Source organism: Dromaius novaehollandiae, chromosome 6, assembly GCF_036370855.1.
Source record: "Dromaius novaehollandiae isolate bDroNov1 chromosome 6, bDroNov1.hap1, whole genome shotgun sequence".
Taxonomy (NCBI): Eukaryota; Metazoa; Chordata; class Aves; order Casuariiformes; family Dromaiidae; genus Dromaius; species Dromaius novaehollandiae.
Window position 1 is genome coordinate 19278685 of NC_088103.1, and position 64710 is coordinate 19343394.

At 42.3% G+C, this 64710-nt stretch overlaps 3 protein-coding genes across 3 annotated transcripts; 1 reads left to right on the forward strand and 2 right to left on the reverse strand.

The window, feature by feature from the left end:
* Window positions 1-5834: 5834 nt before the first annotated feature.
* Window positions 5835-29527, reverse strand: BMS1 (BMS1 ribosome biogenesis factor). Its single transcript, XM_026116801.2, has 22 exons — window positions 29101-29527; window positions 28627-28817; window positions 27130-27209; window positions 25441-25629; window positions 24843-24985; window positions 23343-23464; window positions 22431-22627; window positions 21546-21685; window positions 20193-20998; window positions 19379-19477; window positions 18074-18231; window positions 17450-17531; window positions 16372-16448; window positions 15074-15256; window positions 12592-12780; window positions 11773-11953; window positions 11082-11140; window positions 9998-10120; window positions 8863-9010; window positions 7692-7867; window positions 7136-7297; window positions 5835-6364 (listed from the first exon to the last, which is right to left on the reverse strand). Exons 1-22 carry the CDS (start codon window positions 29277-29279, stop codon window positions 6128-6130), a joined length of 3921 nt encoding a protein of 1306 aa, XP_025972586.2. The 5' UTR covers window positions 29280-29527; the 3' UTR covers window positions 5835-6127.
* Window positions 29528-32391: 2864 nt separating this feature from the next.
* Window positions 32392-35227, reverse strand: LOC135328787 (homeobox protein Hox-A3a-like). Its single transcript, XM_064514458.1, has 2 exons — window positions 34868-35227; window positions 32392-34590 (listed from the first exon to the last, which is right to left on the reverse strand). The coding sequence occupies exons 1-2, from the start codon at window positions 35225-35227 to the stop codon at window positions 33631-33633; spliced, it is 1320 nt and encodes a 439-aa protein (XP_064370528.1). The 3' UTR covers window positions 32392-33630.
* Window positions 35228-50523: 15296 nt separating this feature from the next.
* TMEM254 (transmembrane protein 254) lies at window positions 50524-57157 on the forward strand. The gene is made up of 4 exons (XM_026116832.2): window positions 50524-50716; window positions 52474-52577; window positions 53817-53876; window positions 55760-57157. The coding sequence occupies exons 1-4, from the start codon at window positions 50609-50611 to the stop codon at window positions 55878-55880; spliced, it is 393 nt and encodes a 130-aa protein (XP_025972617.1). The 5' UTR covers window positions 50524-50608; the 3' UTR covers window positions 55881-57157.
* Window positions 57158-64710: the final 7553 nt, after the last annotated feature.

Here is a 64710-nt window from a genome sequence, read left to right on the forward strand (position 1 = left end):
ATATGTAGCTCAATTCTGGGAGTAATTTTGGAGGAACAGACTGTTCCTTCCTGGATGTGAACAAGGGTTATTGTGTGTCTGGAACAGGTATGGTCTAGACAGACGGAGCATCGTGGGGAGGGGGGCTGAACTCACGGTCTGTCTGGTTCCTTAGGAGTCTTTTGTAACGAACTTTGTAAAAAGCTTTTTGGACATCCAAGTGTATTAAATTGCTGCATAGAGCACGAGGATAAACTTACCAGCAATAAGGTATTTTTAATTACTTACACTATGAATTTTGGAAACAGAGGATAAAGCAGCAAGATGTGGATAAAATGATTTAAAATACACACATTCAAATAGACTGAAAGTTATTTCTTCTCAAAAAAAAGTGGTTTAATTTAAATAATATGAGCTATCCCATCTAAGTTGGGTTTTAATATTTTCAGGAATAAAGGTCTCAACCTTTCTTTTCAAGCTCTGACCAATGTCGGATCACAGAATCGTTTATCGAGATCCTCACAAAACCACCTCTTTCCTCTGAAATGAGCACCGTGCCTTAGAAATCATTGCAGGAGCTCAAGACCTCTGAATCTGTAGCAGTCTGCAATCTTGTAAAACTTGCAGGCTCTCTTGCTAACTTTTGAGAGGGTATAAAAATAGAATGAGCACACTGAAAGCTTGCTGAAAAAAGGAGAATTTCTGTAATTCCTATTCCTAATTGTGTTTCACTCTGGCATCAGAAAACATTAAATGTATATTTAAAAAAAAAAAAAAGCAGACTAAAGTAACTTATGATCTTACAATGAAACCAGGGAAAGGAAGATCTGAGACTTCTTAGCAGGCCCGTTCAGACCGGTGCCGTTTTCAGCTACAGCTGCTGCATTTGGGCCTCTCTCGGTCTGCGCCACCCACCTCCGCTGGGGCACAAGGGCCGCGCTCTGCCTCGGGCACCCGAGCGCCAGGCTGGGCGCGGAGCCCGGCGAGACAGCGTGAGCGCGCTGCGCTTCCACCCCAGCTGTCCTGCACCCCCTTACGAGGCTGTTCGCCCCCTCGCCCGCGGCCGCGGGCTCCACGGTGGCAGCGCTCCTGCCTGCAGGGCTGGCGCGCTCCTCGTGGGAAAGCAACAAAAGACCCGTTTAGAGGAATCAAAGTAAGAACGCAGGGCAAAGGCACAACCTCTGCGTGCGTTAGGAAGCTGAATCAACGAGAGTCCAGCTTGCAGCGCTTGCACTCAGGCGATAATCTTCTAATACGTGAAAAAAAATCTAAGGAAATCCCTCACAGACATTATTCCACAGGTAGCGTAAATTGAGGTTTAAATGGCAATTGCTTCTTTTTAGACCATTTGTATACCACAAAAGATGAAATTAGTAGATATACGATACGGTGAACGATTCAGCCAGCCTTCTAATATTTCACTTCTATCAGGCATGAAAAACGACGAAGGAAAAAGTTGTGTATCTCTTTATCCAATTTTGATCCAAACAGCATAGAAATGCTTTGTCCTCCCCTACAGTACAAGCAACCCCACATTTTAGTACTATCTAGAAGCAAATATCTTCTCTGCACCAAGCAGAATTAATTCTAATCTATTTCCTCTGTTTCCACCATTCAGGGAACTGCTTAATACATTGATCTTCCATGCATTTCCATTTTCTCCACCAATATATTTCTTATAATTGGAAGGAGCTGCTCTATTAAGCTTCTTAATAGATTTCTATGTTCTCAAAACCCAGTAACTTCAGGACAATACATTAAAAGAGACAACAAATTAATCCTGGTGTTTGCGAATGTGAGGCTCCATCAACAGTGACCTTTAAAGCTCCAGCCAGACCGCTGCCTCAGATTGCTTGCCGAGAAACCGGTGGCTAATACGCCTCCTCGCATTAGTCTGTGTCAGTGCCGCAGCACCCTGAAACTCTCCAGAGGGAGTTTGCTGGTGGCCGAGGACAACGTGCAGCCCCGACGCGCGGGAGCAAGGAGCGCGTGCCGAGGTCGCTGCCGGCCCCACGAGCTGCGGCCCCGGAGCAGTGAGGGAAAACAGGACCTGTATTTTTAGCTACATCACCTAACACAGGCATAGCTGAGCATGAGGGATAAAGTCAAGACCGGCCTTGGCTTTGGACACGCAAGCGACTTCAAGCATTGCCTCCATCGCACACGGAGCAAAGCATTTTAACAGCCTGACATACTTATTTTAATTATATCGATTGAGTCCAATAGCTATGCCACAATATCATGTTAATTAACTTAGTTTGAAATACAATGTGAATGAAGCTTTTATTTCCAAATCATTACAAGGATATAATTCCGCTTTTTAAATAGCCAGTGGTACAAAGTGATGCTCCCCGAAGCTTGCTCGCCCCGGGAAGGGTCCCACCTCCTCCCCCAGCCCTACGGCTGCATTCACCGCACTCACTGCCCCCTCTGCATCAGCCAGAGGGGGGTTTGCAGGAGAAATAAAGACCAAGGCGAGGTGATAACCTGGGGGTGGGGAGGAGGCACGCGGTCGCCCTGCCCACGGCCGGGGCCGTGTTTGCTGGATACCCCCGCCGCAGCCCACGGAGCGGGGCACCCGAGACCACGGCCGCTGCAGCATCCAGCTGTTATATATGCCCAGCTGCAGCTTCAAGTCGCATTGAAAGGACGATAAGAGTTAGGAGAAACGAGAGGTCTAATCCTTGAAAAATGAAACCGCATAATTAATCCAAAATGGAAACTCTTCCTCGTCCGGCTTCCTGCTGCCCAGGAGCACCTGCGGCGCAAGGCGCTGCAGAGCATCTGTGCAGGCGGCGCCGGGGCAGGGACCCGCGGCACGACGGCCCTGCCGAGCGCGGCCCCGCTCCCTCGCCCGCCTGCGGGTCGGCCTCGGAGCTGCGCAGGGCCTGCTGCTCTGCGATCTCCGTCGCTCGCTGGGGTTACGTGTCTCTGCAGCGCTGCAGGCTGCACCGCTCCTGTTGACCCCCCTTGAGCGCTGGTGGTTAGCACGACTGTCTGTGGGACATACTTTGGGACACGCTTCGTTTTGCCTTACTCCGTAAAGAAAACGCTGCTGGTGCACTCTTCCAGAAGACTTTTTTTTTCCTTTTAACGTAGAAGCTGTTGTACAAAAGACTTTGTTTTTGCTGCCGTTTTTAAAGTTTGCCTGGGGCTTAATCATGAACACGGCTGCTAATTATTTGTACCTCCCGCGGGGCTGGCTGCGTTTACCCAAGATAAGAGCGGCTCAGCCCTCGTGCAGCCACCTGCCAGCGCGCGAGCGGTGCCAGCGGGTCTCCCGATAACCCGGGCCGTTCGCGCTGCTCCACCAGCTGACTAGTGGGAGTAAATACTGATTTTTTTCCCCCCCCGACAGACACCGTTTTACTCTGTTGGCTCTGGAGCGGCACTGAGAGCCCGGGAGAACCGCCTTCCTGGCAGGCGCTGGGAACGTCGCCCCCCTGGAGGTTCCCTTCTGCTTCTGGGGTCACCTCGGGCCCCAGAGGCCACGTGGGTGCACGCCGACACCTCGGCCACAGCCGGCCGCTTCGCCCACCCGGCCCGCGATGCAGGTGCGCGGCAGCGCCCCAGCCCCAACCTCCCGGCTGCGACTCAGCCAGCGGCAGTGCTGCAGCACCAGGGACAAATTTAGGACTTAGCCCAGGTCTAGCATTAGACATTTCAGGACTAACCACTTCCCCTTCATATCCCATGGGGATAAAACTAAGAAATGCAATGTGAAAAACAGGCCAAAAGCTCTATTAAAGGCCATTGCTATTATTAAAAACAAGTAGTTTCTAGTCTTTTTGGATGAGAAACAAATACCTCCGTTACCAGGACTCTGGTAGATGTCTTCACGTGGAGTATTAATGCGATCTCTCAGCTACGCGAAGGCTGCAGAATACTCATTATTTTCAGACAAATATCCACAGCGACGATTTTAATCTATACATTGTACGCTGCTTCCCTCCTGCTGCAGCAGAGGATTTCTAGTGACCTTCCCCAGAGCACTGTAAATCACGGCCCGGGAACAATTAGCAAATGTGCTGGACCCCGGCCAAGCTCCCTCTCACCGTAAAACCTGGGCAGGGCAGCGCAAGGCCTCCCCACCTCCGCTGCAATGACACATTCTGCCGCGATGGTTACTAAACCTGCTCTTGCTCATAAATTTCCAAAAGAAAAATGGCCCTGCATCTCGAATAGCCTTTGCAGAAGGAAACATTTCCATCCTTTGTCGGCTCTCTGAACGGACCTCTCCGCAACGAAGACAAGACCGAAGAACAATATTGCTCCGTTTTTGTCTTTGGCAGAGCTATTTTCAGCAAACTAGCAGAAGGCCACAGGCTTCAGTACATGCAGAGAAGAGATCAAAATTATTTTTGATTAAATATAAACAGCAGAAGTGAAACTTTCAGTCACATGATGCAGTGGTAACTTTCTTCAGTGCTTATAAAACTGCAACTGCTTGTCATAAACTGCCTGTGCAGATGCAAGGGTGAACATGCAGAAGATAAGTATCAGCACATAAAATGGAAGATGCCCATTGCTCACAAGAGCATCAAAACTATGGGATTAACGGGAAGCATTTCCTTGCTAGTTATTGAGACATAACCTAGCACAGCATGACAGAAGAAACAACACTGCAGAATAAAGTGATAGTGGGCCTCTCCACACCACGGTGCAGCCAACAGCTTTGCTGCACAACTCTAAAGGCAGCAATTGTATATTTGACAAAATCTCCTATTATTTAAAACTAAATTTCATGTTTTCATATTCATATGACCTCAGTTGAACCTTATGGGGAAAAAATACGGGCAAGTTAATTTGAGTTTGGTCTCAGCTCCATATCACATAGACAAGAATGGATGCATTAGAATTTCAATATTAAGAGCACAGAACATTATGAGATTAATTAAGAAAATCCTGACATGTTAAATGTTCACATGAAAGTCTACAAACCCATTCAGCAGAACGCTTTTGTGAAAGGGAGCCTGATCCCAGCTGGGATCTCCCATCTGAGATAGCAAATATTACCACAGTGTAGTAGTAATAATAATAATAATAATGAATTTTGGCTTGATGATAAAGGGGAAATCGCTCAAGAAAGAGACCAAGAAATTACTGATTTTATCTGACCCACTGCAAGGTTGAGGATGAAGTACTAAAAATAGGTATGACACAGTAACTGTTTGAAGCCATATATGACATAACGAAAATAAATTCCTCTGCTCTTCCACAGAATGGTAGTTCAAAACATCTTCTCATGTTGAGAAAGATCTCAGCTATCAGTTAATTTAACAAGATTGAAACCTTCTACCACCTCTTGCCTCCACTCATCTGAAGACAGTCTAACATAATACCATTAAATCAAGCTGCCAGACATGGGAAGATGTTCCCAAAGGAGGTAACTTACTCCACTGGGGCACACTTCACAGAAAATCACCTGGAGTTAACACACTTGGGAAAGGTCTGACACTGCTTGCCCAGAAAGTTGTAGTCACCGAGGGTCCTACCTGCAGCTGGGGTGCCCCCAGACTGCTCCCATAACAGATGATCTGGATAAAACACACTTTTGAAGATATGTTTTAGATATAGTAAGTGAGGGATAAGCCTGAGTAATACTCCTGAGATGCTTTCATGCAGGACAAGATGATCCAAGAACAGGAGAGCACTACCAGTGACACCCACCAGCACAAAGCTAGAAAATGCAAAGCTCCTGCCCAGTAACAGCTGATCTTGATGCCTTTTAATGGAAGATTTGCCAAGGGCAAAATTAAGACAATGGCTCATAGTGTTGCCAAGACAGAAGCACAGAGACTCTTATTCAGGGGAGTTCCTTTTCCATGGGAGTCCACTGAAACTTACAAACAATATTCAGTCATTGACATTAAAATACTTTATTAGCTGGACAGGGTGTGCAGTATGGATAGAAATATACTGAAATAAAGTCCTCTGGAATACCGTTTAAAAAACCCACAAATCCATACTTCTACATCTTATTTATATACATTTCCAAAAGTATTCAAGAGTTTGAATAAGGTTATATTTGCCCTTTTTTCCTCTTAAAAAAAAGCAATTTTAGTACAGTCCAAGGCCTTTTTGTTTCTTCAACAGAAAATTGCATAGCTACCCTATTTTTTGATTTGGCCTGAAATCTGATGAAAGTTTACATATTCTTCTCTCCCTCACTAGATCCTTTCAAGCTTGACTTCTGCCTCTTTTTCTCTCTTTGTCCCAACATTCGATAGATTTTTTTCTTAGCCTCCTTTTGCCTCTTTAATTTCTGTTCCTCCTCCTTCTGCTTAACTTTGAGGTATTCTTTAAGCTGCTGCCGGTGTTTTACTTTGGCTTTCTTTATCTTGTAATTATTCACGGTACTCAAAGCACTGAGTAAGGCAGATATCTAAAACAGAAAACAAAGTATCAATATACAAACAGTTAAATTTTGGAGAGCAAAAATAGTTTAACTTCAGCAAAGAGCCATACAATGAATTATTTCTAATTATTTCTGTACCTGTAGCTGTTTCCCAGTTTCTAAAATGGTGTAAATATTTAACTTGTTGGGAAGTTAATCAAAGGCTTAATTTTTGGGAACTCTGATTTTGGTTAGATATTATTTAAAAGGCTGTGCCTAACTACCACCATAAAATACGTAACTTCTCAGGAAGGCTAAACTGAAGTTTGGCTCCTCTTGCCTTTGCAAGCTCTTTATAATTCTCAGTTTTTGAACTAGGTTATTTGCTTCAAGTCCTCTCTTTGTTAATAATGAATAGCAATGACAAGACAAATGAAAGACTGCAGCTGTTAATTTAAGTCACCCGCACTGTGACAGCATTGCGCCCAACTGAAATACCTTGAAAGTGCCACGACAAGGACAAGACTCACATTTAGGCATCAGGCAACCTACTAGTCTAATATATAGCCACCATCCACTCAGGCTCAATTCCATATATGTACCAAGCACAGAAAAGGAATAAAACAAATAGTGGAGATAATTTTTCTACTAGGCTTATTTCTTTTCTACTAGGCTTATTTTTATTCTTATTTATATATATATACACTATATATATAAAAAAGTATAAGCAGTACATTCAAGTGCTAAAACAGTTAGAAATGGTCTAAGTAACACATCTATTCTTGGAGAGTACTTGTTTTCAGAATAAGTGATCCTTACCTTCCTTTCATGAGGCTCCCTGATAACAGCTGGTCTCCACTGGTCTCTTGGAGTCTTGCCTTTCTTCTCAAGATTCTTAGGCTTGTTCTTAAAAGGCAGTGCCTTCTGCAGCGCTTTGGGAATGTGGAGCTTATTGAAATGCCTTTTCTCCCTCACTATAGGCTAAAGGAATGGATAGGAAGCCTGTAAGATTCATGATTTTAAGAAGCTTTCATTTTATTTTCCACCTTTCAGAAAAATAGTTCTCCGACATCTTTGCACCTGGCTGTGAATGGTATGTTCACCCCGGTTTTACTACGACCAAAGTCTCAGTATGCTTTTGGAGGAGACTTCTGCTCCACAGGTTCCTTTATAAACTCTTATTGACCCACAACACTTGACTTTTCACTGCTTCATTCCTGTCTTATGCCAGGAAAGACTGTGCCTTGAGGATAAAAATACAAAACCACATATGCCTATGCAATGAACATCTGCTTACACTGCTCTCAATTTGCACAGATCCAGGGTAAACTAGGTATTTTTTTTAAACCAGTGATCACAAATATAACAAATATACCTTATAGAGGGAATCTTTGTTTTGTTTCAGTTTGATGCCTCGTTCTTGCCTCAGCTGGCCTGTTGTCTTCATTCCTCTCCAACTATCTTTCTCACCTGCTGGCTTCAGCAAGGATGTTACTGGGTTATAAAATGCTGGGATAGAAACAGGATACCAAGTCCTCACAAAGACAATATCTGAAAGGAAAGAAAATATTACGTGGCTTTGACACCACAGTTCATCATATCTGCAGTCTAAACAAAGGTTATCTGAACAGATTAGATACTTAACATCTAGACCACAAGCCAGTATTTCACTTTCGCATTAGACAGGGTATTGTCCTTCCGCAACCCTGAATCTGCTCAACTTCACGCAAGAACAACATAACTATCTATGTATCTGGATTCTGCAAGATCCCATATATGAAGTCATAAAGAGTACATAAGCCTGAAGACAAGCCAGCTGAATACCATCTATTCATTATTCCTATTCAGTTAAAGAACCAGCACAAGAGTTCATATATTTATCTGTGCTCATCCTATTGGCTGATAAAAATTATTTGTCTTTCTTCTGCCTATTTTTGTAAAATAACTTGATTTTATTTTGTGCAATCCATTACCGCAACGTGTTTAGGAAAACAGAGATCATATAAACCCCGATAATCAAACTCACATTCTCATGATCACAGCTATACTGAACAACTACAACACATCACTAATCCCCCCCTTAACACACACACACACACACACACACACACACACACACACTTTCCCCGAAAAGTAAGAAGAAAAATTCTTAGCTCAAGAGTTACAATGCCACTCTTTGGATTTGTCACAAAAATGTCCTTCTACCACCGGTACCACTAAATACCTTTTATTTACGTATTCAGGAAGACAAGTGTAGCAAGCTGTATAAACACTTTAAAACTCTCAGAGAAATAGATCTCCAAGAAAAAACCTTTTCATCTGTGTAGTATAAGACTTCTGAGTATAACTGAAAAAAAAAAAAACCCATAAAATATACTTTTCTCTTATTTCATTCTGTCTCTCATGAGGGGTGACATGCTCTTTGAATTCACATCTCAATTATCAGTTTCCAGTGATTCTGGGATGCTGGTTTTCAATCTGTGAAGTAGGATGAAAGTCATGTGATAACAGTCCCTTATTAATCTTACGTGGAAAGTGCAACTTACCACTCATCAGCAACTTGTCTTCAAATGTTGCTCTAAAAGCACCTGCTGGAGCTCGGAGGGCCTTTTTGATCTGTCCTCGGATACCACTTACAGTACGAATTGCTGCACCTTCAAATTTAGCTACTTCCAACTGCGAGTTAAACATTCCCTGAAAGTGAGAATTACCCACCATCATTCAAGATGTTAAGTCTATCTTTTTGGCCTGCCTATGTAGGCCACAAAAACGTAAGTAATTCACACCAGCGTATCTTATGAAGAAACCGGAAGAACAAAATGTTGTCTTTACACTAAGTATTGTGATCATACCAAAACCTACTGAAGTGACTTTAAGATAAATTACTAAAAATATCTGATTTGAGTCACATAATCAAAGGCATGGCTTTTTAACATTATCACTATGTGCGTGTGTGTACATATATATATATATATATATATATATCTTTGTCTCTAAAACTGAACAAATTTGAGAGAATCCGTCCAGTCTACTTTCAAAGTAATTTGCTGGAACACAGCGTACCTTAAAGCAAATCAGCTGCCTTAAACTGCTAGCCATGAGAGACTAATATAATACATCTCTCCAGGACTTGTGCTTCTCCTTTCATAAATTACAAGTCAGAAAACCCTCTGTGTATACTTAATGTGAATACCTGAGCGCTTGGTTAGTTAGGATGAGAGTACTTAGTTGCTTACTGCCCCGAATCCAGAATAACCTAACCTCTTCCTCAGCTTGAAAGCCAGATTAAGGGCAGCTGAAAAATTCACTCCTGCAACACCTTCTGCCCCAAACACTTTCATTACTGTAGCTGTGAAGTCCTAAGCACTGCTGGAAGCCATCACTGATCCCACGGCTGAAGTTAGCTGGGATCAAACTGCCTGGATGACACTGAGGCTGGAGACTGTTGCAGCATTTTTGTCTGGTAAATAATAATAATTTAAATTCATTAAATAATGACCAGTACCTTTAAGGACTGCACTGAACAGTGCGCAAAACACACAAGCAGCTACTGAGATCCAGAACTCTGCAATGACTGTGGAGAACTTCTGCCTCAGGAAAGCCAGATGAGCAGAGTCCCAAGTCTATTTCTTCCTAACGTTGGTACTTACGGTTTTACAGAATACAAACGTACATACATACCTTAATAAAAGAAGTGTTCTTAAAAATTTTGAATGGAAAACCAGTCAACTTTAATTTCTTTACTATAGTTATGGATTTATCTAAATCGAGCACAACTCCTGTGGCAGCTATCCGGAAGTCAGGCTGAAACACACAACAGAGACGACAGACACTGCTGAGCCTGCGTAACCATGAATGTATTACCAAATACTGAAGAAACAATTTTGCTGGTACAATTTCACAGCTTTTTATAGGTTGAGTTCAGAATTTATAACCTTTACAGGAGCAATGCAGCATGACAAAAACAAGTCAACTTCGTACAGACTAGTTAACTTACTGCTGACATTACGTTCCTATCATTCACTAATGAGATTTTCAGAGTTGCCATTCTAATTAACTTGGAAGCAATCTAAGAGTCCTTTTATGTGCTTTACTGTGTTCTCTTTTTGAAACAGAATCTTACCCAGACAGAACATCTCAGATCAAAACAGGGCTTTGTGTACTCCTCTAAGTCACTATTATGCTACTGATGTATCATGAGAACAGCCTTCTAACACACACAACAGGATGACTATGCCATAGGACTCACACAAGGCGTATGTTAGGAGGGAGACAGTGATCACCACTCTGATTGTCATGCTCATTACAATGCCTTCTGAAACTTCTGTTACATGCTGTATCTAAACATGAATCTATCTCTAGGTAATATATAGGCAAAGATCATGTTTGATAAGTTCTGTTTAAACATTATTTAAAGTAAGTCAGATACCCATAAGTGTTCTAAGAAGATGCAAAGAAATTGCACTGAGGACAAACTTTTTCAACAGAAATATCAATAGCTCATCCTGTGAAAAGGATTTTGAAGTTATCTAAATATTTAGTACCTGAAAAACAAGTAGACATAAAATCTTCCATAGAAAACAGTAAAGCAACATTTGTCATTTTCAGTGTAGCAGATGGAAACTGTTACAAAAATTAAGTGTTCATCTAGTTCCCTATCTCATCATATCTTTCAAAAACTAAAGTTCTCCTACCTTCTCAGATCCTACAACATCACTACTTTAATATACACAAATCTTCCTCCCAAAATCCACATCAGACCTACCGTTGTGCCACTGACAGACTGAACTGCCAAAAATCCTGTGCCCTGAGGAGTGATGGGGCCTACAAGAGAATTCAATAAAAAAATTATGAAGTGCTTTACTACATAACATCTAGCCTCTGTTTAAAGGTAGCTTAGTATACCAGAAGAAAGCCAGAAAGCTTAGAAATGTGCGCTGAATATTCCCAACCAGCAAGACCAGAGACAGGTTAAGTAAAGCATTCGACCCATTACTCACAAAAACAGCCCCACTAAAGTCCAAGAAATTATTTGCACAAGAACTTACTCATCTATGGAACCGTTTGCAGGGTTTGGCACATAATGTGCACAAGCTCTCACACTGTCTCTACAGACACAGTTAACAAATCAGCTACGTAGCATCAAATACAAGGCCACCTAGCAGAACGCTCAAAGTTTGATTAAAAGCCAAATAATCCAGCACCATTCCCCCTTCTCCCTTTTAACAACTGCTTATTTTGCTATACTATTCAGTGTTATTTTATATTCCATAGGAAGACAACTTTATAAAGATTTCTTCTCATCCCGAAAGCTACTAGCTGATTATGGGGGTGTGCAGAGTGAAGTGGGAGGGTTGTTTGTTTGTTTTTAAAGAAACTTCTGATACATCCTCTAAGGCTTGAGAATTTTATAACAATTAAGTGACTGTGGATGGTAACTCCATACCCCCGCTCACCCCAAAAAGTTGCTCCACAATGCATATGCTGTGGTGTGTACTTCAGAAGCCTGTGACGCCCATTGTGATCTTCAATGTAGAACATAGGGATAGTCTGAAATCGCCTCCACCCTAATGAGAGGATTAAAGGATCACGTGTCTTAAGTATTTTCTTATACCATCGGTGCTTCTTCAGGCGCAACTAATTAGAAGAAAAGATGAACAATGCTATTACAGGATATTAATTCTGACTAATTCTTATAATAATTAATATTAATTCTGAAATTCAAGCCTTAATTTTAGAAATGATTGAAAGCAACTTCGATTTAACACCAAAAATTTTTATTCAGTAAGCTTTGTATCTTAGAACATTTTCATTAACATTAGGTTGACTGGAAAGATAAAGCTAAGCAGTATTTCACTTATTTTAAAATCACGTTTGTGTGCATATGAGCATGTATGATATTTAAAGATACAAATGCTAGTAACTTCTTCTCTAGCTGCTTCTCTTTATACCATGAGCTGAGAGTACAGTTTAAGCTTGTGATTTAGCCATCGTAATAATGGTGAAACTTAGTCCTGACTGGGATGTCTCTGCAGCATCATAATACAAACAACAATAACAACTTTCTCATCCAGTCATCCAACTAAGCCTGTAAAAATCCAATGTCCGTGACTGTAAAGACAACCATGTCAAAAGCAATTTTCCTATTCAAACAAAGATGAAGATTTCTCTCTGTTTAACATATCCTTAACAATCAGAAAATTAAAAAATTACTCCAACTACACTGAAACACACCTATGTTGATACAGAGTGCACTCACAGCTTTGGCTACATACCTGTACATATCCAACATTTCCTTCACTGTTGCCTAAGCCACCCAGGATAATAGGATAATGAGGGTCAAAATTCAGGACAAATTCACATGGGACATTCTCAATCTCTATTCGAACATACATCCCAGGCCGGAAGCCCTCATACTGTACCCTGGTCTCATCGTCTTGATCTTCAAATTCAGCTCGATTAAGCTGTGCGACAAAGAGAAAGACACCAAGTGTTTTACAAAATTCAAGTATTAAAACTTGTTCAGAAGGTGACAGTTCCATTTAAAACATGCTAACATTTATATAATACCTTTTGGGAACGATCTAATAGGTTTTGCAACCACTTCTTCGGAGTAAAACCTCTATCACCATGAATTCCATCCAATTTGAAATCCCAAGTGGGCCTGTTAGTCTACTTGAAAGACAGTACCCAAAAGAAGCAAATGACTCAGGGACTTGCAATATACCTTTCACAATGGTGACTTTGGATTTTAAAGATACAATCATCAAAAGTACCTTTTTGATTTAGGAGCCCAAATACCTTTTAAAGTTAACATCCTGCTCTTTAAGGTGCTGCCTATGAGAAGGCTGGGCTCCTACCTTACTCAGCAGCTTAAAAAAATTTCTGTGCATCCTCAGACACCCTGTGTCCTCAGAAGGGTCTTTTAAAGCTCTTCTGTGCCATATGCATGCAGATTCCATGTAAAAATTTAACAAAATATCCTTGTAAATGACAGAAGCATTATCTTCCTGTGGTAGCTCCTGATGTTCAGCTACCAAGCGTATAAAGATGCCACGTTTAAACTAAGCCAACTATTTCATTCCTCAAGGTACCAAGATACAGAACAAATGCTATGGGGTCCAAGCTCATTTTCTAAGAAGCCTTTACAAACTGAGGTCCTTGACCTTCTCTCCTGTAGCAGGATCACAGTGACTGTTGATACATATTTCTGCAACAGACCTCAAGTGAAACAACTGTAAATTGTCTCATATTCTGTTACTGGAATCACCTTGTTTGCATTTTAAGTGTTCTCAGTAAGCACATCAGCATACCAGGGCTCATAGGGTTACTTATGTCAGAGGTTAATGCCAGAGCGTAACAATTAATTTAATGATTATTTAGGGCAGGATTTTGTCAGAAGAGAAGACAGTGTGAAATTATTACTAAAATAAGGCAATGTTCTTCCAAGTCAGCTGAAGAAAGAAGCTACTTTTAAGCTTACAGGATTTTATTCAAAAACTGAGGCCTGGAACAAAATCAGCACCTCAAATTCTGAATACTATTACCCAAAGGCTCCCACCACACATACAGAGCAGTGGTCAATTATTTTTCCTCAAAGTAACTTGACAGATTGATGAAAAGGCTGCCTCACTGAACCTCCTTATCCATTTATAACATTGCAAAAACCACACTAAAAATAACACTAGGAAAATATTTGACTGAAGTTAGTAGGAGAAGGATTTTGGCCTTTTTCAGATAAAAGGACACTTTTTTTCCTCCTCTTGTTCAAAAATCCCTAGCTCTCTGCCATTTCTTTTTTTCTAAACCTATGTCATCCTAGTTCCACCATTAAGTGATAAGTGGATAACGGAAAAAAAAAAAAAAAACTTCTAAGTGAATACAGTTTAGATGATACATCTGTAATAATCCTAACTAGAAGACCACTGTAGATCAAGGAGCTAGTGATCCACATAACAGTTAACCTGAGTAGGTGCGGGCCTGTGCTGTACTGTGCTATACTGCACGTATAGTTTGGCCTTCAAGCCTGTGTTGTGCTGCACCTATCTGTTGGTCACAGGATAAACTTAGCTGGCTACCTGCAATGAAGGAGCCTGCAGTCAGGTCCAACTTGGCACTGGCAATTACACCATCTACATGTCTTTGTCTTTATCTAAAAGTACAGCAATAATTTCTCAGGGAAACAGCCTTTTCATTTGACATTAGAAACGATGAATAGAATTGTTTTATATTAAGAAAATCCTGTAAGAGCTCAAAAGTCTGAAATGGGATAACCCTTTCCACAGACAGGATCTGCACAGCGTGCTGTGCCCTGATTGTAGACCTGTTTGATGCTGGACGACGTGGGGTTCACAGCAGCTGAAGGGCTGAAAGATTATCTATACTAATCCTCTTTCTCCTTTTAGCGTTAGCACTAATAAATGGCATTTTAAGTGATACTTTACAAAGTCTGAGTACCCTTCTTACTGAGATCATACAGAAGCAGCACCTCCTTGGGCAAAATAAAATCCTGACATGTTCAGCTATTTCGAATGTAGTTAACCAAGTATGTCATTTAAATTTAAGCTTTCAGTTGTTTGGTTTTTCTTTAAGGCTTACAGAATCAAAATGTTGAACGATAAAAGAATTCTAAGTGTATATTTCTTTGTCTGTACTTTCTGAAGAGGCTGCTGAGTGTCAGGTGTGTCTCTAGGGAAACTCTGTGGGATATTTTGGAGGACGTATAGTGAGATAAATTGCAAGGTTGACAGCTCATACCTGGGCTTGTTTATGCATTTCTTCTTTAAGATCATCAAAGTATGTGGCATCCCCTTCATCATATTCCGCATCAAACATTTCTTTCAATTTCCGTTTCTTGTCCATGCGTTCCTTTTTCTTTTCCTCCTCCTCGGCTTCTGGTTTGGACTTTTTTCCTTCTTTCTCCTCTTGTTCACTTCCAGACTAACCAACAGTAAGTTATCAAACATATAAAAAGTGTTCATTAAAAACAAGCCATTCTGACTAACAGTTTAATATATATTACTAAAAAAGGTAATAGAGTCATAATGCAAATAATTAGAGACATAAAATGTTTCCATTTTTAGATAGAAACAAGTTGTTTACACAAGAAGATAGACCTTCAGCGATAACTGAAACATTTCAAAATTGAATCATATCCCTTTCGTTTCACTAAAAAACACTTCATGATTTAACTTCAAATTACACATCAGGGAGCAGACTCTAGAACTGGCTTGTTATTCTGAAGCTAAAATAAACATACATAATAAAGAGGGAATAAAAAAGTAATCATTCATAGCATCGAGTAAAATGCTCTGAGAGGCAGTACTCTGAAGACACCAGAGAAGAGGAAGTTTGTTCAAGAACTGCTTGAATATCGCCAAAATGCTGCCATTACCCATAATTTTTTTAAAATCAAACGCAAAGACAAAGTTGTTAAGACAATTAAGATTCTTCAATTTGTACTGTCAGACAACTGCAACTCTGTTTTTAGAAGATGGTCAAGTCACAGCAAATCCAGCATAAAGTGCTTCAGCCAACATCCTTCATGCAGACATGAGGAATAACTAGGAAAATGTGTCAGTTTTCACAATCAGCTCTATTTAAACAGAGCTTTTTACATCTAAAAGATGAAATGACATAGTACAAACTGTTATGATCATATCTGGTTCTAAATGCTTCCCTCTAACTCCACATTCTAAAGCTCTTGATTAAGCCTGACCTCTACTGTTAAAAACAGTGAGGTGACTTCTCCTACATAATTAACTTTAAAGAACAGGTCAGCTCAAGATTAAAACCATAAGCAATTCTAGGTATTTTTAGGTTCCAAAGTCTTTAATATATACACCTTATAATATATACCTTTTCCTATTCACAGCCTTGTTGCTATTACACTATTAGCTTATTTCCTTTTGGGTCATGAAAGTTATATATATATTACATAGGATGCCTATGAGTTATCAGAAACTCAAATTATACATATGTGTGTGTATGTGTGTGCACGTGTGCATATATATATATATACATATTTCTTAAGAACAAGCAAGTACAAGTCATACCTCATCTCCTTCAGCAGCAGACTTTCCTTTGTGCACAACTCCTGTTTCAAGATCTTCAAAATCACCATACAGTTCTTCTGCAACAAGAAGCACCCCCCCCACAAAAATCTGTCAGTTTACCATTCTGTTAGTGTTCTCCACGTTGTCTCCTATTTTCAGTATTGTATGTATACTTTTAGTACTGCTCAGTAGATTGGTTCCAGCCCAAATTTATCTATTTATTTATTTTCTATCAACAGTTTTAGAAGTGTGTTCTGTCTTCTTCTATCTTCTCAGTTGAAAATTCTCAGCTGAGCCCAGTCTCCAGTGGCTTCTCCTTTTTCCTTTCTACATGCATACTTTATGATTTCAGAAACGCAAATAAAGGTTAAGTCATTCCAAGACCAAACCAGATCAGATACCACTGCCTCACAAAATTAATTTCACACAACAGGAGTGCACGACCAATTACTTAGTCAGTACTCTAATGACATAAGAGAACAGCAGAGCAATTGAGCCTCTACCTTTAGCAAAGTAGCATTCAAATACAGCAAACAATTTTCAAGTTAATAACAAACACTTATTTATAAAAAGCTGTCAAGCTGCAAACAATTTTCATGAAAGATATAGCCATACTTTTAAAAGTGTATCTAAAAATATTTCCAAAACATCTGAAGAAAGATCTCACTTTTCAGCTGAATGTGAGTGATCAGTTTCTTTCCATAGAAATTTCTTATTTCTATCCAAACTATCCAAAAGAATCAACCACAGAAAGATGATGAATAGTTAAACTCATACACAAGACTCAAAACTGGCAAGTCCAAGCATTGACTAAAGACTATTTCCTAATTTACATGATATACTCTATTTTTCAGAAAGCAGATTTTCAAAATGTGCTACTTGCCTCCTGTTTATACGCAATTTGTAGTACTGCTTGGTTACATTAATAATGTTTTAACTATGTAAAACAGTTGGAAAATTTGCAAGCATATGACCAATGGAAAAGTCTAAATACATAACTAAAACATTACAGTAAATAAAGTCGTATTTTTCTTAAAACACCTGTACCCGTTATCGTTTCAAGAAGTCTCACACATACCATCTTCCTCCAACAATTTTGCGGCATCTTTATCTTCTTCCCACTTTCCCGTAACAAAGCAGTCTCGAATACTGCTCATAACCTGAAAAATAGAAGTGCCACTGCTTTATACAATTCATCAACACAACATGTTCTCCACTCCTCAGTCATCTTCCCAGTTCCCAGAGATCATCTGACCTTCTCACATACAGCTCCACGTCAAGACATCATTACCAAACTATGACACGCTTCAGTGAAAAGAGGGAGAGTGAAACCACCTCAACTCTTGCCCAAAGATCTTTGCCTAAGAAAGGGTTAACATACCACATTTTCACTTACGATTCCCTACTTTCTACTTTTCAGTAAGTGAACAGCAAACTGTGAGCCACCAGATAGTAAGTCAAGAGAGCCTAGCACTAAATTGACTCTTTTACCTTTATCTTCCTATAAAAACAAACCTTGGAATCTGTTAGCTAGGAAGTATTTCCAATGATGATAAGTAGCAAAAGATAGGACACCTTGGCTGTAATTCACATAGGTCTGTTTCAGTGACACTTCTCTGGGATAACTTAGTAGTACTTCATGATACACAGTCAGGCTATAACCAGAATAGGACTTGCAAATGCAATCATACAAGGGTATTACCTCTTCTAAATCCCAGTCCTGAGGCTTTTCTATCAGGAATTTGGAGCAGTCAAGAGCATTGGCCTTCTGTTTGGATTCCTTGTCTGGACGACTCACATGAAACAAACCTCCAAGTTCATCAGCTTCATTCTCACTTTCTCGGTCCTCATCCTCAGCAACTAAATGAAGTGTACAAGATCCGATTATTTTCCCCATAGCACATGGATTACAATCATCAATAACCTATCTTTTGCCTTGAGTTTCAGGTTAGGTTGAGGAAAATAAGATGTAAACTAAAAATAATTTTTTATATAAAGGGACTAAAAAAGAAGGCAGGGTTTTGCTCCAGATTAAGAGTTAAACTAATACCCTCACAAGGACCAAATAAGGCAAGCAGCAATGAGTGAGATACTGTATACTGTGACCATAAGCCAACTTCAGTTGTGCAGTTGGTCTGTATGGAAAGAGATTTCACTTCACAAATTACACATGGTTCAAAGTTCATAGTTCAAGGTTCTACCTGGATAACTGGAATTACCTGAAAAAAGGTTCTCCGATTAAGTAACCACAGAGTGCTTGTTCAATACCATAAGTAGAAACAGTACCAAAATGATATGGCAACAGAAACACCACTAACCTAGTCTGCAAATCAAGACTTAAAAATCTGTTAGCAAGTTTCCCCTTTACTGTACTGTGAAAACCTTAGAGAAGCTGAATTGTTCTTGTGTTCTACAGAGGTTCTGCATGATGAGGTTTGCACACTTAGTTATTGGAAGATTTGTGAATTAAATAGGATACATTACAAAAATAGCATTTTTATCTTCATTTAAGCCAGCTGACTTTTTTGATAGAAAAAGTTATGTTTGTTATCTTGACAAACATCCTTATCACACACATGGTAATACTAAATTATGTTCTAAAAGAACATTCCGCTATGCCTCAGTCAGCGAGAGAGAAATTCTTGAGAACAACCAGCAAAAGATATCCCTTTATGAGACATGCCAATTACTACAACAGTTTTGTGTAATACCTACTAGACAACTATATACAAGACCATTCTTTAAATGTTTGGGGAAAAATCATTTTGACAGAAAACATGAGTAGCAACCCACTCTGTCAAATGAGTTCAAAATGCTTTTTATTGGAGAAGACAAAATGGTCTTTTTCACAATTACAGGTGACAATTAATATCAGCAATTAAGAAAATCAAATCCCCTCAAGCCTGCCACCATAAAACAGTCGTCAAAGATTCAGATTTACAAACATGACCATGGATAAAAAGCTACCACGTATTAGGATGACAGAAACTTTCTAGCAGATTTGTACCTGCTCCATAAACGAGTTTACGGAGATTGGGCGTTGACTGCTGTCTTAAGAAGACCTGAGCTGCCTTCTGTGTGAGGTCCTCTTTCCACTTAAGTGCACCTGAAAATGGAAAAATTTACATTCCACCTCCAAAAAACAGAAAAGCCTTATGAGCTACACAAATAACTTAAATAAGGACATGACCACAATAGCCATAAAGTGTCTAGACACAACCCACAGTTTATCTTTTCACAATCCATACATACACAGAAACATAAATCACTGAAAGGCTTTTTTTAGATGAGTCCTAATTTTAGAACAGCAAAAGCGTAAAGAGATTATTAGTAGTAATAATAGATTTGACTGTTTTCATAATGAGACATTTCCTGTTAAGACATTTTAATAATAGTCCCCCCAAAATGGCTTCTTCTTTCTAAATGTAACAGAGAATCTTGATTTGTTTTACAAATATATCCATAGAGGTTAAACGCATAAAGAAATGTGCAACGAATCTTATCAATGGAGTTGATAAAACAAATCCTTCCCATTTTAGAGAAAACCCTAGACCTCTATATTTCACCACAAATCAAAGGCTTAGTAGGGAATAATCCCAGGTTTCCTAACTTGGAGTTTCCTACTCAGCAACTACAAAGTGTTGCCTCCCCAAAATTAATATTTAATTGTACTATATACTCTCCATATATATATATACTCTATGTATATATACATATATACACACACTGTGTGTGTGTGTATATAGACATTTATAATATCCTTCAACAACGAACCCAATAAAAAAAGAACAGTAAAAAAAAGCTTAGCAATTATTCTCTACCTGCAGTGTCAGCAGAAAAATCTATAGTCTCTTCATATTCCTCCTCCTCCTTCAGCAGATTCTCGACATCATCCTCCTCCTCATCTTCTACAGCTTCAAGTTCAGTTTGTTTGACGCTACCAATTTTCTTCTCTTGAGTGCGCTGAAATCCTTTCCTGTCTAACACTTCAAATTCTGATTCCTCATGTGATCCTTCTTCATCATCTCCCTCATCCATGGAAGAATTTTCAACCTCAGACTCTGATGCCTCTTCTGCTGTGCAGTTTCCAGAATCCGTAGTGAGAACGGCTTTCTTTTTCAGACTGTGACATGAGGTTTCTGATTTCATTTCTTTATGTTCTCTACTTATTTCATCTTGCTCAGATTTAGCTACTCCTCTCCTTGCAGCTTCAGAATCACTATCTGAGCTTTCATTTTCATATGATCCTTGTTCATCATCATCTTCTTCCTCCATCTCATTTTCTTCAGGGGTAGTTTTTCCTTCTCCTTCAGAACTCATCTCAAGATCATCATCACTATCTGCAAATGCTGGCAGTTCATTCACAGCTTCTTCTTTAGTCACCTCTTTTTTCAGGCGTTTGGCACTCCCAACAGCCACTTCCTCCCCTAACAGCTCCCTGTCACTTTCTTCTTCAGCATCATCTTCATCATCACCATCACTTCCATCCTCAGACATTTCTTCTTCTTGGTCATCTTCTTCATCACTTACTGCATCATCATTTTCTTTTTCTTCTTCAAATACCGCCTTCCGACGTACTCTTCCAGTCTTCAAATCAATTTCTCTCTCTTCTTTTGGCATCACAAACCTGCTTTCCAAAAGATCACATTGGGGGAGAGATGGTAAAGTGCAAATAAACTTAGCGAAACAATGAAGCTCCACGTTAATATTTAAAAATATTCTGGTGAGGGGCATTTCAAAAACAGGGAGAGATGACAGAGTACATTAAGGCAACAGTGATCTTTAAATGAGGAAAACCTCTAAGCTGAGCAATGTCCTATACTATCACCATAAATAATTCCAGGAAATGTCATTTTCTATGGAATGAAAATAGGTATTACAATGAATTTTACTGAGGGTTACCATTGTCATTCTCCAAAACTGAAGAAAAAAGTAAATATATTGCTTAGGGCTGTATGAGCAAGGAATTTTGCAAAGGCTGAACTATATTTTTTGCAACTCTTTTGCAATCTCAATTATTCCTATCTTAAAAATGTAGTCTTTAGTCTTAGAAGAGGAACTGTTAAGCAATCAGCAGTGCTAACTATGCTCTGTTGAGAAATATCTTCCTAAATTAGAGCCTGAAATCAGAGATTCATTCATGCTCAAAGACTGCTCAAAAAAACAAAACGTACTCTTGTCCTTCTACATCTTCTGAATCTAATGGTCTGGAGTCCATGAAGAGAGACACCTTACTTGAAGCCATCTTAGCATCAATGGTTGAATGACTGGAGATGAGACTCTGAACTAGTTCATGATTTGGTCTCACTTCCTCCTGGAAAACAAGGATTTTTACTTTTTAGTTAAAACAAATGCACAAATGTCTACTGAACAACTAACAAAATCAAAGAGTAAAGCCTAGAAGAGTAGAAATATGCATTAGTAAAAGAAATCCCAAAGCATTTTAAATAAACGTTTTCCCAGAACAGCAAGATCTCCCTTCCCCTCTTCACATTTCAAAAACACATACAATATTAACCCAAGAAAATTGCAAACATGGCCTTCTTCACAGTACGCAAGAAAAACATTGGTAAATATCAGCAGTCACGCACATCAGACCTAAATGTATTTAATATCTAGCACAACACAGGTGAAAACAGCTGAATTCAATCTGTATGCAAACATATTCCACCTGTCCCTTTGACAAGTCAAAACCTGTAACTACTCTCCTACAATCCCCTACCCTGCAAAATGAGAATGGTCATATCCCACAACCAGGGCTTTTATAAATCTTTGGTCAGTGTTTGGGAAGTTTCTGAAACTAAGTACTTACTATTAAGTGATCCTTCAATGCTTTGCACCATATTTTACAAAGAGATAATGAAAGTATCCCTCCCCTGAAATCACTATAGGAAGAAAAAAATTATCAAAAGAGGGAAGAAAAAAAAAAAGAAAAGAGTTACAGATATATAGGGATTTTTTTTAAGCAACTTATTTTTAAACACTGTTGTCTCAATTCTAAAGGTGAAAACTACATTCTGCAAAAGAAGAGATTCAAATCACTAGCAGCATTCCCTCACCTCTTCATTCTCATGAGCATGACTTCCACCAAGGTCAATATAAACAGCATCTTTATCATATACAATACCCCCAACTCCTGAGAGAGGGGCATAGACTAGTTTCTCTTTCTCATTTAAAGAACGCTTCTTCTGCTGTTCAGGCAGGGCACAGGGATCTGGCAGGAAACTCACATCACCTACAGTAAAGTCACCTACACCTAGGATGACAGACAAGAAGAAAAATACAGTTTTCACAGTTTTAATTCTAAAGTTTGTACAATTTGTGATAAAGAGACACAGGAACATTGCAGCATTCAGCAATTTTCAACAGGAAACTGTATCAAACAGCATCTGATGCTTTTGTCTTAACACTGAATGTTGAGAAGCATACACAGTTAACCAAAGAACTGCAAAGCTTTGAGCTTTTCGGTTTGTTTATTTAATAAAGAAAGTAGCAACTCACTTTTCTGTGTTAGTGTATAAATTCATTATTAAAGTATCTCTGAATTTTAAAAAATTTTAATCATTCACCTAAAATTTTAAATTTAGGCAATGAGTAAGAGATTTTCAATATACCACATTTACCTTTCACTATTAGGGCTGGCATGTTTTGCACTTGAAGCATCTTTTAAAGTCAAACATTACTGATAATTAAAAATCTTCAGATGCTGCCAATATTGCTGCATTTAATGCTGCAGGAAAACTGCAAAATTAAAAGCAGAACTATCTACAGAGATACAGGGTTTTTACAAGAATGTGTATTATGAAAAATAATTTTAAAATATAACGTTTTTAGAAAGGTGAAAAATCAGTTTTATAATACACAGTTTTAAAGATACAAATCAACCCACAATAATAGTAACAATAACAGCAACAGCTACATTGTAATTCATAGATGAATGCAATCACAGTTTTAAGAAGCTTATAGATTACCTGGCACGTGAATTTGGCTTTTGGTTTTCAGGTGTGCTCCTCTCAAGTAGCCATAAAGTGATATTTTCCTGTCACATTTAGGATTAATTCGGACATCTTCTGGGTTTGTCAAATCTTCCATTCTATCCAACATTTAAAAAGATGTTAGACTATCAAGCAGTCCTAATAGTAACTTTTGAAAAAAATTCATTTAAGAAGAGAGTGTTGCTGCATCAATAGGAGACAGCTGCCACTAAGTGCTTCGCAGAGTCTAAGAGTTAAAATGATATAAGAAAAGTTTTTAAAAGAACTTTCAAAAATACTTTACAATTGTATTTTAAAACTTATATAATCATGTACAAGAATATATTTTAGGAGTCTTATTGACATTTCACTAAATATGCACTTCTTCGCACATTTTCATTACTTATACTCTCTCCACACACACCCCTCCTCAAATCAATTTTTACCATGAGGAAAAGTAGAATGAACATCCGAAGCTTGGGCACGCTTGAAAACATGGCAAGTAGCGGCGACGGTCAAAAGACACAATCCCCTCAGCCACGCAGTACCTTCTTTTCCCTTATAACAGCAGTGAACCATATAAAAAAATGGCAGGAAGAGAAGAGGGGAAGCTGGCAGTTTTCAGCCAGATGAGATTTAAACTCCTTCCAGAGCTCCTCTGTGCACTGCACTAGCAATCGTGCCTGCACAAGGGGGGCAGCTGAGGATGGGGACACATTCTGCATGCAGCCTGCACTTACCTCAGCTTAACTGGCCTAATAACCAAAATAATTGTAAGGGCTATAGCAACCTAAAACAACTATTATTGAAAGATTACAGAATATTTCTTCTTCTTTGCCCTGTCTTTGCTTTGTGCATTTCACAGGACTCTGCATGATGCTTATGTACTTCTCTAACTTTCCCCCCGCCAGAATTAGCGCTTTGCAAGAAATGTGTTCTAGGCACCTTGAATTCTTGTGAGGGTTTAGTCATACGTGTAAGCATTCTGGCAAGGAAACATGAAGGCAGAGGTAATTTCTTGGGTAGACATAGCCATCCTTGAGTGTACTTTCGTATCCCAAACAGAGACCCTGATTCAAACACTCTGCATAGGGATTGAGCAGAAGGGACATTCCAGGGAACACAGGGGACTAGTTCACCAGCTGTTGTTAAACTGCTGGAATACAATTTAATAGTTCTTGTCCACAGAAATTCATCATCATCAACAAGCAGGATTATTTAATTCTGTGTTTCAAAAGGATTTACAGTACAACAAAGGTCTATCTGTATAATCCGATGCAAGTAGGAACTGAGCAGCCGAAGTTATTGGCACAGACTGGAAAGGTATGCCTTCCTGTCGTCAAAACCAGCTAGGTATATAGTAAAACAAATTCACAGTATCTTAGATAAAATTAAATAACTGTTATACACACAGAGGTGACTGGCTCTATTAACATACTTCTTTAAACAATAAGGTGTTGTCTATGCTGAGACTGAGGAAAAGAGAAAAGCACGTACCTGTCTGCAAGAACATAGGGGTGAGACGTCTGCCATGTAAGAGGTCGGAATTTCATAACTGAGATAAAACGCCCTAAATTGTGAATTTCCTGCTTTTGATATTCTCCATGAACCATCCCAGACAGATAAAACAGCTTAGCACCCTAAACACATTAAAGTTATACAAAAACATTAAACATCAACTAAATAACTACAAAATTGAAACAAAACGGACGCAATTCTAATTGTGTATCATAATTGCATATTGCAAGTTACAGTTGGTTCTAGAAGACTGAAACTAGTAATTTACCTTAATAAGAAAATTGTCCCCAAACTGTTAGGAAAAACAATTCACAGCCAAAACCTCGTACAAAATGTTAACCTGTTTTCCAGACCTAGACGCTGCTCCTCCTTGCATAATACCTGCACATACCGAACATTTTCTCTGGCATCACAGGTTTTTTAGTCTGATAACATCAGAACTGTCTGCTTATAGTACTATTAAAAGGCACAAGAATATAAAAAATATATAGTATTACTATATAGTATAGTATTTCCCTACTTTTCAGTTAAATTCCATAATGCAAAATATACAGAAAATGCCTGTTGAGTGTCATACCGGATATACTTCAGTCCAGAACCTGTGCTTTAACTTCTTTTTCGTCTTCTTTAATTGCTTGTTGTTCTTGAATGTATCAAGGTGGGTAAGAACTCCCATGATTTTGGGAAAGCCGTGCACTTGACAAATGTTCAAGAATTCAAATGTTTCCATCTCAAATCCAAAGCTGGCATCAATGAGCATTAAAACCTGAAAGCATATCATCATCATTTACTCCAGTAAAAATATGGTGCCCATATGAGCTAATTTCAAATATCAAGCTTTTCAAGTCATAAATTTAGGCACCAAAATATTGCACATGGATCTGCTCCTTATTTTCATATAACCTAAAAATTAACATTGGCTTTTAGATTAAACTGTGTTTCTTAGCTGCTTTAAAAGCTAACAGGGCTTAGGAAATCAAGTCTCTTCTTTTCAAGTCTCTCTCAATCAAATCTTCTTTATAAAGTTTTGATTTGTTTGTTCTCTCCAGGAAAACTATAGAATAAAAATTAGTCTGCTCTATTAATTCAATAATATACAGTATCACAATACAGCCCTGAATGGGTATTTGCTCAGTGAATTCAAAATATGCAAAATTAAGCATCTTCCAATATTTATATGTATGTCTTATTAAACTAGTAAAAATCCCACAGTTTTGGATATCTTTATCTTAGATGCACTAATTCCTCTATGACCAAGTCTTTTGGTAAAGTGAGACAAACAAACTTCCTTCACACATTGTAATTACTGTTGTACATCATTGAAAGACACTAACATGGGGAAATAGTACCCTACAGTCGCATGAAAATGGAAGCAAAGCCAAACTAGGTCGTCAGTAATGAAGAACCTAAGATGCATAGGAACAAAAAATAATAATCTGCAGCCAACTGTGTAATCTCAGGCTCATAACAATAAAACCAAATAGATTCTCAGCACCACGATGTATATTCAGAATCTTAAACATATGCCACACCTATTTTTAATACATCTCACTCCCTCAAGTAGAAACCATATAAGCAGAAAGATGCTTGAATTCGCTGATGCATTTGAATAGATAATTTGAATAGAAAATTTTAATAGATAAATGGATTGTGCATTGGGTCCTCAAGACCAGTAGGCTTAATTCACTGAAGTAAAAGTAAGTAAATTCCAAGAATGATTATGCTCAACCAAAATCAATCATATCAATACACACAGATATTCAAAGACAGATCCAGAGGACATCAAATAAAAAGTTAGAAAAGTAATGTACGTTTTTATTTTATACTTTGGTTGAAAACTTCTTTAACAAAAAACATTTTCAGACTTCACCGAGCTTGACCACAGTCCTTAATGAAAAGTCACTTTATCACCTTGGCTTATTAAAAGATCTTTCATTAGAAGTTTACAAGTCATATTACCAATGAAGTTCACATGCATTTCTCTTCTTCCACCTCCTCCTCCCATTAAAAAAATAAACAAACAAAAAGAACAAAAAGCAAAGCAAAAACAAACAATCAAACAAAAAACAAGGCAGGGCCTAAGGGTTACTGGGGTGCTTCAAAAGATTAGGTTTATTGTGGACCTTAGTCTTGTTCCCTCTGAAACCAATAACTTTTTTGCCTCTCGTGGCAGTGGGTGGAGAGATCAGACATTGGGGCAGCCTAGTCAAAAAGTACTATTTTCAATATAAATTATACTACAAATCATGTGCTATTGCTTACTTACCAAATCGGCCACTTTAGCCAGGTCAATCATTGTGTTAATGTCACATCCACATTCAATAATAGTTAGCCTGCGTTTTTTACCTGAAAACAAATTCAAGAAAAATCAAAAACTCAAATAGAGGGAGCAAAGTAAACAGTTCACTATTTTCAGGTTGAATTCCTAAAGTTCCTAAATACTATCTGGGACTTTCATTCTTGCCTAGTCAAACTGACAAACATCTGCCATTGTAGAAGTATCTTTTTTCAACTGTTTATAATTCTGCTACATTTTAAACTTTTGGTTTAAATTATTAAAGTGTAGTACATCTTTTCAAAGAACCTGTTCAGTCCTTTCCAAGAACAAGGCTAACACCAAACAGAAGTTTCTAACTTAAAGAAAATTTCTGATCACCTCTCCTTTTATCTTTAGCATCCCAGAGTTAGTATCGCGGACTTCATCTTAACAAATACTTTTGTCCTTATGATATTACCATGAAAATTCGACCCTGTTCTAGCCTTCAAAAAGAGCTGATTCCTATATCAAATGATTTCTAAACACATGCCTGAATTAGCAGAAGGCATGCTGTTAACTCGACTTGATAACTTGTGGTAGCTAACTGAGCTTTAGATAACCACAGGGGTTTTTTTTCTTCAGATCATTAATTACTAAATTCAGTCCCAGAGTGTCAGTAGATCAATCCTTACCAATATCCTAACCTAATTTAACACATTTTTTTCCCTTCCTATTCTTTCTTTCCCATATTTGGCAATTATTCCTTTCAAAGAGTAGATTTAATTACTAAGATCTCTGAAGAGTCTACCTGCACCAAACATGCAGCTGTCTGGGGCCAAGGAAGATTTCCCTTACAAATTGTTTCTTTGAGCTGCTGTGGGCTGTGCCCTCCTAAGATCTCAAGGATCCACCTAGTATTCGTGTGAGAAAAGTACAGAGGAAACAGACTAGGCCAGGTGGAAACTGGGACTGAAAAACAAAACAAAACACTGATCAGGGGCTTGGGTGGAGAAAAGTAACTGGAAATGTCTAGGTAAAATAATTCCTGGCCTGAGAAAGAAAGGGACACAAACACAGGGAAAGACAGGACAGGGCACCTGAGAAAAAACTGAAATATTCATAGAGACTAAGACCAAGCTAGAGAAAAACAGTTCAAGCAAGGACACAGAAGAGGGGAAAACAGAACTCCATGGAAAAGGAGAACCTGAGAAAAATCCATGGAATGAAGAAACTGGACAAGCAGCCAGAAAGAAAAGAGAGCTGGGATTCCAGAAGGGTAGAGGGAACAAGTTCAGAGGAGCAGGTGCCCCCCAACCCCAAATCTCACTATTCTTTTACCATTAGCAAGTACGTCTGTTAACAAAATTGTGTGATTTTTCAGCATGGCTAAAAATCATGAGAACATGACCATGTCCTAGGAACAAATTTCCCCCTCTCTGTCAAGCTCTAAGAGGCAAATAAGGAGTGCAAAATAAGTGTTTCCATTTCTCCTATCTTTGCCCTCACCTGAAACAATCGTCACAGGACCCCGGATTTCAACCAGTTTTTGCCTCGTGAAGTTCCTAATGAGACATCTGACCAACGTGCTCTTCCCAACCTTCGGAGGGCCAACCACAACCACCACCACGGGAGGTGGCTCCAAGGGAGTGCGGTCAACGACGGGAATGTGATGCTTCTTAGTCTTCAAATCCTGGGTTCTGCGGAGGAATCGCACAATGAATAAATTAATACAGGGAGGACTCACAAAGCAGTAACGCCTGCTACCTGAGGGATTTCTGTATTTGCAAAAACAGGAAGGTTCACCAACAGCCCGGATGCTTTATTTTTTATATATATATATATAAATATATATATATAATATATACACACACATATATATATATGTGTATATACAAAAAATACCCTAAGCGATGCGGGAACGATGCAGACAGTGCCAGGCCAGCCCCGAAGGCCCCGGCCCTGCCCCCCCGCCCCCCGCACCTGCGGAAGGTCCTGGCCATGCGCACGGCGGACTGCACGGCGAAGGCCTTGGGGTTCCTCTTCCGAGCATCCTCCTCCTCCTGCCCGGCCCCCAGCGCGCCGAGGCGCCGCCGCCGCTTCCTCTCCGCCTTGGGCCCGCTGTGCTTGGCGCGGTGCTGCTTCTTCTCCTGCTCCTCCATCGCGCTCCCGGCGAGGTCCCGCTGCGCAGCTGCCCGGAGGCACCGTGACCGCGAGCCGCCCGGCCCGGCCCGGCCCGCTCCCGCCCCGCACAGGCTCCCCGCACGGGGACGCCGCGTTTGGGGGCACCCAAGCGCCGCGGGGGGGCGGCGGGAGACGGGGGTCCCCGAAGCTCCGCCGCCGCCGGACACGCACGCCGCCTGCAGCCCGCCCGGAAACACCGGCGCGCCTCGAGTTCCGGGGGCGGGGCCAGGCCGGGGGGAGGGAGCAGTGCGGGCTGGGGGGGCAGTGCCGGTTGGGGGGGCAGTGCCGGTTGGGGGGGCAGTGCGGGCTGGGGGGGCAGTGCCGGCTGGGGGGGCAGTGCCGGTTGGGGGGGCAGTGCCGGTTGGGGGGGCAGTGCGGGCTGGGGGGGCAGTGCCGGCTGGGGGGGCAGTGCCGGTTGGGGGGGCAGTGCCGGTTGGGGGGGCAGTGCGGGCTGGGGGGGCAGTGCCGGCTGGGGGGGCAGTGCCGGTTGGGGGGGCAGTGCCGGTTGGGGGGGCAGTGCCGGCTGGGGGGGCAGCGCCGGTTGGGGGGGCAGTGCCGGCTGGGGGGGCAGTGCCGGCTGGGGGGGCAGCGCCGCCCTCCCCTCGTGCCCGCTGCGGCCTCCTGGCCCCATGGAGCCCCGCTTTTGGGGGTGCTGGCTGCGGGAGCAGCAGGCCCGGTAATGAGAAAGGCCCGCGGAAAGCCCCGCTGCCCCCGGCCGCGCTGGACGCCAGCCCCAGCCGCACGCGTGATCCAGCTGCCTGGGGTCCCCACGCGGGCGGTCATTAACCCCGAGTCGCCTGAAAAGCCCAGTATTCCCCAAAACTGCCCCGCCGTGCTCCCCCCGCGCCGGGCTCTAGTGCAGGGGGACCAGGTTTCAGAGCAAGCGAGCTGCGGCGCGGGGAGAGGTGTGAGCTGTCGCGGGCGTCACGCAGGATTTGCATCTCTGGGCCTGTGAACTACCCGCTGACAGCCTCGCCTCTGCTCCTGGAGACAAATGCAAAAATACGTCCTTTGTTGAAACTGTGACCCCTTACCAAGAACTGAGGGGACAGACAAATCGGTGCCAGGGGATACAAAGACTGTGAAGGATTTTTAATGCTATAAACTCAGATAAAACATATTTGCACGGGGTCTTTTTTTCAATGCCAAGTCCACCACCCCGCCAATACATGACCGGGCATGCTGGCGTCGCTTGGCAGAGTGCGAAGTGGCTGTTTATCTCAGGCCCGTGCCTGCACCTCGAGGCGAGTCCTCCCGGAGTTATTTATAGGTACAGGCCCTGCTTAATGAAGTGACGAGCCCTTTCCTCGCCCTGAGCCCTGTGCCGAGGGAGGGCCGGGCCAGGCTGCTGACGAGGTGTGCGGGTGATGGACGCCCTGGCGGGACGCGGCGGGACCCCGGGCGGGCGGCAGCGCGGTGGGTGCCGGGTGCCGGGACTTGCCCCCGTCACAGCGGCTGCCGGCGCCCGCCGCCGTTCCCCAGGCGGGAGGACGTTTCTGGGGCAGGAATGCGCTTTATGGGCTCCAACAAAGTAAGAGAATAAATGACTCAGAGGCCTGACAATGGGTTAAGTCCCAGTTGAATATAAACCAAGTTAGTAAATCTGGAACCCCACTCTCCCTCTTTTTTGACAAGTTACATGAAAGAAAATACAGCTTTAAATACTCAGCATGCAAAATCCTCCTTTCACCTATAATAAAGGGCATCTAACAGGCAGCAGAAGAGTGGTGGTCAGACACTCAGCACACTTGGTTACTGCCCCACCTCTTCTTCCTCAGGGTAATTTGTTCGTATCAGAGCAGAGATGCCTTTGACATGCTTGTCATTGCTGTGAAAGCACCCCCCAGGATGAATGAGCATGTGACTTGTATTCTGGCATTTGCAATCTCAGACTAACGAGAATTTTTTAAGAATGTGATACTTTAAAGAAATGTCACAGGAGAGCACTGCATCTAGCTGTTCTGCACCTATTTTCTTGTTTGTGAAATATGTGCTAGAAAGGTCAGTTAAAAGCAACTTGTAACAAAGTAAAGAAATCCAGTTCCTTAGAGAAAAGCTCTACGCTGTGCAGTAAGTAGCTCCCTGAGGGGAGAATGACTTTTCCTGGACTTGCTTATGGGAAGTATCCACAGTGCATTCCACTTCAACAGTAGAAATGCGAGTTGGATAATAAGGGATGTTTCTTCCCTAGACCAGGTGAAGGGGTTAGAAAGCCCTGTGTTACTGCAGCAGCCAGTAGTGACAGCTTAATGCGAAATGCCTGATACAGCTACCTTTGTGTTGGCCTTGGTGTAGCTTTGTGAGATGACAGAGTAGGACCTCTACGGACAAAGAACAGGGGAAAACAGAGCAGGATGCATTGCATGAGACCGGGCTCGCTTAGGTGAATTTATGTCAGTGACCTCCCAAATATTTACCTGCAGAGCACCATTAAGAAAGAGGGAGCTGGTTATCACGCTCTGAGATAAGCAGGGAGGATACCCCGAGAAGACCCAGTGCTGCCTCCCAACTGGCTGCTGACTCCCGGCCAGAGGCTCCCATCCTTGTTTGTTTAGTGGGAGTGCTATTCTTTTGGATGTCTGTTTTCTCTTCTTCTTCAACTCAACCCTTTCTCATAAAGTAAGGCCATTACGCTGCTACACACTCTTGAACACCATTTTGTCAGTTATCATGGTATGTCATGGGTACAATTGTTGTTCTTTGTGCCTGGGAACAAGTCTCACTTCTCATTAAGTAGATCTTAATGAGGGAGAGGGCATATATATATATTTAAAAAAAAAGTCAGTCTTAATACACAGCTTTAAACAATTTACCAAGGCAGTCATTATATAACAAAAAATACAAACATCACCTTGTGCTTAACTCTCAGATAAGCCTTTTTGTGTTGAGTGCCTTGTAGCTATTGTCTGACGGATCTTCCATAATACATGAGAGTGGAACACCTCGTTACAACACTTCATTAGCAAACATAAAGAAACTGAGGTAGAAAAGTTGAGTGATTTGTTCCCAGCCACAGCTAAAAATTACTGACAAAATAACAACTAATATTCTCGGCTTCTTACATATACAACAAAAGACAGCTTCTTCAGAGAGACATCAATTTTATTAATAAAAAATAACGGTATGTATTTAAATCTGATTTTGTTTATAGAACAAAAGCAGCATAATAATTAGCTTAATAGCATACATCTTAAAATCAAGGCATACTTAAAGTAATTCACATTTTGAGCATGAGAAAGGATTTGCATACATAGTCTTCAACATGCTAGCCCCAATATTGCTTTAATACACAGTCACGGCAGCCCTCCAGATCTATACATCCCCCTGGCCTTCCATTGGTTTTGTCAGAGCACTATATGATCACATTAGGCTTCCAGACAGCCAGTGGTCTTGAGAAGTCTAAAAATAGGCCGAACATCCAAAGTGCAAGGACAGGACTCAATTACATTTTTCTTCGAGTCCAATTCAACAAGTCCATTATCACACACAGGTAGAGAACCTCCTTCTAGTAAACAGTAAACAACTTGTTTAGAGGATTTTTTATTAAATTAACAAAGTTCCTTTAAAATATTAATAATCAGAAAATTTTAAAAAATTATACAAAACCCACAAAAATATTGCCTTTTAAAAGGCTACATATTTGGTCATTTTTAAATAAAAACTCTATACATTAAATATCCAGGAAAAGACCTTAATCAGGTACACACCTAAACCACTAACACACCCTGTGACCCTTCCCCTTCCACCACCAAGGTTGCTTTTCCCATGTCTGTATTCCTTTTATGTTACACTTTCTCCACCAAAAGCTGTACATATAACATCTGTTTTCTACAGATTTCTTAAGTTAAAGTGATTTCTGACAAGGATGGAAACAGCAAAACAGTACAGTAAGGCCATAAAACCCATTCTGTAGTCCCAAGCCTCCTGGCAGAATGAATCCAACCCAGTTTGAACATCAGAGACTAAATCTTCACTATTGAAATATTTGTGAACAATGTACAGGCTGAGCTGTACATGCAGGCTAATGTGTGGGTACCAATAATCAAACGCACACAAGAATACTGCATGCAGCTTGGTGACAATTCAGGTAGGATTGGGAAGGGGTGGGGAGGAAGAAGGAAGAATGACACGTGCACACACACAGCAGGTTATCTGCTTGTGTGCCTTGCAAAGTTTATCTTCCTTTCCTTCCCTTCCAGACAGCACACAAAACTCACAGCAAGTACTCCATACTTAGAGCTGCAAAACCTCTAGCCACTTTGGATGAAGCTGCCAATTGAACAAAAACCATTAAGTTTTCATCAGGCCAACAGACTCGCTGTCACCATTTCACGTGTGACCCAAATGACAAGTTGAACTGTGGCCATCATAAGTAAAAAGGTAACTTTTTGGCCCACCTTGCTCTCCATTTTGCTCATTCTCAAACACTGAATCTAAACCAGTTCCCCAAATTTCATTTCTCATGCCCAGCCAATAAGGGTCATAGTCATTTACTGCCTCCAGCAGCTGCTGCCCAGATGATGGGGCTGGAGGAGAAAGTGTCCCTTGATATTTCCCCTCGTGTTTTGCAAGTACCAAAGGGGAACTAGCATCATGAGCTGCTACCAGAGATGGACTGTGCCTCACCTGCTCAAGCTCAAGCTTCACATTAGAGTCTCCTTCACCATGGTCTGAAATGAAACCCTTACCTAAAGGAGAGGTGTTTGACTTGATATACAAACAGTTCTCATCGCCCAGGCCTTGATTAGCATTTAAGTAGTTTAAGACAGGCCTCCTACACATGTTCTCTTTAGCTGCCAGATACTGGTGATCTTCTATACATGACTGGAAAATATCTGCATCTGGGTAGTAGTTTTCAGGGAACGATTTCTTCAAGTATGGATATTCCTGCACTTGCTGCACAGGGAATGAGAGCTGGGGGGAACTCCCTATGGTTCCCACACTGAATTGCACCCCTTTTGCCATGTAGTCCAAATTGAAGTGAGAAGGGGTCTGACTGTGGGCTCCAAACGTGTTATCCAAGCTCCTGAAATGAGTATCGAGCCTTGTGTACTGCGGCCCCGCGTAGGGTAGCGGCTGACCAGAGCAGTTCTGACTTCCTCCGGGCAGGCCGGGCTGCAGGCTGAGGGGGTTCTGATCGGGCCCGAGGCCGCATGCCGCTCGGGGCCTCTCTTGGCAGCCGCCGCCGAAGTGGGCCAGCCTCTGCTTGCCACACGCGGGTCTGGCGTAGGGGGAGGCTTCGCTCTTCTTGCGGTTCAGCTGCCGGGCTCGCCTGTTCTGAAACCACACCTGGGGAGAGGCAGCAGCGGGCAGTGAGCGGCGGCGCCAGCCCCAGGGGCCCCTCGCAGCTGGCCCCGCGCACGGGGACGCAGGCGGGCGGCACTCCCAGCGCCGCCAGCACCACCAGTCCCCGCGGCCCGGCCCGGCCCGGCCCGGCCGGCGGGCGCTGCGCTGCGCTGCGCTGCGCTGCGGCAGGCGGCCCGCGGCGACCCTCGACGGCCGCGGCCCCGGGCCCGGCTCCGTGCCTCCCCGCCCCACCGCCCGGCCCGGCCCGGCCCCCGCCGACCTGTATCCTGGACTCGGGGATGTCGGTGAGGCCGGAGAGGCGCTCCCGCACGGCGATGCCGGGGTAGGGGTCCTCCTCGAAGGTCTTCACCAGCAGCTCCAGCTGCGCCTTGCTGAAGGTGGTGCGCTTCCGCCGGCCGCCCTCCCGCGGGGCGCCGGGGCGCCGCGGGGCCTCGCCGGGGGGCGAGGCGGCCGCCCCCTGCCACGGCCCGGGCGGCGGCGTCGAGGCGCCGCGGCGGCGCCCGGCCGGGGCTGCGCCGGGCTGGGGCCCCTGCGGGCCGGCGGGGCTGGGCGCCCCCGGGGGCGGCGGGCTGGGGCCGGGGCCGGGGCCGGGGCTGCGCTGGCGGCCGGCGGGCTCCATGCGGGCGGCTCTGCGGGCGGCGGCGGGGTCGGCCCGGCCGCGGCCGCCTTATGAGGCCTCGGCGGCGGGGGCGCCCCCCACCCGGCGGGCCGGGCCGGGCCGGGCCGGGCCGGGCCGGCGGCGCCCGCGGTGACTCAGAGGTGCCCACACCTCATTGTCCTCCCACCGCCAACCACGGCGCGGGCGCGCCCCGCCGCGGAGCCGCCGTGTCGCCCAGCGCCTGCAGCCCCCTCTGCCCCGCGCCCCCGCCCGCCCGTGGGGAGGCTCTCTGGGGAGCCGCTCATGCAGTGGAGGTGTCCCTGCGCGTCAGCTCGGCCTTCGGAGGGGCTCCCCGCGCTTTGCAACAGTGAGGACAACGCGGGCTCCCCGCAGCATTGCTCCGAAACGCCCAGGCTCCCTTGAGTGCATGGAGATCCCTCACTAGCGGAGGGCTGTGGGGCTCCGCAGCTCACCCCTGCTCTCGAAGGGAAACTGTCCTGACTCTTGCCGTACCCAGAAAACAACTCCTTGCCTTTCCTATTTAACTAGGCAGCTCCACTCCTTTTCCCATCAGTGGGAATTCTGTTATTAATAAAGCAGCTTTACTAGACGCTGCATCAAAAATCACTGCTCGTGCTAGAGGCCAAGGCTGCACTCCAGTGCTCTCCACGGTGACTTGGAGAAGTTTCCCTGCAGAGTGTGTGCTGAAGAGCTCAGCACAACCTTTACCTCACACTTTTTCTTCATTCTTTTAATGCAGACAGCTCTGCACATCCAAGTCATGTACAGAACAAGAAAGCCTTCTGCTTTCAGTCCAAGGTGAGATCATGACCAAAGTATTAATCCAAAAAAGAGGCCAGAAGAATTATTTAGAGAGCCAAGAGTGACATAAGGACTTAGAGGGAGCAAGAGTTGTAATGCCTAAAAGGATTAGATGTTAGAAAAGGATTAGAAAAGCAGCAAATCAATTAGCTAATGTAATAATTTGTCAAATGAGGTCATTAAAGGCTATCACTGGAGGTGTTCAAGAACAACGGCGTCATTACTTCATGTGTCTTTTGTCTCAACATGTCCCCAAACATTTGTCAGCCTTGGGACCTGCTCCAGCTTGCGCTGAAGTTAGAGGGTACAGGGATGAAGTCTAAGAGCTACTGCATAATGTTTACATTCTGCAGGGACTGTTGCATGATCCATGACCAATGCAACTACTTTTGGGTTCAACTAGCAAGAATTTTAACATTACACACAACACCATAGTAGTTCACAACAAAAATGAATGCCGTCCCAGAGGTGACAGTCACCCCCTGCGAGTCTAGTAGTCAAGGTGAGATTCGTTTTGTAGCTCCTAACTCAACGTCTCTCTGTGAGGCTAGCTGAATGCCCTCAGAAACCACTTTACCTAAACACTGCTTTCAAGCAGAAGTGTATATGATGGCAGTGAGAAGTTCTGAGTGATGACAGCAGTGTGTAGTCCAAAACATCTGGAAGCAACAGCTTTAAACAATTGCTTACTACTCCTCCCCATTCTTCGACCCTACCATCCCCATGAGGCAGGACCGCCACAGCACAGATGCACCCCATGAGGTTCCTCTTCTCCCTCAGAATTCCAGGAAGGTTCAGAGATTTTCCTTTCCATGTAAACAATGAAATTTGTATATGGCCAAGAACTGGGGTGTGGGAGAAGAATGGGGGAAAGCAGCCAGGTGGCAACAGATGCTAAATACAGTGAGTGTGTGCTGCTAGGCCACGACCTTTGGTTCACCCTTGATGTTCAGATACATATTTAGGCAGGGGTGGATTAAGGGTCAGACACAATAAGCAAATACATGAAGCTTGGTGGCATAGTTTTATGGATGATCTCTATAGCACATCCAACTTCAGCTACTCCTACAGAATTCAAAGCACTTGGGGTGCAATTCCACAAGCCTTAAACCCCCATATGCCTTCACACATGGTCCTGCACCCTCCCATGTGCCACCTCCAGGACATGCTTGACTAGAAAAAGGAGCCAGTTAATTAAGCTGCTCCTTCTAAAACCTGATCACTCTTTTTTTTTTTTTTTTTTTTTTTTTTTGGGGGGGGGGGTTAATTTTGGAGCAGCTTAGTTCAAGCACCAGCATGGGGTAGGGATGCACCAGGGCAGAAGGAAAAGGGAATTGGGCATCCGTGATTTAAACTGGCCCAAGAAAGTTTGGAATCACACCCTGAGCTTCCACCTCTTTCTACTTCCAGGATGGCTGTGCAAGGGGTGCATAGTGAACTGGGGCAAGGATAACCCCCGTTTGCAAGGTACAAGGAGAACTCCTTCAGTTTGGCCACAAGGAAAGTGTTACAAGGAACCACAGCCTTGTGGGAAGGCTGCAATAAATACTGTTATTTTTCCTTCTGGATTTCCAATTTTCATGGCAGAAAAGAAAGTCTGAAACCATGATTTCACAGGAATGGCTACAACACAAAGCTGACCCTGCAGACAGCCTGCAATACTGATCTCAAAAAGAGAGTGCCCCCCCAACACACGCATATATACTCTATAGCCAGTGCAGAAGAGATAGGGAGGAGTCAGCAGAGGATAAACTTTTGGGCTTGCACCAACTTGCCACTACTTGGTCCATGACTACTAGCTAGGTCAAACAGACGAGGCTTTTGTTAACATCCTCTGACTGTGGAGAGAGCAGTTCACACTTCCCAGAGTTATTGTTTCAGGCACTCTGCCAGGCAGCCTCTTTACACCCTTCATTTTCAGAGATTTTCTTTGCAATGCTAATTGATAGAGACTTAGATTGTGAGTTTTGTTTTTAAGTGAGATTCCAGGAAACACGATGGCAATCTCTGCCTCCCGCTCCCTCCCCCCTTCTGCCGAGACATATGGACTTGGCCAAGCATAATAGAGAATTTCTGCTACAGCTGCACTTTGACCATACACTGACCAGCCCTTGCTGCCCATATAATCCTTTGGTATCTTGCTGTTGCATGCTGGTCATAATGAAAAGAACTGTTTGTGAGCCTCATCATCTCTCCTCTGAACTGCATCCAGAGCAATAGTCTTTTTTGCTGTATTTTTGATTCATTTCACAATGCACTCTCAAGCCAGATGTCAACCGAATTAAAAGGGGGAAATAGGACAAGTGTGGGGGAAAGAAGCAGGAATACCCTTGAAAGCAGTATGCCTAGTAACAACAACATTTCTTTGATCCGCAGATCCTCCTCAGGCTCCCACTGAAATCTGTGGCATTTTTGCCCTGGATTTCAAGAGATTCAGAATGTGGAACCTGCTCAGTCTTCTGCCAATGCCCCTTTATGCCAGAGTCAGGGTGTAAGGGCATCTACAGAGGAATCCAAATCACACAGGGAAAATGCTGAAAATAGAGCAAAAATGAAGGCCATGTATGCAAAGGACATTTAGGAGAGGCACCAAATTTGCTAGAGAAGGACTAGCTATAGCTCTTTAGAATGGCTGTGGAAAAGGTTTATATCGATCTTGGTCCAGATCAGCGCAGCAGGAGCTCCTCTCCTCCCTCCCTCTGGAACAGCCCTAACGTCAGGAGATGCAAGGGAGGCGCCAGAAAGATGCTTGCACAAAGGGCACGAGGAGTCCCCAGTGCCGCCTAGGCCCTGTCCCCTGGCGCCTGCCTGGGGATTCTTAGGAGGAGTGTGGCCCTCCAGACATCCCCACATCAAACATTTTCTAGAGCAGTATAGTGCTATTGACGGTTAAACAGAACTTTCATCCTGGACGAGGCCAGATCAATTTCACTAGTTGGTCTTCAGACATTTACACCTCATAAAAAGGATGCTCTTGCCCTGCTTATCTAGAGTGCATCTTTAATTATCTTTTGGTACACCTTTTGCAGCCCATTACTTACCAGTCAACACTGCTTTAATTAGGGGCTTGGCAGTAAAAAACAGCCCTTACAACACTGAAATAAAAACGCTACAAAACAACTCCAGAGACTTGCAAAAAGATATCATGTTTGAGTCTACGGCTGTAGAATTCAGCAGAACAACATAACTTCCCTCCTAAAAAGATTCCTGCCCATGCACAATCCTGTCACAGGCAAATGCCCCCCTAGGACTGCACTAAAGAACACGAGGAGCCAGGGGATGTTCATGCCTTCACCTGCTCTTCAGAGGAGGGAGCATTTACAGTGCTGTGCCTTGTTTTGAAAGGGGTTCAATCACTACATGTGCTTGCTTCCATGATGCGTCTGTACAAGCAGGATGGAGACACATTTTGCAGCTGGAGCAAAAAGGGGTGAAACTTATGATAATCCTTCCTTTCTGAGAGCATTCACTCCCCAGTCCAAAACCAGCTCGAGAGAGCTCTGTCACCTGCACCACTGAGCTTTTCCTTGCAGTAAAAACCTTTATTATGCCAGAGCATTGTTGTGCCTTTATTCATGGTAAACAGTGGGAAGAAACAACATTGCTGTCATACATTTTATTAAGTCTAAACCAGAACCAAAACTATTAGCATAAACTGTCAAAAAATACCAGTGTCGCTCTAACTCGGTTCCCATTAAAATCAAGGAGAAAGGCATTTAGCTAATTTCACGTAACTTTTGAAAAACCTCACATTTAAGTTTTTCTTATATTTAACCCTTAGAATAATTCATGGCACTGACTATATGTGTCTAAAATGTGAGTCTTGTCAATAATTCAAAAGAGGTTAACCACGTAAAAATGGCCATACTTGCTAAGACCAAAATGTCTGTCTAGCCTGATATTTCACTCTCCAGCAGTGACCAAAAATGGATACCTGTCCAGGGAAGATATGTGTCTGTAACCAGCTCAGTCAGTCATATAATGTTACTTTTCACCTAGTACTCTCACTGTCATTTTCAGCTCAGAGAGTTCCTATGGTAGATGAGAGTTTCTGTATATACAGAAAACACAACAGGCTTCTATTTTGTGAACTTATCCAGCCTCTTTTTGAATCAGTGTAAAATTTCAGCTTCCAAAGCATCCTCTGACTAGGACTTCTACAGCTTAACTATGTGTTATATTAAAAAGAACACTTATTTTTATTTGTTCTTATCATATTGTCACCTAGACATATTTGGTGCTTGCTGCCTCCAACACAAGAACTTGGAAACAACCTATCCTGGTTCTGGAGTCTCCAAGCTGTCCATTATTCCATCCATCTCCAACAATTTCTACCCTCAGCTACCTCTTCTCCTGACTGAAGACTCCTTACTTACTCAGGGTAGCTGATCCACAGTTACTCACCCTCTGGTACTTGTTCTGTGCTTTTCTTCATTCACATTGCTCTTTTCAGAACTTTTTCCAGTTCTGCCGTATCCTTCCTGAGAAAGAAAGGTCTGAATGACTCTTAGTTTCGAAGATGTAAATGAACCATAGTGTTTTGAGTAGTGTTATGATGTTACTGTTCTGTTCTCCATTGCTTTCCTAGTAACTCCTAACATTTGCTTCACTTTTTTCACCGTCACTGAGCTGGCATTTTCACAGAACTATCAGATTCCAAGGTCTCATTCCTGAGTCACAATGGTCACCTCACAGTGTTGTCTGAACCTGAAAATGGTTCACTGCTTGTTCCTTCATCATGCTGCCTACTGTTGAGCTTTCAGGTTGTGTGGCAATCTTGAAATTTTCATCCCTTTCAAAGAGAAGACTGCCTCAATTTTCAAAGAAAATTTGACGGGGTAAAATGGAAGCCAAAATGTTTGCAAAGTTTTTGTCATATATTAAAAGGTAGCCCAGCCCAGCCCCAAACCATTCATTTCTCTGATAGGCTTTGGAAAAAAATTCTTGGGGTATAGAGGGAGGAGCGCTACAGGCTTGCTGGGAAGGTAGTGATTAGCATTCTTGCTGGTACGTGATACAGTGTGTCTTGCATTAGTGGAGGTAAGTCTCTTCTGCCGGACAGATACACCTTGCACAAGGACACAAAACAGTGACCTAGAGTTTGGACAGCCTCAGCCTCAGCCTGCAAAGAGGACTGCCACAGAGAAGTACAGATCTGCAGAGTCCTCACCAGTACAGGATGGACTGGAGAAGGATCCCCACTTGTAATATGCCTATTGTATAAATTACTAAAATTCATGTATGCCGCTGAACTGTAAGTAGAAATTCTGTGCAGTAACCTGTGGAGCAGCGAACCTTCTCTCTTCACTAAAATCTTGCCTCAAGAAACACCAAATACTCTTGCATAGAATGTCCTCCCCAAATCCAGGCTGGGCCTCCAGAGCATTACCGGGTGCAGTTCAGTCTGGCAGGCCCTCACTTGCTCCAGCACCACTGAAATCAGTACTGTTTCATTTGGTTGCAGCAGCATTTTAAGCCCCAGTATGGTCAGGTTAATAGTGTGCATCACTTTACCGTAGCCCTTTCCCTGGTCCTCCCCACCATCACCCTCCTGGTATCCCTTTCTCCTTTGTAACAGAATCTCTGTCGTCGACATCTGCGCTGTTTGTGTAACTAGCAAATACCTGACGACTGATCAGCTCCAGAAACAGTTGTGGGCTCTTAGCATTTTAGAGGATCAGACCTCTGAACTGCAGGTATTTTAGGACAAGGACTATATCTTTTTTGTGTTGCCAGAATACAAACACACCCATGTGATACTATAGAAATACTACAAATCACAACATCATAGTCTGCCAAACTTGATTACGATAACCAGTCACCTAAAGACGAGTGAATTCGGCCTTAAGGCTATTCTGCTGAGACTGGAGACAAGTTGTCTGGAGTCTTCTCCTCCCTGTTCACAGAACTATCGCTCTGACCTCCCTCGTCAGTCCTATTCCTTCCCGCCTCCTAAACAACATCCCCACCCATGTGGCTGTACTGGAAGTGCTTCCCACCCACCTCACCCATCTGCTAGTGACCCCACTTTTTACTGAATCTGTGCTGGCTTTTTGTACTACAGCCAGTTTTCCCCTCATAAGATTCCTATTCCAGGCCCATAAGAGAGAGAGGAAAAAAAAAAAAACAAAACAAAAAAACAAAACCAGAGCTAGAAAATTGTGTCAATTGACATGACTTTTTCCTTAACTGAGAATCATGTTAAAAATGCATTACCTGGTCTCAACAGACCCTCATGAATAGTGCAGTAATTGGAAACCTTTCCTCTTTCCCAACACTATCCTCTCCCGTGTTTATTACCATGTAAGAACTTGGCAATCTAAGGCAGGATCTTTCAAAATAGGAAGCAGAAAGAAAAAAATCAGGAATTCCTTTGGAGAAAATCAAGAAGTGATACCAGAAGGTTATGTATTTAAGCACACAGGCACTGTCATCAAGTGGTTGAAGTAGGTAACAAGGCATCAAAATGCTGATGGTTTATCGGAGACTTACTCCTTTGGTCCGTTTTAACCACTTAATGTATAATGCTCTAGGATGCTGGTATGCAGTCATGGGCCGCCCCCAATCCGTATTTAATAAAGTTTCTGAATAGTCTAAACTACTTAGAGCTTTCCAGCATAACCAATATCAACAAGGCTGCTTGGTCAGACATAGTTTGTCGTGGCAAGGTAGGTTTGTTGGCTAGCGTTATTAAATAGCCTCCCCAAAAGACATAATATATTCTTTTGTCCATACACCTTTAAAAAAAATTAGTCAAATACTTGTAGCATAAATCCAACCTTTGTACACTGAGATTTCAAATGAATGTTAATTATTAGTTTCACTTTTTAAAAAACCATCTCACACATTAAAAGAAAGCCATCAGAGATGTTCACAAAATATTTTTTAGCAGGGCTAAAGTTATTGTCTTCCAACAGACATCAGTAAAGCCAACTATAGAGCTGTAAAAAGCACAACTGTGATCAAAACTTAAGCTCTTTTGCAGCCTGGGCTCCCAACTGCTGAGCTTTTGTACTGTGTAATTACAAGGGCTTATTAATGCAATGTTGGTTGAAGTGCATCATGACATTAAATTTTGTTTCATCTTTCTTTTGCTTTTTAATAATAGAAACCCATAGTGATAGTTTTAGGATAAACACATGAAACTCTGACATAAATTCATCTCTACAGTGCACAAACTGAATTTGTAGTTAAATCAATGAGAAATTCACACTTTTACAGCTTATAGGTATTACTCAGTTCTTAATCTTTGTAAAGACTAAAAAAAAAGTAGTTTGAGGCCTTTATGGCTAACAATTTCCAAGCCTTGAATTATTCAAAATGTGACAGTAAAGAACTAGCTTTATCAAACATTCATAGAATCCATTCACCTATGAGAAGGATATATCAGAGGTATGTGAGAAGGTTTATTCACTTCAAAGTCACAAAGAAGGTCCACTACAACAACACGCAGAATTAATATGCTCCTTTGTTTCTTCTTACGAGGTTCTCGTTGCTCTTTAAAAATGACTCACTTTGCAAGCACGTGAATTTGGCATTCTAGTGATGAAAATCTTGACCACTAACTATAATATTGTAATGTCTGTGGATCTGTAACATAAAACATTTTATAAGACCATACTTTTGTTTCATTTCTCTAGTCTTAGAATTCAAACAGAAATAATTTCTAACTCCACATTAAAGAATTTAAAAATGTAAAAGGAACTAAATTGTTTGTTAATTCAATTGCAAGTTAAATTAGGAATCAGGCATTGTTTGCAGTAGTTTCATTACAGCACTGTGTCATTTAACTCTGAGAAAAAAGTCTTTTATTGGCAATTCCATCTCCTTAGGTAACTTTCACTAAGTACATCTCATCTTTTTCATACCAGCTTCAAATCCAGTTTAAAGTTGGCTGTAGTTCATTTCCAAGTAATTTCCTAAAAGGAGCACAATCTCTTAATCCTTATTTATATAGAAAGTTGCTGTTTACACAAGTCACATCACTGACTCCACTAAGATGACTCATGCAGTGAAGGCTTGGTCTGGATTAGACTAAGCCACCTTTTAAAATTCTTAAAAAAAAAAAAAAAAAAGACACAGAAGAGCTAACATGTCTCTATCTAGTCTCTGGCATCTACCAAGAACACAAAACAAAAGAGGCAGACTACCTGGCAAATACCCTTTGTACTTCCAGATGAAAGTGAGATAGTCAATATCTCTAAGTTAGAGATAGCAAACATTTCTAAACTGGAGGCGGAATAAGTTTTCTATGCCAGTAACTACAACAGGCAACTTTAGTATTTGAAAATGAAAAGAGTGACATACTTCTATAAACAATGTCTGGAATGAGCCACATATGTCTCAGAGATTAGAAAGAAAGAAGACATGGGTCCAGTTTATTGTTTTCAGCCGAACTAACCCACCTCAGTTTACAAACCTACTCATTATGGAAACCTTGGGATCCTATAGACACAACTTCAGTGATTTTTTTTAACTGGTGTATTCGTCTTTGAAGTCTGAAGGGGGATCACACCCCCCTCATTTTCATGTTACTATATGATTAGTACTAACTTTACCTGTTGATCTCTTTATAACATCTATTTCAGACTTATTCTTAAAAAATATTCATGGTTTTAATTACCAATCTGAATTTGAAATCTTAAACCAAATGATGCAAGTGAAAGATAAATCTTTGTGTGCGACTATGAGGGAGCTCGCATTTTTTTCTTCCTCTTTTTTTTTAAGATTATGCTTTCCCTCAATTTCCTACAGCCTTTACTACTATAAAAATAGACTCAGCAATCAGTGTAGCCTGAAGCAGGGGTAAAGCTAGATTAGCTCATCTTCTTCAAATGCGTACACAGCTCTATCATCATTGTGGCAGCTATGCTGGTTGTTAGCTACCAATATCCACATGTACTCTAGCATAGGAAAGTCCTTAGGAAGAACATAAAGTTGTTTTAATCCTGTCACACAAAGATACATGTTCCAATCTATACATCAAAATTTGGCCTCTAATAAGCATGGTCAGAGCTGACTGAGCCATATGTCTGCACTAAGCTCTGGTGATATTTTGGTACATGGCCTGCTATTGAGAGCTGCCAACTCGTAACAGCACGCCAGATCTTAATTCAGTCACTTTGTGACTCTGATTAAGAGAACAGGAAAGGAAAAAGCAGAAAACTCCATAGTTAAGGTTGGTGAAGCAAGGCATGCAGAATTAGTTTATTTCCTGTAAAGCTGGTGAAGTAAATTGGTTCTGCATTTTTCAGCACTCCACATAAAATTGTGTTTGGGATTTGTAATTTCTAGTTCAGATTATACTTGCCAACAAATGCAATTCACTGACAATACTTCCAGTGTTGAAGCCACAGAAGCACTAAACTTGATCCAAGACATGGAGGTATAAATTCAAATATTTTGCAAAATATGATGGAAAAAAGCTTTCCGGATAGACTCTGGAAATTGACTCCCCCAAATAAATTATTGGGCACATGCTAACAACACCTAAGAAACAGCAGGAGAGACAACAGAACTAATCACTGAAAGCAGCGGATTCTCCATCTTTTGAGATCTTCAAAATAAGTTCAAACGCCCCCCTGAAAAGTATGCTTTAAGTAAGTGCAAGTTACTGAGCTCAATTCAGAGAAACCAGGTAAGATTTAATGGCCTGTGATGGCCAGGCTAGATGGTGCTATGGGACTTCTGGCCTTAAATTATGAAAACCTTCCTGGCATACCGCAAAGTCTCCTGTCTCTGTCAAGAAAAACAGCCTTTTAAAAGCAGGTCGAAGATGTTGCTGTGGATTAGAGAGGGGACCACCATAAGTCCACCCCCTAACAGGCCTGAACAGGGAGTTGTCTTCATTAACCATTCCACTTTCAAGCCGCAGGCCACTGAGACACGCAGGGCTAGTGGAGCCAGCCGTGCCCACAGGGCCGGAGCGAGCACCAGCGAGCGGGGCTGCGGTCACGCATGGCGCAGGCCGGCCCCTCCACGTGCGCCATGTCAGCGCGGTTTGTGACCACACTCCAGCCAGGCCGGGAAGGATATCTCTTACTGTCAATAAAAAGGTCAGCCAACTATTGTTTGTGGAAGAGAAAAACGAGTAAGGCAGCTACCCCTGCTCTGCCCCAGGGGACACCATGTGAGCAGGCACTACTGAGGTGTGACTGGAAGGATGACATCACCCCTGACCTCACCGAGCTGCCTGCTCCGTAAACACCCAGCAAGCCTCCTCTCCATCAGCGTTTTTACAGAGATGAATCACTCGCCCTCGGTCTCCCCGTACCTGCTGGCCGCTGCAGAGAGCCTGCTAAAGCAGGGCTTGCAGGCGGCAGGCCGCAGCACACTGCGGGCGGCACCGGCACCGGCACCGGCACCGGCACGTCCCGCCCCGCTCCGCGGGCAGCGGAGGAGGCAGCGGTGCCTCCCGGCCCAGCTGGCGGCCCCGCGCCCCAGCGGCAGCTCCGCGCCTCCTTCCTCGCCCACGCACCTTCCTGGCACGCCGATGCCCTGCCTGTGATACCCACTGCTTTCCGCCGACTTTACTGCCCTCCCCAGGCAATTCCGGGCAGTGGCACCTAGCGCAGCAAGCACCGGGGCTCCCGGCCAGGCGCGAAGAGAAGACAAACCAAGACGTGACTCGGGACAGAGCCAGACTCTCTCAAACCCTTGCGAGCGCGCCCATCCTTCTGCAAAACCAGCTGCTTTGTTTACAGCCTAGTAAGGCTGGCTTCGGGGGCACTTAAAGGTTCTTTGGTCTGTCGGTAGAGCTCCCTGTCGGGGGTGTCCCGGGCACGTCTACCGCAAAGCTCGGGATCACGTCACAACCCGTGAGCCTGGGTTCATAGGCAGGCAGAAATCATTTGCAAAGAACTTTCTTAAGAGCAAGAAATTAAATAATGGGCTATGAAAAATAAGTTGAATTTTAGCAAATACTGCCTAATATCAAGACCTACTATGTGGAGTCATGAAAACTTAAAAGAGGACAACAGAGAGCAAATTGTCGGATAGCTTACTGAAAATCTGGTGGGTCTGGCTGTCACCAACTAAATTTTCCCCATCTGTAATGCTGTGACATGATCAAATACGACTGTAAGGTAAGTTCATGGTCTAACAGAATGCTATTGCCAGCGATCACAAATGCAGTGAGAGCATCCTGACCTCTGAAGGACGCACAGTCCCCATAGAGAGGGCAGCGACTGCATGTATCATAAAACTCCTTCAAAGGAGGAACTGGAAGGAACGAAGGAATCTCAGAGGATTGAGTGACTTGCCCAAGGTGGCACAAAGGTTAAAACATCATCGTGAACTAAATACACATGATCTGACACAAAGTTCAGGTCTTTTATCTAAGAGAGAAGATGGCTTTGGAACTATGACATCTTTGTTTTACCTGGGCCCAATTATTGTAGCTCCTGTCTCCAATAAATGAAATTAGGCAAAGGCTGCAAGATGAAGTCACATGGAAAGACACATTTCTCAAACTATACTATATTTGAAAATCAGCCAAGTTCTCCTGTTTCAGAAAATAACAAGAACAAAGAAGAACTTAATGACCTTTTTGCACTGTGTCACCGCCATGATCCTGCTATTCGGTACTAGTGGCTAACAGGGCCTTATATTCAGATGTGAGCAACCATGAACAGTGTTCAGTTTTCACAACCAGGTGAGTGGTCCCTCAGGCAGCACATTCTACGTTTTTGGGGCAGAAGTAATGTAAAGTATCTTTAGCTAGGCACAAAACAAAACATCCAGGGACCAGGCCCTAAAATCAAATACAAAATCTTCTGAATAATATTTTTGCCTGCATTAGCGAATCGACTGAGGCAGCCGTATCACGTGGATCATATTCCCTGTTGTGAATCTCTCTTTTGTATAGATGGCTTGAGATACACTTTCTCTCGACAACAGTTTTACTTCTGTAGGATTTCCCTATCAGTCTCTCCTGTCATCTCCACAGGACACGACAATGAAAGGCCTAGTGCTTTGGGCAGGAATAGCTGGGAATGAAATACAGAGACGAGGAAAAGAGAACAGTCTCAGAACAAAACAAAACTAACACACACATGCAAAAAACCAATTCCCTCTGTAGCGTGCACCCCTTCAGGCAGCACACTGCTCATGTTGGGAATACCTCAGGACTTGCTGGATTGGTTGTTGCAGAAAACAGCTTTGCAGACACATCATTAACACATAATTACAAGAGCAGCTGTACTCTGTTTTCAGGAGTCACATAGAACAACACAGTCAACATTTCTCACTCTACTTATCCTGTATGAACAGCTATTACCCTGTCAAAGTTGCTGTCAAAGACCTAGCAGAGCTCTAAGGAAAGCGTAGGACACCCCCAAACATTTCTGTCCGTGGACAACTTTCCCAGGAGCCTAGAGATGTCTTTGGGCAATCTCACCACTGAGTCCAAAGTTCCAGCAGGACAAAGAGCGGCAGATGCTGCATTTAATACACACTTCAAACTGGCAGTTTTCACAAAGGAAGGTAAAAAGATGGAGGTTTGTGCAGAATTCTAAATAATAGGAGTGTTGTTACCAGAGTGTGTTTGTGTGTGTGTGTGTGTTCTTCCTTTTTTTCTAAACCAGTAGTTCAAATAATTTATTTAGTATGAAGCATTGATCTCAATATGCATTGTAACCAGTTAAGTCTCACAAACATACTACAAATTGATTTAGACAGAACTATTGTTACCCATTTATTTTAGCCTGGTAACAAGAACTATATCTAATCTTTATAGCTTATCCGAGTATTTAGTTCACATACTTATTTAGTGGGGTAGGTTTATTGTTGTAAGCCACTGATTTCACTTTTCTTGTACACTGCTTTTTTCTTTTTAGGGCATTTTTTCTTACACCAAACTGGCTTGTGTAGCTGTACCCAATTTAAGATTTAATTTAATGTCTTAAACATTTAAGACATTCCTCTCTTTCATGTCACATTCCCAAATGTCCTCTGGGGCCCAGTCCTGGGAGCCCCTACGAAAAATCGTTCCGTTATTGCTGCTGCGGCGAAAGTCCATGCTGTCCGTACTTTGGCCGCAGTTGCAGAGACCTCCAGTCTGCTTCACTCCCCATTTCAATTCTTACGGCCCAGTACAAGACAAGTTTCCACCTGCTACCACAGCATCGGTATACCACATGGGATATCACAGTCAGTTTTTTTCCCAAATCTATTGCAGAGGAAGGGCCCAGGCTGACGGGAAAAACATCTCCTTCCCATGCCCTTCCTCTCCCCCCAGTTTACTAACTGAAATCCTCTAAAAACTGTCTCTTTGAGCACAGACGAGGTGGGCTGTGTAAATGATACAGTGCACATTTGTGCCAGAGGCATTCCTCCATGTTTTCCTAGGCCCCATGGCACTTGTGCTCCCCTTGGGCCCATCTTTCAGCTTCACCCGCCTTCTCTAATTTGTCAGTTTATCATTTCTGCCACAAGAGAGCACTAGTTGTTTACGGTATTGTTCACCTCAGAGTTGAGGTGAATGTATCAGACTAGCAATGGCCTAAAAATGGCATGTGTAATTAAAGCAAATGTAAATGGCAGAGGAAAGAGGAATGCCTGAAAGAGCTGGGCAAGCTGGGGCGCACAGGGCATTTCAAACTAGACTCGTGGCAATTTTCAGGTTTTCTCTATCCCTAAAACAGACTGGTGTGGTTTATTTATAAAAAGTTGAGCTGAAAAAATTCACGTTTTGCATCCCCCCCCCCCCCCCCCAAGTTTCATAATCGTTATTAGTTCCAGTTCTTAATCTACTGTTTTAGGGGTAGACCGAGTCCCTCAGGGATGGCCGACCGTGACTGAAACTAGCACAACAGCATCTTCAGACAACCACCAGCCACAACACAGAGCGACGGCGTGCCGCCCAGGGGAGAGGAGTCCCTGCGAGTAGCCTGCAGGAAGACGTGCCTTGGCCTTGCTCTACCTGTTAGTGGCAGCAGTCCCTGGCGGCGCCCTGCCCTCACGGCACGAGGCCGGGCATGCGTCAGAGTCACAGGGCGACCCGTGACAGCGCTGCCACCTGCGGCAGGCCCTGCTGGTTCGGTCCTCCCGGGGCACCTAAGGCTTGGCGTAGCCAACAGCACCTGCTCCCGCGCTGCTGACGCATCGGTGGCGCAGCACAGCCCCGGCACAGAGGGCGCCTGTCACGCGGGAGCCAGGGGGTGGCCCACGTTCATCGTTTATTTCTAGCAAGAGCATCAACTGCTGAAGTCTGGCTCAAGCTTGGGGTCGAAAGCAAACGACCCCCAACCTGCAGCACTCTCGCCCCGCATGAAACTGAAACGGCGGGACGCTTTGGGCCCGGGCCCGGGCCCTGCCTGCCTTCCGCAGCTCCCGCTCCCCGGGCACCCCCGGGGCAGCTGAGCCCCCGCCGCCCGGCGCCGCGCCCGCTTGGGACACGGCCACGAGAGGGCGGCCCCCAACGCCCCGCGCGGCCGCAGCCCCCGCCGCCCCCTCGCGGCCGCGGCCCCGCCCCAACGGCCGCGCGTCGCCTCCGGCCCCGCCCCAACGGCCGCGGCCCCGCCCCCGCGCGGCGACCTTACCCGCGGCAGCGGCGGTGCGCGGCGCACAGAGCGGCGAGGGATGACGGCGACGATGGCGGCGGAGCGGGCCCGCGATGGCAGCTGCCACTTCCAGCGCTCCAGGCTGCTCTGGATGATCGGCATCACCTTCGGCATGATCCTCCTCGGCGTAAGGAGCGGCCGCGGGTCCCTTCCCCCTCCCCCTCCCCCTCCGGCCGGGGCCGCCGCGCTCGGCAGAGGCGGCCCGGCCAACGGCCGCTCACCAGCTGGCAGCAGCGATGGCGACAGCCGCTCCCGCCCCGGGGGCGTCAGGGCTGCGAGGGCCGCGGGGCTCCTGCGGAGCTGTCGCCGCCGCGGCGGCCCTCACCGGGGCTCGCAGGTAGCCGAGGAGCCGCAGGGCCTGTGGAACAGGTTTGCTTAGTGCTGTGGGTGCTCACTGAGGAGTTACTCTCCAAAATAAGCTTCTGGGAGAAAAAGGAAACTAAAAATGATGCTCTAGCCGGGTCAGCTGGTGAGGTAACTGAACAAATCTATGAATGAAGTTCATAAAAAGGCTTCGATTGGGTTTGAGAGTGAACCAAGGATGTGGCATTAAAGACATGCAGCATCTTGACGTATGAGTAGAACAGTATAAGTGCTGTGACTCATGTGAGTTTGTGTTGCAGGTAGCCTGAGAAAATATCTTAAAAGCATAAAGTTGAAATGACATTTTGTCAATAGAACTCACCCAGGAGAGCTGCCAGTTATGTTAACAAACAGGGCACAATAACAAGCGATGGCTTTAGTTATAGACAATACAGCTGTTGTTGGAAGACAGACTAGTTCAGTCACTGTGCAGTCTTGGTGTCTCAAATCCTAAAAATGGACTTCAGCTAAAACAGGTCAGATTACTGTAGGGTGGAGATTAATGTCAGTTTTTATATGTCTGACAAGAGTTTATGAAAGTCATCCATTGACTTCTGCTCGTAGTAGTTTTTCTTCTATTTTTGTGGACCTCTATGTACAAGAACCACCATTGAAAAATGGCTATTGAAGCTGGCCAAGCAGCTCACAAAACAACTTTTGGACTGTTTCAAGAAATAGAATGAGCTTCAAGCAAATTCTGCGTTTAGATGCATCATCCTGGCACTACATAACCCAAGTCAAATCATAGTATAGTTAGAAACTGCAGTGTTGATACTAGAGGGAAGACAAGCCAACTTTGGCCCAGTTTAGCATGTACCTTACATTCCCAATGGACTTTAAAGTGCACAGCTCGCTGACTATGCCTTCATAGCTTATTAAAATAAAAGTAGAAAGTGGTAAGCACTGTGCTTGTTGGTACTGCAGAGACAACTTGGTGATAAGAAGGATACCTAAACACTGCATTTCATCTCTGATCTTGAGTTTCATGCTGGATTATCCTCTGTGCCCTGTTCTCTAAAATATACCTAAATGTGAGTCTCTTTTTGAGGGAAAGAAGAAGAAACAACTGATCCCATAGTTTTAAGTACTTTTAAAAAATACTGTTATTCCTCATTCTCAATCTAGTTAATGTTTGAACTCTTCAGGACAGACTTCTTGTCTGCTAGGTAACAGGCTTACAAATTAAATGCCACTTAATGTGCAGATACACACTTGGTACACAGATAGCAACCTTAAACTCATCAGCTTGGGACATGGTATGTCAAGCAAAAGAAATGTCATAGGTTTGAATCCTCTTAGGCAAATGTGCTTTAAAAGGCTAATAATCTTGCTGTTAAAGAATGTGGGTCTTGGACAAGGTTAAAGAAATGAACAAGTTGCAATACCATAAATAGGTGAGCCCTAAACCATGTTAAACAGACATGGGGGGGAACAATGAGAAACCTAAAGATTAAATTGTTAATAATTCCACCTTGAAGTATGTTAACTTTAATCTTGTTTTTTGTTGTTTTTGTTTTTTAGTGGGTGACACTTTCACCTTCAACTATACCTTATAGTTATCTGGGAATATTTGGTAGCTTTCTTAATCATTTAGTGGATAACTACCACAAATGGGTATGCTATGGGTAAGTCATTTGGCTGTTTCATTTCTTTGCCATCTCTCTTACTGATTGTCTCTCTCAGACTTCTCTGCTTAGTCTGTGTTAACAAGCTTTCCTGTAATCCAGTTGTTAATTACATTTAAAGAGCTCTCATGTCAAGCCTTGTACAACTAAGGGGGTGAGGCAATAAGTAGGTTGAAGAACAGATGGGCCAAGGCCAGTCTGAAAGCTAAAAACTCAACTGAGAATTTGGCATCTGTCTTACTACAGTGAGAAAGGAAAAAATTAAGATGCTACTTCTGGAGACAATTACTAGTCCATATTTAAACTTAATTATATAGTATCTCATCTTTTGTCAATTTGTTGCCCTGGTAGTCCTGATTCTCTCTTTAGGAGTCTTCTAATGCTCCACTTTTTCCAGCTTCAAATAAAGAACACTTCATATATTGCTAATAACTTATCCTGATCCTGTTCACATTAGAACTAGTCTACCGAAGAAGCTGTGCGTTGCACTAAGTTATGCTGAATTACGAACAATTTTTCTGTTATTTCAGCTTACAAATAAGAGTTGGAGAACACTTTCCTGTAACCAGGTCTCTGACTCACTGACTGTAAATGGGATCTCAGACTGTTTTAACTTCTTCCTTATCATGCATCATGGAGAAGATAAGACTGTGTTGCAGCCATACATCTCCAGGCATTGACTGAACCTAACTGAATACACTGTGTAGTGTTTTTTTTTTTTTTTTAAATATATAAAGCTTTCATATGAACACTTGTAGACCAAGTCTGGCTAATAGAGTCACATGATACATTCTGAATCTAATCACAATTGTTTTCATAGCGCTAAATGCATAAAAGCCTTCAGTAACTCATTAGGGCTACTAAATACTTCTGTGGGTAGAAGGATAGGTTTTGCATGCTTAACTAAGATCAACTTGTGTTGCTTGCAGTAAACATTTGGCTTAATCTAGGTGTTGAAAATTTTAAAAATATGAAGTGGATCCTTGAAGTGGCAGGTCTAGGTGTACTGCGTGAGTTTCAGTTGCTCTGTAACTTTCTCTAGGGACTTTAGTTTCTTTTAAGACTATCCTTTCTTTTTTTTTCCCCCCTAACATGCTTCTAAGTAAGAAACATACCTGATTTTCTAGCTTAAAGTGTAGTATCACTTCTGTGCTTCCAGTTTTACATGCTCTGCAAAATGGACTTTGGATACAACAGTCTCCTTGTTATTTTCAACAAAACATGCTTTCTTTTTATTAGGTTCTGGGTATCCTGGTTGATTCACATAGTAGAAGCCTTCTACGGTGTTAAGTTATGCCAGTAAGTTGTTGCCCCCTCCCGCAAACTTGGATTCTCTAGAATGGATTTCAGATGCGAGTGACCTGAGCTACAAACTGATTTTGGCAGTTGTCAGTTGTAGTATTAGTTCTGAGGACACTGATAAAATTCTTAAATTCTTGCTGCAGCGATAATTTGCTAGCCTCCACAAGAGGCTACTGCCCCACAATTGAATTGTACACCTGTACTCAGCTGTCCTAGATCTGGTATTGTAGATCTGGCATTAAGCCCATCTTCATTGCCAGCATATTTCTCACTCAGCTACAGACATGTGCTCTCTTCTGTACTGTTGCACAATGCGTCAAAGGTGGGAGATGGTAACTCAGAATTTGCGTCAACAAAGTCTGCCAGAGGGTGTGTGTCCATGCCTTTGAACTCACCTTTTTTTAGCTAATTGCTTTTGAGAATTGTTCTTTAGATAAATAAAAAGATATTCTGTCCTGTTTTCATTATTAGCTCAGATACTATGTTCACAGTACTTTAGGAAGCAGTGGAGACAAATGGTAGCGTAGAAATAATCTGATAACTTGTGATGAGATAAAACCTGATGAGAAACAAACACCTGAATTCTAAGACTGCTAGGTACCCTCTTAAATAGATCACATCCATATTGTGAAAATACAACAGGACACTTCTGTTCAGGGCTACTTAAGATCTAGTTGTACCTCTGGGGGTTTGTGGGAGAAAACACAGACTAATTGGACTGTAAATGTAAGGCCAACAAGTCTTATGTTAGGACAACAGATTATTCAAAAAGACGTGCTGTCCAAACACGTCATTCTTGTATTCATTTGGATTTTGCTTAGAATATTTCAGAAGAATACAGATAAATAGTATGAGAAGTCTTTTTTTAAAAAAATTCTTGCTACTTCTATTTGCTGTTATCAAAGCTAGATGTTTTTCACCCTCACCTAGTTCAGGCTCTGTCTGTCACAAGTCTCTTGGCTTCAAGAGATGTTACCTGAGAACACTTTGTTCCACTGAAAGCTATTTAATCTTGTTCTCAAGATAATAGCGTATGGATGAGTATTTTCTGCCACCAGAATGGAAATTAGTAAGAAATTGTATTTACAAAGCTCCAGTTTTAGTTACAGCTTTAAAGTTAAACTTTTTCTGATTCTGCAGATAGATTGTAGGTATATGGACTTAAGGTGATTTTAAGTGTGAGGGAACTTCATTACCGATGAACATACCAGATGGGCACATTGTAATCAAGTTACTTAATGAAATCATATGGAGTAATGTAAAAATGAATTAGCACTTTTTGTTTACCCCACATCTCTTTCCAGGCATATTTATGTAGTTTAATCAATAACTATTTTACTATTAGCACTAAACACCGTGTACTCTTTTCTCATGTAAAAGATAGACTAATGTCTGCTTGCAGACATCACTAAGGAGACATGAAAAACAGCTAGAGAGGAATTAGATATTATAGATTTGTTAATAAATAGCATTACTTTTGGCTGGTTTGTCTATATGCATATATGGTCTCTTCAAGTGTGCTTATTTTAGGTAAGCAGATTAAAATCTTAAATCTTAGTTTTCCAATTTCTGCACTCAGTTGGAAACACTGCAGATCTGATTATAAAAAGCTATTCTTTCACAGCTGGTAGGAAATGAAATTTAAGAGCCTGTGTTAATCAATATTTGCTACATGTTCATTTTGTATGTGTAGATGATGCCTAACAATGAACAGCTGAACTGTTCTAGCACTGGTCAGTAGAGGGAGCTCCCTTGTAAATTAATGAGTTAGAGCACAGTTATAAGGATGGGTAGAGACATTTAACCTTACTTTGCAAGTATGAAAGTATAGTGTACAAGACTAAATTTTGATGCATGTCATGCTTTTCTTAATGTTACAGGTCTAAAGGCATCACTGACCCAACAGTTCAGTTCCACTGGTTCATTCAGACGCTTTTATTTGGGTATGCTTCCTTCGGTCTTCTGGTGTCATACAAACCTCCAGCCAAGAAGTCTTACTAGAAGACTGAAAGAAGTCTTTTACATTCTTCACACTCATTTTTCAGAGAATAACCTCATTACGTGTCTAGGTGCTGTAATTAACTAAACGACATTCCTGCTACATGATACAGTGCCGTCTCACCAAAGCAACTCTCTTCTTACTAAATGAGACACTTAATAGCTATAATTCACTGGGCCCTGTGGATAGTTCAGTAGAAATTCAGCCCTTCAGTCTGGGGCTGCCAAAGCTTAATCCCATTTATTATGCAGGAACCCAAAAGCTGTTCATTTGCAGTGTTTGACATAGCTTGTCTTCTCAGATACTTACTGAAGAGGAAAATCCCTGATAGCTGGTAGTAGTGGTTGCTAAATTATTCTTTCATGTGGAGGAACTTTCTTTCATAACAGGCAGTTAGTTACAGCCACAAGGCTGTTTTGTGATAGGATTTAGTTTTCCTACATTTTCTCTACAGGACCTTTTAATAGTATCATATGTTTTTCTGGTTAGAGCTTGGTCTTTGTCTTTTGGTTTGTTAACCTAGTTTCTTCCACAAAGGACAGGCCACTTCATTGCTGCAGGCACGTTAAAAAAGACCAAGTCTCAGTTCAGGTTGAGGTGCAGCGATAAGTCAGGATACATAAAGCACTTTAACTTGGTTTAATACATGTGCCTTAAGTTTCATGCAGCATGACCATCTTTTTTGAATGAAGATCTTAATCTTTGATTTAGTATAGCCCAAAACAGTAATCCTGTAGCTTTGAGGGCAGCTTTTATGAAAAAACTAATTAGCCAAGGGAGCTGGGGGGGGGCCAAGGGGGAAATCAGTTAACATTCCAGAACATAGGTGAACATTTATGGATGAAAAGTAGACATACTGAGAAAATGTACATCACTGTTAGCTAGATGTTGATGTACTGAAATCTTTACAGAGACTGTCTTAAGCATCCCTTAATATTTTATGTATGTGTAGTGAGTCTATTATGTTGTGTTTTATTTTAAATATTTGAAAAATAATTAGCCTGTCTTGTTTTAGCAAATCTAAAGAGTAGTAATTATTTAAAATATTATGCTGTGGGGAGTTTTACCTCCTCATCTGTGGTGCCACTGTTCTGGAAGAGAGGCCAGGGAAGGGTGGTTCTCTCCCTAACAAAAAAACCCCAGTGAGGCAGTAACAAGAAGATTTATGCCTTGTGCAGTACCTGCAGACTGTAACACTACTGATAGAGAAGTCTCATTTGAGTACAGATACATTCATTTTTTTGCTTTTCAGTTGGTATTAAAAGCATGGAGAACTGAAGGGGTTGAAATGGTGGTTTTTTTTTTTTTTTTTTTTAAGAATGGTTATCTGGTAAGATTAGCATCATCTAAAGAAATGGAAAGCCAGGATTAGTGGCTAGAAGTCCACAGCTGTGTCAAGAGCCTGGGCTTTGTTTTACTGTGTAACTTTATCCTGTGATCCTTGAAGAATAAAGATTAAAAAAAAAAAAAAAAAAAAAAACTACTTTTTTATTTATCCTGGAAATAAGCATCTATACAAGATGTTTTACCTGATTATTCATCATCTTTACACACCAATATGAGTACCTGTACTTTGATCAACTGGCTCTGTGCTTTACAAAACAAGTCCCACAGAAGCCTATTATTTCTGGACAGTAATTACATTAACACCTCACTGTTCCACTACAAAACAAACAGGAAAAAAACCCTCAAAACTTTCCATTGCTCTAAAGCATGTGTAGGCATAGTATTATGCATTTCAAGATGAGTTCTAGTTGAATTTAATCAGCATTAAATTGTGGAGTATGAAGGGTTAAAAGGAATAGCTTTGCTGCAATACTTTCATGATTTATTTGTGTACAGAGAAAAAGGTGCAATAATAATAATACCAGTTAAGCTCACAAGGAATTATGGTAAAAGACTTTTGTCTTAATTGCATGCTATTTTGCCTGCGCTTATCTGGATTCCCCTGTGCAGTTTCCATCAATGAAACTGGAAATGAAACCAGAACTGCCAAGCTAGCACCTCTCCAACCACCAGTCTGCAGAGCCAACTGTGTCCAAGCCCTTGGGCCTTTGGCCATCCAGCTTCCACATCGTTCCATCAAGGTCTTGCAATAACTGTAGCTAAAGCACAGCTTTGAGAAATTAATAGCTTGCTCTTAGACTCAGCATAATTAGGAGTGCATCATTTTAGAGAAGCAAAAGGTACAAGCTTCGTTAACACAGCACAGTGAAGCTGGAGGAAGAAGAAGAAGGGAAAAAAAAAGTCAGTTGATAGCCACTTTAGACAAAAAATACTTCCAAGCTAAAAACAAGTTTTAGCAGGACAGTGGCATCAGCAAGTTTTTTTTGAAGCCTTTCCATTATTTTCTTGGCTTAATAGAGCTCAGTTGCTCTGTCCTCTTTGTATTGCACACATGGAGGTCGTGCAGCATTGCTTATCAAACATTAAGTAGTACAGCTACCTTGCATCCATCTGCCTTCAAGCATTTACCCCTCCCTACTCTTGCTTGGCAGCCATTCAGTTTTTCCAGCTGTAATTATGTTGTGCAAGTATTTAACCCCAGCCTCTGTCCCAGAGCTGTAAGAAGCAGTGATGCCTGCCTTTTGGTATTTATGAAGCTCCAGAGAACCCTGACTCAAAATCTGAGAAGCACAGGATAAGGAATGCTAACTAGTTTTTAAAATGCAAATAGCCTTGGAGGGTGGGGGAGGAAAAAAAAAAACAAAACAAAAAAAAAAACCAAAAAAACCACAATGACAAGATTCAAAATCATTTGCAGATCAATAGTAGTGAGCTACCATTTCTGAATCTTTCTTTGTAGTGTCCTTAACGTAAGAGCAAGATAAGCATACCAGAATTAAAAGAAATAAAATAAAACCACACAGACACAAGACAAACACACACACACACAAAACAAGCAGCAAGCTGCAGAAGCATGAATTCAAGTCACAAACTCACTAAGTTCACAAAAGGCACTCATGGCCAGTAAAAGGCTCTTTGGAAACAGTTCTCCCAGCTATCATAATAGCAACAATAAAGTATTACACTTACTGAATCATGTAGAGCAATTCTTTGAACTGCAGCCAACTACCCTCTCTACAGAAACAGGAAAAACCAGCAGCAGTGTTTCCCCATGGCCTCACAGCAGCTCAGAGGCTAAGCTGGGAGCAGAACCATCTCCCACATCAACACCCAAGCCACTGGGCCTTCCTGAGGAAGACAAACGTGTGTGCATTTCAAAATGTTACTTCCCATCAGAAGTAAAACCAAATGAAACAGAGTAAAGGCAAAGCACCAGGAAATGCCAAGCTGGCATCAAAATAGGTTTGCTTGATATTTCCGCCAACCAAGCTGTGGATAGCACTGAAGCAAAATACATGCTGTTTAACAATCCACTTCACATGGAAAGTGTAAGAAAAGCACCTGCTATGAAAACCTATATGTAAAACTGGATATGCTTTATACTAATATTATAAAGTAGATGCCAGGAGAATATAAAACAATAGTGCCTGCTTTTTGTAGACATATACCAAAAATAAGACATTAATTATTATTTAGCCTACATTGGCAACCAAAAGAAGCCATTTTATACAAGTTGAAATAAGCACATCATACATGACAATATTTTTATGCTGTGGTTATTTGATAACTTCATTCAAGGAATAAAAGAGAAAGAAGCTACCCCCAGATCCAAAAAATCATTTTCACCATCAAATCATAATACATGGGAGTGCATGGAAGCGAGGGCAATGCGCTTCCTCAAATATGCAGAACAACTCCGTACCAGTGTGCTTGGCAAAACCGCTGGTCAAATCAAACTCTGCTGATGAGAAGTCAGGGCAGGAAACACAACATGGACGTGGGATGGGAGGCCAGCTCAGAAGCCTTGTTATGCCTGAACAGACAATGAGATGTTTGTTTCCAAGAGCTAGTCTAGAGCCTGAAGGGCTGTAGCTCATTTTTGCAAGAGAATGACAGAAAAAAACTCTCAGCATCATGATACCTTGTCTCAGTTTGCAGCTCTTCAGTTCTGACCTAGACTTTTCTAAACGCAGCAGGAGTCAGCTGCACCAGCCTTTGTGTTTGTAGGAGAGGCAGAAAGTGCAGACCCTTTGTAGAAATACAGGAGATTTTCGAGGAATGTGGCTCTGGAGAGCAACTATTGACTTACTGATTTTAGGGCTTCCAGGCAAATAACAAAGAATAACAAGAACAAGGCAGCCAACATGGCAATGTTTCCATAAACCAGAAAATGTAAGTTATATGTTCCTTCTATATTTATAACCTCGTGCTTGAATAAGGATAAGAGAACATCCACTCTTATTTTTTATTTACAGTACTGTTGTACATGAGCCATTAAGGAGGCCATCAGTTTCATTTAACTATATACAAGTCTATGCAGTTTAAAAAAAAAAAAGCAGGGGGGGGACTTTGCTTTTTTGCTTGTCAAATACAAGCCTGTACACTTTTATTCCCCCACCTCCCAGCATGTGATCTCCACATATAAAATAAAGAGACTTTCTGCAAGTTTTTAAGACTTCACCCATTTGAGAGCTTAACAAGAGCCTTTGGCTTATGGTCAACAGTCTATATGTTCAGTTTATCTTGTCAGTAAAGTGTTTATTCGGACAGGGGCCTGTAGCAATGCCTGCCTGAACAGCTCAAGGGATTGTCATGGTTTGTTGAAGTAACAGAAACAAAAGCCCAGCATTTCCTTCACTATTGCTCTTCAGAGTGGAGGCAGCAATAGGGCACAACCTGCACACTGTACTAGATCACACAGCCCTTACAAAGCCTCTACAACTCCAAGCACAATTACAGCACATAACACTACTGAAAATGAGATGGGGAAAGGAGAAAAGGGAAGTATAAGGAACACAGTCCTAGCATTTATCACAGTACTAGCATGCTCTTCTCTCCAAGAAAAACATGTGTCTTTTGAAGGCACAGACCTTTTTACCTGGTTTCAAAACCAGCCAAGCTAAAATGTCTTTTTAAAGAAACCCAGAGAGCTTATTACAAAAACAAACAGATTTCAGAAACTTGAAACTTTTAAAATTCACACATGGAGGGAGGAAGCAAACAAACCTGTATTTAGAAAAGCTTTCAGACACCATCAGCTGCAGGCTCCCCCAAGACCCTTCACCTGCACACCCATCTGCCCAGGGCCAGGGCAGGCCCCTCATATCCTGTCTGCCAACACACTCAGGTGTAGTTGATCTGACTCTGCCTCTAGGGGACTTCCCCCACTTTTCTTTTCTCTAAAGAGATAGGCCACAGGGGTTCAGGGACCCTGTTATGTGCATTCAGTATTGAATTACTTTAAGACATTCATATTTTATTAGAAAATTTTCCAAGCACAGACACTAATTTTTGCTGCAGCTTTATTTACAAGATAAAAATATATTGCACCTTTGAACAATGGGAAATTCATTAATCCAGGAGAGTAGGAAATTCAGCAAAATTCCTGCTCCAGTGGGATGTGGTGCAAAGTTGGGAGCATATGAAAGCAAAGTGTTGTAATAGAAACAAACTCTGTAAACCTCAACATCCTATACATGGCAGAACGCTTACAGTTAGATAAAAGGCAAAAAAGGTGATGGGAGAATCCTGGGACATCAAATAAATGACTGGCAGGAACTGAAGCCCAGCCCAGGAGTCTTACAGTTTCTTTTCCCAGTCACTAAACCACCAGCCTAGCTCTGGATTTAGCAAACCGTTGATATAGTGTGACAAATATACTTGCTGCATTTTGGAATGGGAAGAAGAGCACACATTTCTAAATCTTCCAGAAGAAGTAGGCTAGATGGCGAGATGCCTACCCATGTGGACACATGCCACCTGTACGGGGAGATGAACTTCTCCTGATGTTAGGTTAAACCCTTACTGGCAGAATGTTAGATGTTAATGCTTAGAGCTATCAGGTTCTGGCTGAAGAAATTAGGAATCTCCGTGGCAAGAATTTCTGTCTCATCTCACGATATGCTTTGTTTGCATTGGCCCTTGGCAGAAGTTGTGCTGGGGCCGTGACAGATCTGGTGTTCACAGGACTGCTCCCAAGGCTAAGCAACTTAGCCCTTAGTTCTAGCAGAATTAACTGAGACAAAGCATCCTTTTGCACAGGAGACGAGAACATGCATTTTAACCAGCGGCGTCTACTCCATCCTGAAATTAAAGGATTGGTTTGCCGGAGTTCACAATATCCACAAGTGAGCATCCCTAAGACCTGGTTCACCTAGGAAACAATGTATCATGGGCTAAATTCACCCCTAATAGCCCAGCCCGGGAGGTTTCTGCATCCAGACTCTCCTGTACCTGGATATAGGCAGGTACAAGCCCTGCAGCACCAGTACCTGGCGCAGAGTCTCTCCCCAGGGCAGCAGGGGCAGGTTTCCAGCCAGGCACGCTGGGGAGCAGTTGGGCTGGCTCCCGTGCTGCTCCGCAGGCCAGAAAAAACAGTGCCGCCCGCCTGCGCGCCGGCCCAGCTCACCTCCCCAGCAACCCAGAGCTGGGCTTGCACCAGTGAAGTGGACTCCGTGTCAACATCAATGACAAAAAAGGAAAAAAACCCAAACTTTGAATTGTAATGCAAGGCTACTACCAGTACCATGTGAGAGGATGACAAATCTTTCACTGCTGAGGTGCCATAGTGCTATTTTAATTGTTTTTTAAATAAAGTAAATACAACTCTTAGCAAAATTTGAATCTGATTTCACAATTTGTAGATTTGTTTTATAAAATAATTAGTTACATTTTTCAGGGCACTGTTACATTTCATGATGCAAAAAGGTTGGTAGTACAGATATTTCCATATTCCTTCCAAGTGCATAAATTCATTTAAATGTTCAGATTCCTTTTTCCCTTGGAAGTTTTTCCATCTTAGCTTTAAAAGCCAATGGACTTATGTAAAAGCAATATAGAATGGAAATTAACTCTGGTATCATTATATTAACATGCAAGGAGTTTACCACTGAAGAATGTTCTACAGTTTATGTTTAATACAATAAGGTAAAACCAAATTGCCTGTCATGTGTGACACATTAAGTAGCATCTAGGTATTTCTTTCCATTTTATTTTAAAACAAATTTTCAAAATCAGACAGTGATTTAAGTGCCTTTATTTCTGATTGTTTAATCTGCTGCCCCTTTTGCCCTGATTTTATGGAGTGGCTAAATGCAGTTCCCATTGATTAGAAATGCAAGTTGTTAATGCTATGAGCATCTGGAAAAATAAAGTCCAGAATGATGCAGGATGGTAAACCAAGAATTCAGATGGGAGAAGCTGTTGGCCACTAGAGAGAACTCTGGCTAGAAAGCCTGATTTTCTTCTTGCCTGGATACCTGAGACATCCTCAGAATTCCCTGAGAGTTTCGCCAACAGAGATGATAATTAAGCTCGTATTTGTGTATTTCCATCCCAAATTCTGCTCTTTGATGAAGTGGTTGGTCACCTGCTTCAATGGAAGTAACAGGTACACATCATGTATTCTGTCATCATATATTTCTATATAATTTTTTAAAACTCTTCTGACCGTGGAAAAGGAGTTGTGTCTGACAGGATATGATTTAGAGAAGTTGTTTTGATGCCCAAGCCCTGTTGATCACTCTGGCCAGCAAGAAAGGAAGGAAACTAACCACAGGGGCATCAACAATTTTTAGTTTCATGTGCAACTAACATGGTCCTTTCAAAAATATACCAAACCAGTGAAATTCTGTTATTTACCCAGCATTTGTGACAGCCTCTTCTCCACTCCAGCTCCTTCATGAGCCACACTAAGAAGGAACAAAGGGCCTGTTTTTAAAACTATCTATATATAGCAGATAGCATATAGTTAAGATATATATAAAATGTGCAGCTTATTCTTTGTAGTCCATAAGGATCCCCTGATTAGGTTGTTGTAACACTTTATATGATGCTCTTTCTAGACTACAATTGGACTAAAATTACAAGGGGGCAGAGAAAGATGTGACCCACTCCCCACCATGAGAGCCTCCACTCTTCCACCTGCGATTTTGGATTGTGCTCTAGAGACAGAAATCTTACACTGTAAACCACAAAAAGGAACATATTAGCAAGGACATTCCTAACCGGGGGGAGGGGGGGCAAAAATGGCAGCTCCATTTATAAATCTTAATATGGAAGCAATAGAGAGTCATTATGGGCTTGCAGCATCTTTCTCACCAAAAGCTATAATTGAAGTTCAACTTCGCGGACACTTAACAATAGCTCACCCAACTCTGCATGTCAGACCTCAAATGATTTGATCTCATGTAGCCTATGGAAACACTCCCTCTGACTTTACTGGATTTTGAACTGGGCTTTGCTAGGGCACTATTAAATACATACCTATTTTATGTGTTTAATTATCAACTTGATATTCCAGAGACAGGAGTAGGACCTCCTATTAAAATACCTACAACCAAAATTTGGGGCAATCCTGCTTAAATTTAACAAGTGCAATGGTTTATATCACCTCTCTTGCAGCTGACCGTAAATTGAATTTTGCCCAAGTGGAAAGGCATCTGAGCTATGTATACTTAGAAGTGGCCTGAGTTTCTCTTATATCTCTTGCCATCCCACTATATTACCTTAACAGTAGGTCTCTGTCTCTAGTGATGAAAATGGTATTCAGGTCAAAGTGTTCTTTCTTAATTGCATTAGCCACTTGCCTAAGACTCAGCCTTCCTCTTCTCTTGGAGCTGTCCTTGCTTATTAACATGTGGTCTTTAAATATATTTCACTCTTAACATTGCGCTTAATCTGTCAGGTGAGATGAATAGAATCTGTTTTAGGCAGACTAAGATGATCAGTGGAATGCTAATCACAAAATTCACGAGTGGAGAAACC

Coding starts and splice junctions, on each gene's coding strand:
- BMS1 (XM_026116801.2), bottom strand. CDS start 29,279: ATGGAGGAGCAGGAGAAGAAGCAGCACCGCGCCAAGCACAGCGGGCCC. Junction 11,954..12,591: donor GAAATGTTGGATATGTACAG/GTATGTAGCCAA, acceptor TCTTCTAATTAG/TTGCGCCTGAAGAAGCACCG. Junction 10,121..11,081: donor AGTCTGTCAGTGGCACAACG/GTAGGTCTGATG, acceptor TGTGTGTTTCAG/CCTGACTTCCGGATAGCTGC.
- LOC135328787 (XM_064514458.1), bottom strand. CDS start 35,227: ATGGAGCCCGCCGGCCGCCAGCGCAGCCCCGGCCCCGGCCCCGGCCCC. Junction 34,591..34,867: donor TCCCCGAGTCCAGGATACAG/GTCGGCGGGGGC, acceptor GCCTCTCCCCAG/GTGTGGTTTCAGAACAGGCG.
- TMEM254 (XM_026116832.2), top strand. CDS start 50,609: ATGACGGCGACGATGGCGGCGGAGCGGGCCCGCGATGGCAGCTGCCAC. Junction 52,578..53,816: donor CACAAATGGGTATGCTATGG/GTAAGTCATTTG, acceptor TCTTTTTATTAG/GTTCTGGGTATCCTGGTTGA. Junction 53,877..55,759: donor TACGGTGTTAAGTTATGCCA/GTAAGTTGTTGC, acceptor TTAATGTTACAG/GTCTAAAGGCATCACTGACC.